General features: G+C 43.1%; 1 pseudogene; it reads right to left on the reverse strand.

Moving 5' to 3' along the window:
* Positions 1–30,307: 30,307 nt before the first annotated feature.
* On the reverse strand, positions 30,308–30,425 carry LOC126209550 (5S ribosomal RNA; annotated as a pseudogene).
* Positions 30,426–72,089: the final 41,664 nt, after the last annotated feature.

Here is a 72,089-nt window from a genome sequence, read left to right on the forward strand (position 1 = left end):
GATTATGGTATAACTTTCCTGCAAGTATGTGAAGTACTATTTAACCTCGTAATTCCCTGTGAACTGTGTAGTCTCTAATGGTCGGATATATTCGTTTTAGACTAAGTTTGATAATGGTCATTGACCGAAACTAGTAAAAAATTTATGACAGAAGAAGGGTTCACCATTAATTTTAACAATTATTTGGCGGCTTATCATCTCCACCTGCTAACGTACTTAAACACCGGTACTCTGCGCAGCATTAAACTCTGATGTTAGTTCCGCCACAGTTCGCCGCCTGTTCTGTTTTACCAGCCTGCCCAGCCTACGACGTCCGACACCTAGAATGAGGGGTGGCCGCCCAACCCAACGACATGTGGACGTGGTTTCACCTTGGTTTCGCCTTGGTTTCGCCAAGTATTGAAGACACTCACCACAGCATACCTCGAACACCCTACAAATCGTGCAGTTTCCAAAATGTTCACACCGAGCCTTGGGGCCATCACGGTCTGCCTTCCCTATTTACACACAGACAGCACGATCACTGATACTACAGGCACGGTGCGCGCCTCTGACTAGCAGTCATTCCTCACCAAGTGACCCTGCTATCGCCTGGACGAGTTTATATGGATAGTAGGAGGGTGGCCACAATATTCTGGCTGATCAGTGTAAAGTCACAGTTAGCTCTGGCGCTACAGTATACAAGTCTCTGTCGCCTGTGGTACAGTGTCAGCGAAAAACGACGCTTGGGAACTCAGGATCTTAACACAGCTTCTGTTCCCGGTAGTTCGTGGTGATACTCTGCCTGCAACCTCTGTCCGAACTTCAGTTGTCGTCTGTGTACTGGCCACAGCCAGTCGATCAACCGTACGAACTTGTCTCGGTTTGATCTCGTTCTAGTAAGACTCGTGCCTGATCTTCCTGCTATCCTAAGTCCACCTCGCTGCCACTCATTTTGCAGCCACTGCACCATTGCCTACTGCCTATGCGATCTGTTAAGAGTTCCCATGTTCCTCACGCCAGTGACTGGATTTTTCGCAAAGTGTGAAGCTGCATGTGCACGTGTTACAGGCATGCTGCGTTGCTAACTCCAACACTTGCGATTTAACTAATATAGGGGCAATGGGCTTGCATCTTTTATACTGGTTAAAGCACCAGGCCCTCGAAATACGTGTGTGACGTGCCGATGCAGAGCAAGATGTCATGTACTGGTGGCTTCGTGGCTATCGTAGTCTGTCTGTGCTAGCAGAGTGTACCGCTCCAGCAGGTTGCGTGCGGTGGCGAACAATCGACAATCAATACGACGCGGAAAGAAATCCCCAGCGGTCCAGGAGCGGGTGAATAACTTGGTTATCACGCACCGCCGCCATTCACGCCTCCCCGGGCCCCAGACGCCTAAGTAAACCAGTGCTCCCGTCTCCTGCTCCCTCACTCGGGCCAGAGTTGGGGGCTGACTCTGGGAGTACAGCTGCCGCACATGTCTGCTTCGTAGAGTTGCACTGAATCCGAATAGCTCTTGCACACTATTTGGGGCGTTCCTGTACAATTTTTGTCGTCTATACCTTCCTATAGTACCATGGAAGTTTTTCCCTGTTGTCTTAACACTGAGAGGCACCCACAACCCTTGCTCAGACTGTGGCATCAAGCAGTCAGGCCTGCAAGATGAGTGATCTGCCAAGCGAGTGGATTCATTCTTATTTATCGAGTAACATGAACTCTCGTACTCACAATTAAGTTACAAGTTATCCTCCTATATGATTAGTACGCAACGGAAACACGCATCTATCAGTAATTTACAGAACTCTGATTGTACACTACGCACTGGCAATACCACATTTTCTTTCTATTTTTATTTAACGGCTTTTGTCAACACGTGGCCACCGCACTGAATATGAATGGCGCACACATTATAAATTCGGGACATTATGACAACATACAATTCGAAGGAAAAGTCCACCCAATCTTTTTCTTTTCACTATCTTATTTATTCCGATAAATTCTCTAACCTAAACACACAAATTCTATAACCTACAACAATAACATATGAGAAATTCCGCCCAGTGGGCATGGCTTTACATTGGTGAATCTCTATATTATGGTCTCGTAATTATTTAACGCTACAGTGCACTTTCTGGATAGGATGGTGGATCTTTTATTATTTCTTACACTTCGACTCTCACAATCATCATCACGAAACTATCCTCCAGACCGAGCAGTACAGAAGGAACAAGCATAACCCACTAATCTTTTGAAACTACCTTGCTACTCTCCCATGCAAACCACACAACCCAAATTACATGACATACACCACACTACAATATGAAATACTACACAGAGAATAGTCACAACATTATCACTTTCAGCTTTCCCACTTCAATTAATATTTATCCCAGTTTCACACGACACTGCCCCACTTCGTAATTCTACTTTCCTACTATGAACTCTGGAGATATATGCACGTCTTCCTGTGAAATGCAAGCCAAGTGGCGTTGCTGGATAGACGGCCGACTCACCTTGCTTCTCTCTCAGAGTTTGAATCTAGCGTCACACGGAATCATATCACGCAATGTAATATTAAGAACGTATTCATCACACACGCGAGTCCTCAACTGATACCATGGACGAGTACATCTCTTTATCTTTTGTCTCATACACAGTTTGAGACTCACACAGTACTCACCACGTGGAAGTACTCGTCTCTAATTTCAAGTCCTGCACACGCCATTTCTTAAATATTTCAACTTATGGTACACACGCTATTTCTTAAATATTTCAACTTATTGTACACACGCTAGTAATTCAGCTTAACTTAAGCACACGGAAGTATTTCAACTTATTGCTACACGTGGTTTCATTGTGACCGTTGGTCACTTCCGATGATTACTACAATCCCATTAATATTACCTGCCTGACACTTAATTCTCGCCACAAAAGTTCCTGAAATAGAGAAATTATTACTTCAAACTACTCTTAAATATTCCACATGCATACCATGTCTCCACTCTTTCGTCATTACGGAGCACAACTAAGACAGGTCTTAACAGCACAAGATCCAGCGGCAGAGTGCTGAAACATGGCCGTTCTCTAGGTCATCTCGCACCTCTGTCGAGGTGGGGGAAGACCATGCTACCGTATTGGTAAGCCACATTTCAGGCGCTCAAAGCTCAGGTAAATTTCATCTCTCTGGTCCCACCAAAGGTGGCCATAGGATCGTCTCAAAGATGATCACATATTCACATTCACTATCTGCGGTTAGCAGACGACCATACATTCATTCATTTCACAGATCTCACCAAACTGGATGTAGGGATTTATTTTGTGGGAGTGCACATGTGATCAATTAAATAAATAAATTGTCATTCTTTCCCACACTGGTATCCGGCTTCGCTGTATTAATTGAAATTGAGTTATTTTACAAAAAAAATGCGTTGTTCTGACAAAAATAATGTATGTTGTACCTATTTTCAATGTCGGGCGGTACTGTACCCTTTCAACACATATCTTGTCATCTTGTCCATTCCTCTTTCCAGTGCTTTCCACACGTTGCTTTCTTTTGAGATTCTGCAAGAAACTTCCTCGTTCCTTATGTCTACCTATTTTTCAAAAGCATTCTGTAGCATCACATCTCATACACTTCGATTCTCTTCTTTTCCAGTTTTGCCAAAATTTATGATTCACTACTACATCATAATGTGCTCTAAACACATGTTTCAGGAATGTTCGGTCGATTTTTGATATTAGCCGACTTCTTCGGCCCAGGAAAGCTCTCTGCTACTTTTTACATCCTCCCTGCTTTGCGAATCATGTGTTATTTTACTTTGAAGATAGTCGAATACCGTCATATCATATACTTTTTGTCACCATTTTTGATGTTACGTTCCTCTTTAATCTCGTTTCTGATACTAGTCATTACTTTAAATTTTCATCGGTCTACCATCATTCATGCCTCATTTGTTGACTATTATTATTTTGCAATTTAAAATTACTAGTTCCCCATCGAGCGCCTTCCCAGGTGGCGGACGGGGGCAAACCTCCCAGATACAGGTGGCATTGGGTAAATGAAATACCAACCATAACCGGCAACTCGGGCAGCGTCTGTACTCCAGTGCAGTGGCCTGCCAAAGGCGTGTATACCAGGCATCTGTACCAATGTTAGAGGCCGGTTGGAGAATTAGATCGTCAGTTAGTTGTCAAGCAGGTGTGACAATTACACTTGAAACCTTTAAGTCTTATATGATCAGTAATGCTAGCGTAAAAATTCCGTGTAACTCCCCAACTATCCCATCTCTGGGAAGTACTGCTTTAGCATTGTCAGTGCTGGAGCCGCCTGATGGGGAAAACGCCAGACGTTATTACCCCTGCACATATAACGGCCGATTACTTCTGGGTGGACATAAACTAAGTGAAACTGACGTGGTTTTCTTGTTGGTCAGAGATAAGTGCGTTGTAATGGGGAACAGTGTGTAGCGCTAATATCATGAAACATTCTGCACCATTCAGGATAATCAGAAGAAAGAATAACTGGTGTGGGGTTCCTAATAAATAAGAGCATAATTAATAAGGTAACAGCAATGGAAGGAATATCAAGTAATATAGCACAGATTATAATTAAAATATCAGAGATATACATCTTACAAATAACGCAACCGTATTCTAATATTTCAAGCCGTTCTCACTATGAATTAGAAGCTTTTTATGGACAGATAAAACGCGTACATGGAAAAGGAAGGGTCTGTCACTTTAAACGCAGAGAATTGGAGATTTAATAGCTGAAGTTGGTATCAAAAACAAGAAGATGTTTCTGCAGGTTATCATGGAGTCGATGAAAGAAATGAAAGAGGCTGTTTGCTGAAGAGAATAATTTATTCATCGTGGACACCTTTTTTAAGGAAGTCCAAATAATTAAGACTCTGAATGAAATACACTTTATTATTCCAAACCAAATTAATGAAACATGTTTTAGTTTTAACCGAATTTAATGCTGGTAGTTGCCACAGACTCGTAAGAGAGAATGTAGACATAAATATCCAAGAAAGAAGAAAACTAATATCAATGAAAAAAGGAAGTCAACATGGACAAATTAAGTGAAAAACACACGTTCCATAGTTCTGGAAGTAACCTCATAGGCGAGCGGTGGGAGCACGTAAAGCACCAAGGAACATTATCGAACATGATCCTTTTGCTTGTCGAGGTGTTGTGGTGTAAGGAGGGATAATGTTCATCGGTTTACTGACATCCAAATCTTTGATCACGGTACACCAACTGGTACTCCTTCCTCATGCACGTCTTTCAGGGGTGCATTCAGCCCTGACTTCATTTTCATGGATGACAATACGAGACCGCATCCAGTGGCGCATGCAGAGGAGCTCTCGGAACGAGAGCATATTCGGCGATTGGACTGACCTGTAGGTTCCCTCAACTTAAATCCCATCGGGCACGTGTGGCATGCGTTGGAGAGACCTATTGTAGCACGTCCACATGCACAAACGACCATCCAGTTGTTACCAGTGGCACTGGTGGTGAAATGGAGCACCCCACCAGAAAAACTCCTTACCTGCTCGTAGCCAGTATGGGAGCACTTTGCAGAACGTTCATTGCCGTCCGTGTTGGTCACACACCATATTAAGAACCATGTCCCTCGGTTTGTAATATCGCCATGACTTCAGTGTAATTATTGTGTTTGCATAAAAGTGTCATTTCTATTCGTCTCATTACGTATTTCTGTCTGTTACTTTCTGAGCTACATTTGTAGCGGTTCATTCGATGTACGGTCCTGGTTTCATCAGTCCACGTTACTTGCCACTGACACATCATGTGGAACTTACTTTCCTCCTAACATTTTGCTTACCAGTGTAGAAAAGAAAACATCTTCACTTGTAGAGTCACTTAAGGTTTACCAATTAATCCGGAGTAAAAAATATAAAAAATATTATAATATTTAGACGATCGTATTATTTCTACTTACATCTGGCTCAGTCCGTTAAACCAAATTCAAGTTATGTATTGTCATGCTGGCTTCCTGAACTAACATCCTACAACTACGAGAAGCGCAAGTCTTTCGTGACGTATATGCGCCATCGACGGTGAATATAATTAAGACTATGTCGAATGAATGCTTACAGACAGGCGTGTCTGAAGATAGTTACGTAACAGTAACAACATCAAATATAGATTACGAGGTATACAAAAGAGACATTGCATTGTAGCTATTGGCATAATACCTGTTTGATCAAAGTATTTAATTTGATGTAAACAAATTCGGTCTGTTTAATAACGTTGCAAAGCGATATGAAATGAAACGAGACAGTGAGAACTGTAGTAGGGAAGGCGAATGGTCGTTTTCGGTTTATTCGGAGTTCACCTAGTGCGATCTATTCTTGAGTACTGATCAAGTGTTGGGGATCCGTATCTGGTCGAACTGAAGAAAGACATCGAAGTAATTCAAAGGCGGGCTGCCATATTTCTTACCAGTAAGTGTTACTGAGATGCTTAGGGAACTTACATCGGAGTCCCTGGATGGAAGGTGAACCACTATTGAGAAAATTTAGAGAACCGGTATCTGAAGCTGACAGCCAAACGATTCTACCGCCGCCGACATACATTGCGTGCAAGGACCACAAAGATAAAATAGAGAAATTAGGGCGTGTACGGAGGCATATAGACCGTCGTTTTTCCCTGTCTCCATTTACGAGTGGCACAGGAAGTGAATTGACTAGAAGTGTTACAGGGTACCCCTGCCATACACCGTCGGTGGCTTGCCGAATATCAATGCAGATGTAGATGAATGTCGGTGAAGAGTTCCCAGCGCAGTCGCAAGATTCCCTCAGAACCTGCTTAATACACCACTTATCTCACGTTATCTTCAAAAATGGCTCTGAGCACTACGCGACTTAACTTCTGAGGTCATCAGTCCCCTAGAACTTAGAACTACTTAAACCTAACTAACCTAAGGACAAAAACACACATCCACGCCCGAGGCAGGATTCGAACCTGCGACCGTAGCGGTTCCAGACTGCAGCGCCTAGAGCCGCTCGACCACTCCGGCCGGCTCTTTTCCCCGAAATTCGAATCCAATTACACTAAATACAAATCCTAATCAAATCACAATCAAAAGTGGTTACTTACTGGTTAGTATATTCTCACGAATCATTTTTGAGTTACGTGGCTCATCCTCCCCCATACATAGGACTACTGGTCTGCTGTCATGTCAAAACTATCTAAGATCCTGGGATCTCATCTTGATTCCACCCAACTCCTCAATGTGAGAATTTATCAAGACTTCTTTCTGATTGGGCACCAAGAATTTGATGATGGTCATCAGCGAGAATATGTTTGCTGCGGCCGTCATTTTGTTACGATTGCTCAGTAGGGTTGATTGCGACGAAATGTTTTAAGTGTTCTTTGCAAGTTTATAAACAGTGGTTGACGATGTCCAAGGAGTCACACCAACGGATGTAGCTGAACGCGCCCCAAGGAGACAGTCATTTCATACGAACAAGGTAAACGAATATATATATGAACAGCAGACCAACAAATGGAGTAAATATTCCTACAGATTTTGAGAAAAACATTATGATTCCCATTCTAAAGAAGGCAAATGCTACAAGAAATTATAGGACGCTCAGCCTAGTTAGTCACGCCTCTAAAATAGTAACCTCAATTATCGTAAAACGCATAGAACAAAAAGTCGAAGCTACACTGTCCGAAAACCTGTTTGAATTCCGTAACGATAGAGGAACCAGAGAAGCAATATTTGCTCTAAAACTAATAATAGAGAAACGACTAGATAAGAAACTGACAACATACATAGCTTTCGTAGATGTAGAGAATGCCTTTGATAATGTTAAATGGGATAAGATGTTTTATGTACTCAAAAAAGTAGGAATAGACTATAGAGATATAAACCTGTACAAAAACGAGACAGCAGTTATCCGTGGACGGACAAAACAAGAAGAGGTGCAGATACGGAAAGGTGTGCGACAAGGTTGCGCACTATCCCCCGTTATCTTTAACCTATACATTGAAGAGGCGCTGAAAAAAGCAAGGGAAAATTCACAGACAGGTGTAGCAATTCATGGCCAACGAATAAATATAATAAGATATGCCGATGATATAGATGTCCTGGCTGAAAGTGAAGAAGATCTTGTAGTCCTACTGAATAGAATGCATAAAGTTAGGGGGGAAGAATATAATATGAGAATTAATAAAGCAAAAACAAAAGTAATGGCATGCGACAAAAAAGATCAAGTGAAAGTCCAAGTTCATGTAGGCAATGAACTGCTTGAACAAGCTGATAAATTTACTTATCTGGACAGTAATATTACCAGGGAGAAAGGAGCAAGGCAGAAGTGAGAAGTAGAATTGCTCAAGCAAAGGCTGCTTTTAACAAGAAGAAAAACACATTAACATCTAAGAGCATCAGCCTTGAAATCAGGAAAAGATTTTTGAAATCATATGTGTGGAGTGTGGCATGCTATGGGTGTGAAACATGGACTCTCGGGACAGAGGAAGACCAGAAGCTAAATTCTTTTGAAATGTGGTGCTATAGACGCATTCTCAAAATAAAATGTATCGACAAGGTCACAAACGAAGTGGTTCTGGAAAGAGCAGGTGAGAAGAGAAGCTTCTGGAGTTTCATTGTTAAAAGAAGAGTGCAATTTACAGGCCATCTATTAAGACATAAAGGTCTCCTGAACACAATCATAGAGGGATATGTCGAGGGAAAAAGACCAAGAGGAAGACCACGACTGAGGTACATGGATCAAATCGTGAAAGATGTGGGATGTAACACCTATAAAGAAATGAAGAGAAAAGCTGAAAGACGCACAGAATGGAGACAAGCTGCCATTGTAGCTGTTGCAAACCAATCCTTGGATTGACCACTACAGAAGAAGAAGAAGATCGGTTATCCTCCTCTTTCTCCGCAGGATGTCCACAGCACATGACAAGGCTGTAAATAACAACTTTCATATCTATGTGGACTGCAAGTAAATGATTTTATATTGCCATTGTAGCCTGCATAAGAGGTTTGAATCTCGAAATATGTTCTTTTGCAAAAATAAAGTAGGTTAACAAAACATGCGGCTGTCAGTAAAATTCTTCTGGGCTGTTAAATGCATAGTCAATGTGTAAGTCAGCTCAGCGCATCCCTGAGGAAGGCAGTTTGCAATAGTGGCAGTTTCGTATATTGACAACTCGGTCAACAGCCCAGAATATTTTATTGCAAGTAACAACGGCCGCGAAAGCCTACTCTTACAAAATATGGGATGGTAATGATATCTGGAAAATTTTTTTCGTATTGTTTAAACAGTCGGTCGCTTAACAATCAATATGGCTTTAAATAGACTTAAGAGAAATGATGACACGTTCATAGGATTTGCCGACCTAGAAAAAGCATTCGGTGATTAAAGTGGTACAAGATGTTCGAAATCCTGTAAAAAAAAAAATAGATCTATGACAGGAGAAAATATACAAAATTTATAAGAACGAAGAGGGAGCAGTAAGAATGGAGGACCAAAAGCATAGTGCCCGGCTTTCAATGGTGTAACACAAGGATGCAGTCTTTCGCCCCTACTGTTCAATCCATACACCGAAGAAGAATGACGGAAATAGAAGAAGACTACAGAATTGAATGAACAATCTAATAGGCAAACGCAGTGAATGCCACTAAAACAATGAATTTTATTTCAAATTCAGGTAAGGATCGAATCACATTTTAGTTCTGTATAGCCATTACCATTACGAGTACAATTTGCTATGGCTTTCTCCAGAGAGTGTTGACACTTTTGATGCGCAAAATATATCAGAATCTACGAGTGGATCTGGAATATTCAGAGTATCCACATTTTTTTTGTCAGATTTGCCATTACGTTGTGAAAAACGCCACCATCATCAAATAGTAACAAACCAAAGAATTAATTTCGACTCTATGTGATAAGAACAACTGTGTTAATCTCTATAGAAATCTGTAAGATTCTGACACAAAATTGGAATAAAAAAGATTCATAGGATTTGGTCATTTATACAACGTCCCTGGTTAAAGCCTTCCACTAAGATTAATACACAAAAATGTACAGGTGCAAACAATGATTTTGAGAAAATTTGTTTCAGACTGATGAATAATAGTGCGTTTGGTGAACCTTGTAAAACGTACAAAATGTATATATAAAGTCAGTAACTGTTCTCGAAAGAACAGAATACTGTTGATGACCTTGCAGCTTTTCCCTGGAATAAATGATGACTAACTGAAACCCTCAGCTGCCGACAGATGTTGTTGATATACCTCGATGTGGACAGCTGGGAAGCGTGCAAGGGATAAGTCCCTGCAGTCGCGCTATTCGTCTGTGTCCTCGGTGGTTCAGATGGATAGAGCGTCTGCCATGTAAGCAGGAGATCCCGGGTTCGAGTCCCGGTCGGGGCACACATTCTCAGCTGCCCACATCGAGGTATATCAACAACATCTGTCGGCATCTGAGGGTTTCAGTTAGTCATCATTCATTCTAGGGAAAAGCTGCACGGTCATCAACAGTATTCTGTTCTTTCGAGAACAGTTACTGTCTTCATATATATAGTTAAGGGCTACCCAGCCATTGACCTTCGTCTGTGTGAATGCGCACAGGTTGCCCAAACTCTTACGGGAATCGCCAAAGCGTGCGCGAGTAATGAGTGAATGGGCAAATGTCTATAAGGTACATTACATAGGTAGAATTGTGGACAGTTGGGAATGTGAGTGTCAAGGGAAGCGTGTAAGGGATAAGTCCCTGCAGTCGCGCTATTCATCTGTGTCCTCGGTGGCTCAGATGGACAGAGCGTCTGCCATGTAAGCAGGAGATCCCGGGTTCGAGTCCCGGTCGGGGCACACATTTTCAGCTGTCCACATCGAGGTATATCAACAACACCTGTCGGCAGCTGAGGGTTTCAGTTAGTCATCATTTAAACGTACAAAAGATGTGAGACATATACATTGCAAGGAGGTATATATATAGAGCTACTGCATTAATTGCCTAACCTAAATTACAAAAGAGTTTTATTTTAAGAGAAAACTTAATTGGCTTTCAATCTAACTGACCTAACTTAGTGTTTGATAAACCAATTGCACTAGGAATAGCTCTTCTGTATACTTCGAAAACCCTTGTTACAGACTTTTATTATGGATATATACATTCTAAACAAGTTTCCAGCAAATCATGAAAAACTGTGATACACATTGAACTCTGTATCTTTAAGAACATGACAGAAATGATGTCGATACATGGTTTGATATTCAGGTTTCCCTATAAACAGCAGATACTGTATTCTGCCGGTGAAAAAATAGGAAATGGGATTACTGAAAGACGAATTAACTGGTGAACCTACCAACTAATTTGTCGGTCTACAGGCTAAACTCAATGCTCCCAAAACTGAGAAGGGTATGTAATATGCAGCACAAAGGGTGTACGTCTTCTGTTAATATGCAAATCGTCGATGATTACAGACAATCTTTGTAGAATTCTAAAGTTAAAAGATGAGTGGACTATTTAATTAATCAAAATACTATGTAGTTTCCACTGGGAAACAGCATGTGCTAAGTTTATCAGTACAGGATAGACAATTTATACGTGCAGATCAGGTGAATGTTCTTGTTTGGCTTCACAACCGCCTTAAAAATTATGACGATGATTGATATTATCGTGTATGTGTGAATACTATAAATACACAGCAAAATGTGGAAACATGGGTGTGTGAGAACATGTAAAATGTGATTTTGTAACTAATTTCAATGTGTGTGTGAAAAATGTGCTTTATCTCAGTTTCCATTCTGCCTGGAAAATATAAATACATTGAATGTAATGGATAACTGATGTGAATAGCTCTGCTTGGAGAAACTACTATTTCCTCATCTGGCCTTATGAGATTGAGTGAAAACCCCATTCCAGACTATCCTATCTTAGGAAAATCTGTGGAAGTACTGGGAATCGAACCTAGGTCCTTCCACACTAAAGACAACGATGCTAACCCTTTGGCTACCGAGGCACTCGATATAATTATGTATGTGTGTAAATGTGAAACATGTGAAAATATTAAATGTGATGACGGCTAGTTTAGTTTTGTGTATATCCAGACTGAAATGTGTAGCAAGGCTGGGAATCGAACCTCAGTCTCCTGCACACTAGGCACATGCGCTAACCTTGTGCCATCGTGGCACAGTACATTTGCATAACTGCATGGACTACCCTAGCACACCTTCCTCCTCTGCAATGCTGTTCGAGTTTAGGGCGAATACCAAGTAAGTTGAGGAGGGAGGTGTGCTAGGGAAGTCTGTGAAGTTGTGCAAACCCACTGTGCGAGGGTGGTGTAGTGGTTAAAAAAAAATGACAAGGTCTCTGGAAGCATACAGTTTAGAGTGAAAAATGTCAAAATATGATATGTAATGATGATTAATTTTGTTGTGGTTGCAATTGGCTGTACTGAACTTTGTGTGTAAATGTGCAAAGTCAGCCAAATATGCATCATACTGTTTAATGCTATACAATAATTTTTATAATAAAATGTTATATTTAGGGTATGTTTGTTTATACCTATGTGATATAGTATTTGTGCTTTATCCAATTAAGCAGTAGAAGGGGAGACAGATGCAATTTGACGTAACATTAGTGGAGTTAACATGTGTCGCATCTGTAGCTGGCTGGGAATGTTACCAAACACACTACTGCTGATATGAGGTCTCTCTCTCTCTCTCTCTCTCTCTCTCTCTCTCTCTCTCTCCAACCTTCCAACTGCACTCGAGTACATAATATAGTTCTCAGTAGTGTGTCTGCATGTTCATATGTGTTGTTTGTATGAGTGCACACATACACACACGCAGACACACACACACACACACATACACACACATGTGTGTATGTGTATGTGTGTGTAACAAGGCACCAATTCAAGTGAAGGTCAGGTACTTTTAGACATGAAGATGCTATAGTATTGACAATATAATTGAACATGGTGCCATTTTTACGTAATTCACGTGAAAATTATGGATTTCTCTCAACAAGCAATATTTTATTTATGAATAGCAACATTTTTTTTTAATATGGCGCTATGTTATACAAATTGGGTGAAGCTTACTTTTTTTTTAAATAATACTAGTCGTTTAAATTGAACTTGGCAGACACATTCTAATTTTTTTTCTATTTTTCAGGGTAACGAAGGAAAAGAGATGTGACTTGTGACATCGTTCTTATAACGTCACTGAAAAGGGTAGTGACTTCATTGATGAGGGGATATGGCTGCTGATGTCATGGTCAGGCCACTCATCTGGTCATGTTGAGAGGCGCCACACCACTCTCTCACTGTAACAACATTGTTAGTCAGATTAACGTTCATATTTTAGATGATGATCTTGGTGTTCCCCAGTACTACATTTGGTGTGTATGGTTTGTGACTTTTCTACATGAGGAAACTGTGAGCATAATATTCTTATAACTGTATGTGTAACCTGTAGAGAAATTGTACACGAGAGGCCGTAGTGGAGGCAATGGAAAACAGGGATAGAGATGGATTGGGGGCCATATTTTCTGAGTGCAGTGACCAGGCTGTGCGAATGATTCTGGAGCGCAGCAGTCAGTGGATCGTACCTACAGAGGGGCTTCTGGCAATAGCACTCCCCTCCTTCCACTGAGGGTCAGACAGGAGGATGCCGGTTCGCAAAATATTTTACCTGTGCCAGGTGGCAGTCTGTATCGAAGGCGGCCAGTTGGCAGAAAATATGTGAAGGAAGCCATTTAAGAGAGACCGCTGTAACCTGAGCTTTTGTGCAAACAGTCGGAAGGTCGTAAAACAGAGTACATTCTCATGTTTGAGGCTGCGACAGTACAGACAGAGTGCTGGTCATGTGTTTGGTGTAATCAAGACTGTAACTCCCCTGACGCCAGGAAATCGCCAGGTTATTTCAGCGAGCGGTGAGAGGCAAAAAACTTATTTATTGCACAGGCACGACCGTCTGGGAAGCTTAACAACTTTCTTTTGTAAATTGGAAACCTTCAGCCTGGAAAGATTAGATCTCTCTGTAAAAGAGGGACCATGGTCTCGTCTAGGTAGATTTTTTTTTTTTTTTTTTTTTTTGCCGCATCATGGCCATGCTTACAATGAGAACGATGCCTCCCTAGCCAAAAATCTTATTTTTCAGAGAAGAGAGATTTGGAGTCGCTGATCGGCTCCTCTCACGATTAGCAAAGCGGAGGGTTGCTCCTCCAACCTGGGAACCCCAGTGTTGAGTCTTGATTGGCTATCAGGCCAAAAGAAAAGAGGGGCTATTCAATGAGCAGAGGACAGTTCGATGGATTTTCGCAACGTGAGGCGGTTTCCTCTTTCCTAATTTGGCTCCCGTACCGAGGCTTCGTGGAAAGTGGTGGTGATGGTCTGCGTTCTTCCTCTTCTGGTCCTCTTCTGCTGGAGAACTTCAGGTCTTTCCCTAGAGGGTGAAACTTGTGATCTGATTTTGTGGTGGACAATAGCCAGTGGCAGTTTCCAACGCAGGAACTGCATATCCTCTCGGGCGTATCGTGTATCACGAGGGTGAACTTATTCGTCCTGAGTCGGCCGTCAGACGTTAGACAATTCCAGAACTCACCGTAGTACGTGTGAGTCAAATTGGTTTGGTCAGACAAGCAAATGGATGCACCTCACACTGAAATCTACCGGAATTTCAGGGCTCTGACAGGGACGTTTTCCGCGTTCTGATAGTGAAAACGCCCGACAGCATAGTTTGAAAATTTTAGTGAACGCGTCAGAACATTACAGTTGCCGCAGAGCGCCTCTCCTCGCCCACAGCGTGCAGTTTTCTGCTGCTGCCTGAACCAAGGTGAAAGGGTAAAATATGGATTCACCAGCGTAGGATTGTTAAATGACATTCACTGCTCCCCGTGTTCAGGTGGTATACTTAGTCGTAGCTGATTCCATTTCAGTAGCTCAGGAGAGAATTTGTGTAGCTTCCATCACAATGTATGCTTCGCCAATCAAACAACATTCCTTTTTTGTTTTGTGTATGCAGTTTTTTATGTAAGATTATAAGGTCGTTGTAGTTATAAGAGGATTAATAAAACTTATCATAATTTTGGAAACTTAATACACCACTGTTCCTTTTCATATTCCCTCTACTATTCACTGTTTTTATTTTTTTTATTGCGGTGATACATTGGTACATAAGCAATTTAAGTTTCAATCTTATTACATTAAGTAATCTGATGATTGAGTTCTGAAAGTGGCCGTAGGCAAAGGCAACAAAAGTGCCATGAATAAATGCACTAATTTCATATATATGAAAATTAAGTCTGTAACTCATGATTTGAGGGTTCTTGAGAAGATAATACTTTTCCTTATATAAAGGTAATGACATTCATAATCGCTCAGACACATATTTGTAATTAAAGCAAGCAACGTCTTGCAATGTGACGTCAGAAATATAAACAAATTAGGCTGGGGGCCCCATAGTGATACTACTTACATAATTACATATTTGTGTTTTTCGAAATATGCATGAGAAACTCAGCGTCTTATAATGTGCACTAGTTCAACAACGATGACGAGCTCAGAGATCATGTTTCCACATGGCTGACAGCATAGTTGGGAAAGCCGTGTGAGGGAAGCATACTTCTGGCACGCTACAAGTGCCGACAGAACGGTGGGAGATATGTAGAAAGTAGCCTCAGATATTTACTTGTAAGTCTCCCAATAAATAGTATCCCTGCAAAACGATTGTTTTGTATGTGTTACAGGGTGCTCAAAAATTCCCTTTACAAACCTCTAAGATTCTTAGAGGGGACAGAATAGACGATATTTTGAATTGGAAGCCATGTCTGGAAGTGTACTATTTCCGTAATACAGCCGTTTGAAAAAATGTTTGCTAGGTATGAATGCAACAGAGTAATCACTGTAAGGATACTTAGAACAGGTCCGCTGATGTCATTTGATGTCTATCCTACTTCTCTGACGTGGTTCGACCTCATTTTCGTCTGTTGTTTACGAAATTCCTGCAGAAACAAATAGGATCTTTTGGCACTAGTTGTGGTCGCTCCTGAACAGATTGCAGAGACAACAGGTGCGACAAAGCGTGTATATCACAACATAATTCCTAGGTACAATAAGTACACAGAAACTGATGGTCGCCACATCGAACCTTACTTGTAGTGGGTCAGAATGCTAACCTCCTTTGATATGGGCGAAAAAGCTTTATGTTTGTAAACGACAGTGTTTATGAAAACTGATTAAGTTTCTCTTTTGTTCATTTGGTTACTAAGTAATGGAATTGTAAAACACGTGGTATATTGGATCACAACTAATAAATTACTTGTAAAAGTGGTCGCGTTACTGGCATGTTTTTAATTGATTGTAGCACGGAAACGGTACATTTACGGACATGGGTTCCAATTCAAAATATTACGTACTCAATATCCATTGCAAGACCTTTGTAAGAGGGATTTTAGAGCACTCTTTATGTAGATATGTACTAGCTTTTTTCTGCATACCAATAAGACAGAAATGATTACAGACGTTTTTTCTGTAGTACTATAGTGCTGTAGTTGCATTAGTGGTTCAAAAATACCTCTGAGCACTATCGGACTTAACTCCTGAGGTCATCAGTCCCCTACAACTTAGAACCACTTAAAACAAACTAACCTAAAGACATCACACACATCCATGCGCAAGGCAGGATTCGAATCTGCGACCGTAGCGGTCGCGCGGTTCCTGACTGTTGCACCTAGAACCGCTCGGCCACTCCGGCCGGCTGCATTAGTGATATACGAAGGTGTACCGAGGTACCTGTGTTAAGATGCAAGACATATACTAGCGTTGGAACATTGAGGGTGGCAACTATTTATTTACAACTTGTACAAAACAGTTGTGTTAATAGTTAGAGTGGAACAGTCTATTGCTCGACGAATTTCTGAAAGAGTTCTGAAGAGAATTCCATGGAATGCTTCCTTCAGTTTAGGAATCAAGAAGAAGTCACAATGGCAAAAGCCTGGTCAATGTGGTGTGTGTTGCAGTATTTACAGACCCCATCTATCGAGCACATCAGTCACAGTCTATGGTACATTCGCCCGAGCAGTTTTCTGCAAAATGATGGGCAGGTCCTGTAGAAAGTGTTGTCGCTTCTTTCTCTAAGCTGGTTTCCTAGGCCAGTGTTCCAAAACTGAACAGCTTAGAGATTTTCTATGAGGTCCACCCACCGCTGCACTCATCCGCATCGCTGGCAATGGGTTATGCACGACGTGTGACTACTTCGAAGCGCAGTAAAACTTCGAAACAGGTGCCTATTTTGTATAAGTTGTAAATCAATAATTTGCCACTCTTAAAGTTCCAGTCCTCGTACAATAGTAGCCAATTTTAATTGAAACGTGTTGTTCTCTAATGCAAAGCGTAAACTGATGAGCCATTCCTCAAGTCAGACTGAGAGTCTGCTGAAAAATTACGATTGCTGGAGCAATTTTATCTTGAAGTGTTAGAAGGGAGCGTTATGCATCAGTTGTAAAGAATAGCGTGACGGCGACTACAAACGGCTATAGGCCAGAATGCGAAGGCATAACGCAAACCGATTCTGCCTCGTCGTATCGGAGCACACGTCTCTGTGTCATCCCCTCGTTTCGAGTGCTCTGCGCGTCTGTAACAACAGGACTTCGCTGTTTCGTTTCCTCAGAGCAAGTTATCCTATTAAAAACGGCTCTCAAGACAAACAATGGCTTCAAACATCTCTCATTCTGTAATTACATCGCGGGATGAGCGTAATATTTACATTTAATTTGCCCGGCGCTATAAAGATACCTCAACGCAATTGTAATGTTATGGAAATAAGGTGTAGATTGCATCGCAGAGCAAATACGGGACCCTGCGCTGCGGCGGCTGTGAAAATGAAGTGCGGGCCGCCCCCGCTGCTCGCCTCCAGGCGGCGGAACAACACACAGCGCTGTGAATTAGGCCGCGCTGTTTATTCCGCTAATCGTATTTGAACAGCGCGGCGTCTGCTTTACGACGGCCGCGGCTCGGAGGTGGAGCAACGGCCGCGCGAACGACCGCTGCAACTCATGCGTGCGTAGCCGCCTGCGGCAGTAGCTGCGTAAGGAGCAGCTAGGCCGCGGGACACGACGTCTTAGCTAACGATATGTGGAATGCAGAACCGCGTCCAAAGTATTTCTGTTGCAGTGAACCGTGAGATGTACCTGTCTCACTTAGGGACTGGCGTAATTTCCGATACCTTGGATTATTGAAGTCCCGATACCTGTTGTAACGCAGCAACTACGTTACGTAGTAATACAGGGTGTCCACAATGAGACTCCAACATTTTAATATCCTATATCCTTCTCATTTCAGATCGTGGGCCTGTGAATCCTGAAGGGGCAGACAGAGCAACTCAACAAGTTTGTGGTGTGCAAATTTGATGCGCCAAGTGGCTGTAGTGGAGCTCCAATCAATTGTTTTAGTAAAAGGGAGGATATGAAGGAGCGTGCACAAGTGGTCTGGTGGTATGCAGAGACAAAATCGGCGACCCAAGTGCAAAGAATCTTTCGTCGAATTTACAACAAAGCGCCCCCGTCGTTCAAGACTATAAAGAAGTGGTGTGATCAGTTTTTGGCTACTGGGAGTGTTGCGAAAGGGCATGGTGGTGATAAGCCTGGGATCAGCGAACATCATGTGGAACAAGTGCGGCGGTCATTCGAACAAAGTCCACAGAAGCCAGTGCGACAGGCAGCACGAGAACTTCGTATGAAACGTTCAACAGTGCACTAAGTGCTTCATCAGCGATTACGTTTGTACGCATATAAAGTGCAGGTTGTGCAAGAAATCAAGCATGATGATCGACCAAAGCGAGAAGAATTTGCATGTGTCATGTTAGATTGCATTGCCGTGGACGAGACATTTTTATCACGCGTGATGTTTACTGACGAGACAACCTTTCACGTGTCAGGGGCTGTCAATCGTCACAATGTGCGCATCTTGGGGTCCGCTAATCCACACGCACCTAGGGAACACATGCGCGACAGTCTGAAAGTTAATGTGTGGTGTGCTTTGATGATAAATCGCATTGTGGGCCGTTTTTCTTTCAGGAGCCGACGGTGGATGGAGCCATCTACCTGGACATGTTGGAACATGTTTGCCGTGCCACAGATAGACGTGCAGCCAAATGTGATGTTTCAACAGGACGGTGCGCCACCCCAATGGAGCCTTGATGTCCGAAAATTTTTAAATGACACATTCCCGCAACGATGGATTGGCCGTGGAGGTCCAATTCCTTGGCTGCCACGTTCGCCCGACATAACCCCCCTCGATTTTTTCTTGTGGGGTTATGAAAGACCGGGTATACGCTACACCAGTAAAGGACCTGCAACACTTGAAACAGCGCATGAGAATTGTCATCAACTCTGTCACAGAAAAGATGATCAGCAACACATGGCACGAAATCGATTATAGACTTGATATTCTTCGCGCTATCCGTGGCGCCCATATACAAGAGTACTGAACCGTCCACCTGTGTATGAAAACTTGATGAGCTGCTGTATGATTTCCTTGTATTTGTTCGTCAATAAATTGTGTTTCCTCTCAGATTTTATGAGTTCAGATGTTGGAGTCTCATTGTGGACACCTTGTATATAATTGTATCCTCCACTATTTTTCTTTTTTACTTACATCTGGTAATAGTACTAATAACTCATGAACTTAAAGCTTCAACAAAATTAAAAAGAGAAGAATTCCACGTCATCCATAAGGAGACATGAAGTTAGCTATATACTTCGTACTCCAGTCAAAGTAAGAGACCACTGTAAAAGAACACTAGGCAGGCAGATGGTTGAACGTTACGTGTGGAAGGCGGTGAGCTGCTTGGAGTGAGTACAGGAAAGTAGTCAATCAACCAAAAATGGAGTGTTTTAGAAAACTGCTCAAAGATATGGACTGGAAAGATGTTTATAGTGCTCATGACATGAATGAAAAATATAACACATTCATGAACAATATCTGTACCATGTTTGAAAACTGTTTTCCTCTAAAAGTTACTCAAATTAAACAGAAGTCTATAACAAAACCATGGATTACACAAGGAATAAAGATTTCCTGTAGGACAAAAAGGAAAATGTATCTGTCGACCAAGAATAGCTCCAATGCTGATGATTTAGCTAAATACAGGGAATACTGTAGAATATTAAAAAAGTGATTCAGGCATCTAAACAAATGCACTACAAGGAGAAGATAGCAATGTCAGGGAAGAAAATAAAAACAACATGGGATATAGTGAAAGAGGAGACTGGTAGAACCAGAAAGGAACAGGACCAAGTAGCATTAAGGGTAGATCACACATCAGTAACCGATGGGCATAGTGTGACAAATCTATTTAACAAGTATTTTATATCCGTTACTGATAGGATGGGATTGTCAGGACCAGTAAATAATGCCCCTGAATAGCGGAAACTAGCCTTTACAAATAGCTTCAGGTACATGAATATGCCACTCACTTCACCAAAAGAAATAACTTCCATAATAAAATCTTTAAAAACAAAGCATTCTAGTGGTTACGATGAAATATCAACAAAGTTAATTAACGCATGTTCTTGTGAGTTAAGTACAATTATAAGTTACTTGTGTAACCAGTCAATTATAACTGGGACCTTTCCTCACTGGCTAAAATATGCAGATGTTAAGCCTCTATTCAAGAAAGGGGATAAAGAGATACCATCAAACTACAGACCGATTTCACTTTTGCCAGCATTCTCAAAAATTTTAGAAAAAGTAATGTACAGACAGCTTCTCAACCATCTGACCACAAATAGCATATAATATTTCTGAAGGGTTCTGATATCGAGAAGGCTATTTACACCTGCAGTGAAAATGTACTTAATTCATTAAATAACAAATTACAAGCAGCAGGTATTTTCTGTGATTTGTCAAAGGCATTTGATAGTGTGAACCACAACATCCTTTTAAATAAATTAGAATTCTATGGTGTCACGGGAAGTGCTGCAAAATGGTTCAAGTCATACCTCGCTAACAGGAAACAAAGCGTGTCAGTGCAAGGGAGTAGTGAATTAAGTCACCAGTCATCATCAGAATGGGAAGAAATTATATGTGGTGTCCCACAAGGATCTATCTCTGGGCCATTGCTTTTTCTTGTGTACATTAATGATCTCTCAACAGTTACACAGCCAGAAGCAGAGTTCGTTTTGTTTGCAGATGACGCAAGTATTGCAGTAAATAGTATGTCGGGTGTAGTTCTGGAAAGATCTGCTAATGATATTATCATGGATATTAATAAATGGTTTAAAGCCAACTCACTGACATTAAACTTCGAAAAGACTCACTATATGCAATTCAGAACCTGTAAGAGGTTTCCACCCAGCTTATGCACGAAGTATGAAGAAGAGCGGATAGAATAGGTTGACAGTCTTAAATTCCTGGGACTACAACTTGATAATAAATTCAGTTGGGAGGAGCACACCTCAGAACTGCAGAAACGCCTTAACAAATCTGTATTTGCAATTCGAGTGTTAGCAGACATAGGCGACATAAAAATGAAAAAGCTTGCATTCTTTGCCTACTTTCATTCCATAATGTCATATGGTATAGTATTTTGGAGTAACTCTTCAAGTCAAACATAGGTTTTCAGAGTCCGAAAGCGTGTAATACGTATTATTTGTGGAGTAAATTCGCGGACGTCCTGTAGAAACCTCTTCAAAGAACTGGGTATACTAACTACATCCTCTCAGTATATTTACTCCTTAATGAAATTTGTCCTAAATAATATATCTCTTTTTCCAACAAACAGCTCAGTTCATACATACAATACCAGGAACGAAAATGATCTGCACAAGGACTTAAAAGCACTTACTTTAGTTCAAAAAGGGGTCCACTACACAGGAACACTCATCTTCAATAATTTACCAGCAAACATAAAAAAAATTTAGTTACAATGAAGATAAGTTTAAAAGGAGCCTGAAAGACTTAGTAGTGGCCAACTCTTTCTACTCCATTGACGAATTTTTTAATAGAAACAAATGATGTATTGTACATAATCATACTATTAGTATTGTTATTTCAGCAAAAAGAATGATGTGTTGTACATACTCATACTATTAGTATTGTTATTTCATCTTAAAAAAATTGACATGTTCCACATCCACGAGGCTCTCCTCAGCACGGACCTACGGAACGAAAACTAAACTAATCTAATCTATTCTAATCTAATCTAGACTAATCTATGAACCTAGAGTGGAGTAGCCGGAAGTTACATGAGCGTGGCGGTTGCGTCGGAACACGGAAAACGTCTCGATTGTTGTAGGATCTCCGCGTAGGGTGACCTATCCATGAATTTAAAAGTGCAGGAAACGTCTATGCCGATGGGGAATCTCCGTATTGGTCTGCTATGTAATAGATCTAGATATCGCACACAGACATAAAATAGTCCCAGGAGTTCTTATCCCTTCAGTTTAAGAGCTATTTATTTCTTTTATGATCTGAAGAAGGCAATAGAGGACAGTGCCTAGTCAGTCAGATTCCTCTGTTTCAGTTCATATGTTACCGCTCGCTTTTCAAAGCAGTTACATCTACTGTGACTCGCGAGCGCAGTACCATATGATCAGTGAAGACGGCACCGGATGAAGTGTTGGCGCGCTTGGAAGATTAAGTCACTATTGGGCTACCTGAGTGGCAGGTCATGTAGACGAACACTCGGCAGAAATGTTTATTTTCTAATGTAATATAGCACTTTCAGAGTACTGTCGCTTTGCGGACACCGCTTAAAGTGTCAGAAACAGCACCTCAATAGCCATAGATTATTCCTCAAGTATTACACACAGTAGCATGTACGACTAGGAAAAGACTCTTAATTAATGTACAAGTGTTACCTCTGTGAAGATTATCAGACAGACGGAAGTACCACGTTCTCGAGTCGTTATGCTGCCTGAGCATGATTGGTAGGTGATTTCGGCGTATGGCTTAGTAGTTGCGACATTTCTGATTGTTCTGTCTTCAAAAGTTTAAACGCGCAGTTGTTGACAAGAATAGTATACAGAAGAATGGAAAAGAATATTTGGGGTGTATTACACAACGATCACTTTGGTAAAAGGAAACCTAAAGGCACCAGAGAGGCGGTTTTAACGTTGCGGTTGATACCGGAAGCATGACTGAAGAAAAATCGAGACACGTTCTTTGGTTTTCGAGAGTGGGACTCATATTTAAGATTAAGGGATATCAATGAAAACATTCACTGACGACATTGTTGTCATAAGTGAAAGTGAAGGACATAAAAAGAAGACTAGCACTGGCGAAAAGGGCATTCCTGGACAAGCGAAGACTGCTAGTATCAAACGTGGGTCTTAATACGAGGAAATAATTTCTGAGAATGTACGATTGGAGCACAACATTATCTGTGTCTGAGACATGCACTTGGGGAAAAACAAAATAGTTAGAGAATCGAAGCATTTGATATGTGGTGCTACAGAACAATGTTAAAAATTACGTGGACAGATAAGGTAAGGAATGAGGAGGTTCTCCGCGGAATCGGCGAGGATGGGGACATATTGAAAGCACTGACAAAGAAGAATGGACAGGATTGATAGGACATCTGTAAAGACTTCAAGGAATAACTTCCATGGTATTAGGTGGAGCTGTAGACGGAGATAGAGATACAAACAACAAATAATTGAGGACAGTGTTGCAAAATGGCTCTGAGCACTATGGGACTTAACATCTCAGGTCATCAGTCCCCTAGAACTTAGAACTACTTAAACCTAACTAACCTAAGGACATCGCACACATCCATGCTCGAGGCAGGATTCGGACCTGCGACCGTAGCGGTCTCACGGTTCCAGATTGAAGCGCCTAGAACCGCTCGGCCACCAGCGGCCGGCAGTGTTGCAATTGCTAGTATGTGATGAGAAGGTTGGCCCAGGAGAGGATTACATGGGGGGCAGCATCAAACCTGTCGGAAGACTGCTGACTCAAAAATTTTTAAAAAGTTGTCGCTATGATAATTCCCCCTTCATCTCTGCTATTTTGCTTACTGCATCACGTGTCTCTGCCGCACCACGATTCATTTAATCTCGCGGTGGGCAGTGAGCATATTGGTTTGACTCACCTGTGCTGTGTTGAGACCTTTGGGAGCCTCTGGCAAACCTATCAAATGACGCCACTTTCATATACACCTAAGTGAGAGCCCCACTCTTAAAGGATTAACCACGAACTTTGGCTACCGAAAATTGGCTCCTATCATTTGTAATTCTGATGTCTGTGCCACAGTCACCCCCTCAGGAATTGCTGTACAGCTGGTATCCTGAACAATACATGGAGCCGCCGTACAGGGCGAGTCATATCGACAGTTACAGTTCTGGGATTATTGCCGACGTCGCAAGCAGAAGATGAAGAGAGAGAAAAAGTATTTGATAAAATTGAACGGTACCTATACTTGAGTATTACTCATCAGTGTGGGATCCGTACCATGTCGGGTTGACAGAGGAGATAGAGAAGATCCAAAGAAGAGTGGCGCGTTTCGTCACAAGGTTATTTTGTAAGAGTGATAGCGTTACGGAGATGTTTAGCAAACTCACGTGGCAGACTCTGCGAGAGCGGCGCTCTGCATCGCGGTGTAGCTTGCTGTCCGGGTTTCGAGAGGGTGCGTTTCTGGATTAGGTATCGAATATATTGCTTCCCTCTACTTATACCTAGCGAGGAGATCACGAATGCAAAATTAGAGAGATTCGAGCGCGCACAGAGGCTTTCCAGCAGTCGTTCTTCCCGCGAATCATACGCGACTGGAACAGGAAAGGGAGGTAATGACAGTGGCACGTAAAGTGCCCTCCGCCACACACCGTTGGGTGGCTTGCGGAGTATAAATGTAGATGTAGATGAAAGGAAGATTAATAGTCATGGGGAATGTAGGGGAAGGAATAGAAGAAAGGGTTACAGGAGAATAAGGGCTTGGTAGAAGGACTGAGATTGTAGAATAGATTTCACACGGCAATAGCGAATAATCTGTTGAAGAATCACAAAAGGAGGAGGTATACTTGGAAAGGCCGGGAAATATAGAAGATGTCAGATTACAACATGGTCAAGCAGAGATCCCGAAACCAGATACTCGATTGTAAGATGTACTCAGGAGCAGATATAGACTCACATCACAATGTAGTAGTGATGAAGAGTAAGGTGAAGTTTACAAGATTAGTCAGGAAGAATCAGTGTGCAGAGACGTACGATACGGAACTGTTAAGGAATGAAGAGATACGATTGAAGGTCTCTAAGGCTACTGCAACAGTGAATAGCTCAGTAGGCAGTTTAGTTGAAGAGGAATGGACATTTGTAAAAAGATCAATCACAGAAGTTGGAAATAAAAACATAGGTACAAGGAAGGTAACTGCTAATAAAACATGGATAAGAGAAGAAATACTTCAGTTAATCGACAAAAGAATGAAGTACAAAAAATGTTCAGGGAAATTCAGGAATGCAGAAATACAAATAGAATGTGAAGGGAAGCTAAGGCGAAATGGCTTTACGAAAAATAGGAAGAAATCCAAAAAGAAATGATTGTTGGAAGGGCTGCCTCAGCATATAGAAAAGCAAAACGCTTTCGGTGAAATTAAAAGCAAGGGCGGAAACATTAAGAGTGCAATGGGAATTCCAATGTTAAATACGGGGGAGAAATTGAACAGGTGGAAAGAATACACAAAGGGGGAGGACTTATCTGATGATGTGATGAAATAGGTATAAAAGATGAAACAGGAGCCGATAGGCAAGATATAGGGGATTCCAGTATTTCAGGGCTTTGTGGTTACCTCCCGCCCTGTGCTTGCTGCAGCTGGTACAAGCTTACAAAGAGAATACGGTATCGCAGGCCTCCCACTGGAGCGCCTGTGCCAGTTGGTGAGCTCTTCAGCTGGCCAGCTGATGTGCTTGGAGCACTGCTAACAATCATTTTCCCAGAGTACATACAGCCATTTTCCACCAAGACTGGGCATGGTGTCAGCCATCGCCATTCTCACCCTGCTGCTGTCAACATCAAGGTCTGGTGCGGCATTGAGTCCTACCACAAGCTACATAACCATCCAGGCAATGCTGTCGGCTGTGCTAGATACAGTTGAGAGAAAGGAAACAGCTGTCCATCAAGCTGCTGGGGTATGGACCCAACACCCACCTGAGTGGAAGCAGGCCCATAGGAGGTGAGAATATACAGTGAGTCAGTGGGCTTTCAAGAAGAATGTGGCCCACTGCATTAATGTGCTTTTTGATGGCACCCTTCTCCATCAGCCACCTTCTATCCTAGGGCTGACTGAGTTCTGGAGGGCCCTGTTCCTGCATCAGATCTTGATCTATGCCTGATGAGGCTCTCTTGGACAAGCTGTTGCCATTCACAGAGATGGTGCCCTTCCAAGATCTATAGGCCCCCACTACTATGCAGGAGGCTGCTGCTGCTGCTGTTCCAGCACATCACTGTGCTGTAAGTCCAGATTGTCCAACACATTCCCCATGATGTTCTCCTTAAATTCCTCAACTTGTTTCTCCTTGCCCATTCCCTTCCTTCTCATCTCCTTTAGGCTTTTACCACCTAGCTGCCCGAAAAGACCACTGCAGCATCCCACACTGACTTCTGTCCGATCATAGTGTTCTCAGTGCTGACCAGAACCTTTCATAAGGCTCTGGTTGGTCGCCTTATGTGCCAATGCGCCTTGAACGGTCGTCAGCGGGCTTTCATCCCACAGGATGGGATGTTTCTCAGCACTTTCCTTCTAGATCTGGACATGACTCAGATGGGGGCGCTGGCTGCCACTGTACTTAGCATCCCTGGATGTATCAAAGGCCTTTGATTTGCTTGACCGTGATGCCCTTGGCCCTGTTCTGAGGGCTCAAGGTTTCTGATTGAGGGCATTGACTACACCCAGCGGAGGTATAAGGCGAGCCCAATCGTTATTTTTGGAGGTGGTAAATAGTCACATCTAGGCAGCCATCTAAGTGAGTTTGGCAGTGTGATCCTTTATCCCTTATTATCTTCAACGTGTCTGTTGATAAGCCCATGTCCCGTGTTCCTGAGCACGTTGGCGCCCACCTCATTGATCAGCGAATAAATGCTTCTGTGTTCACTGACGACCTCCTCCTGTTCGCCAAGACCGCAGTCTCGAGGTTAACCCCCAGAAGTGCTTCTCTCTCACTCTTGTATCATCGGGCTGGGAGAAGAAGACCAAAGTCGACTAGCGTGTCACCTTCCATGCTGCTGCCAACAACATGTCTCCACTGTTCATGGGATATACACTCAAGTACCTGGGACCACAATTCACCACATGCAGATGCAACCTCCTCCATCCCCTGCGATAGCGAGATCGACAGACAACTTGACATCTTCAAGAAGGAGCAGCTTAAGCCTCAGCAAAGACTTCATTCTCTTCATTCCATAATCGCACCAGCTATTTTCACTGCTTGGGCCTGGGCAGGCCTCATCTGGGTGCCCTCTGTTCCCTCGACGTTTGCGGGCACACAGCCATAAGATGTTACCTGCGCTTGCCAGCGGATACATGATCGGCTACTTCCACACCCCTGTCTCAATTGGGGGCTTGGGGTACTGGCAGCCCATTGGCTTGGTTCTCTTTATCGAGGAGGCGGCTCGCAAAGATGGAGAGGTGGGGTACATCTGCTGACCATATTTTACAGGACTCTCTCTGACACAAAATTCTTGGTTTTGATATTCAATTACGGTGGAAGGACGATGTCATTATATTCACCTTCCGCCTGGGCCAGTGCTGGGGCGAGCACTTGCACTTGTCAGTCGACGGTGCTGCACTGCTAAAGTCTGCCCAAACACCACGGCTGCACTGCTGGGTGTCCAAGACTCAGCAGTTCGTCACTAGCCGCAACTTCATCCCCAGCTTGCGCGCTCGTATCAGTGCTCTTTACCTACTCAGGCACGAGTCCTTCGTGGGAGGGAGGGTAACACCAGATGCCGGAGTGGCTGCAACACCACGGAAACTGCTAACGACATAATCCAGCACTATTAGAGGATGGATGAATTCCACATCGACTGACATGATGCTGTGGCATCTTTTTTGGTGCGTGATCTCCGGCAAAGGAGCTGCAAAGTTCCGTTGGAGCCTCACCTCTATACATATGAGGGTCTGAAGACAAAGGATGTCGTATGTGGCGACGCGGCGTACCTCATAGATGTCCAGGTAGTCGGCGACAACCTCGGCCTCCATCGGTTCACCGTGAGAAGTGAGGTTTATAACAAGTAGGCCGTCCGCAGCAACGTGCGCAAGCTCTTCAGGCTGTACAGGATATCAGCCTCACGTCAGCGATCACCAACTGGCATGTAGTCCGGTCCCCAGCACCTGTAATAGCTTTGCAACAGGTGGGCGTGACAAAGGGCCACCTTTCACCAATGGGACTTCTGGCATTCTAGACAGTATTATCGTGGCGCGGAGTTTCGACACTATGACTGCTGACAATACTTCCCAGGCTTCCTTCTGAGGTGTAATTCTGTTTTGCCCACTCGTCTAATACTGGGCGCCTAGGAAGCTGTTTTCTCGGATCGCTAGACAATAGTTCAAGCAAATCGTATTACTGGAGTTAAATTGACAATAGTTAAATTTTCGTATTCACAAAGGTGTGTCGCAAGCAAATGGCGAAATGCAAGTAATCAATGTCCTTCAGGTATATACAATTTCCCCTTGCAAGCAAAACAATGCATTTCATAAGTCACTGCTGTAGCGTTTGTATGACGGCTCGTCATCCACTCCGGCAGCGGCTAGGCGGCGCGGTGCTTATATTATCCTCGTGTAGAAGTTGCTCCTGCCCTGGTGTCGTCCTGCTCAGCGCACTACTGGCTGACGTCGTCTCGCAGCCCTCTCTGCTCTTCCCTTCTTGATCGTCGTGCCTACGCTTGCCGTTACGCCGGAACAGTCTTGAAAATTTCTTACGGTGGAAGAGCGACGTCATCTGATCCACGTATCAACCTGTGCTGGGCCGAACGCCTCCACTCGTCAGTGGCGCCGCATGGTGCCCTGCAACGGGATTGGGTGGGAGTGTGCTCATCCCTCTTCGCTGCTGACTGACGTCTCAGACATAATACCTGCTTTATTCATATGTTAGTGTAATCTTTGGAAGTCATAAAATCAAATAAAACAGGAGGGATGCATAACATTCCATCGGAATTTATAACACCATTGGGGGACGTGGGAACAAAACGATGGTGCGTAGAATGGTGTGTACAAATTATGAGACTGGAAATACACCATTAGACTTTCTGAAAAACATGATACACACAATTCCCAAGGTAGCAAGAGCCAAGTGCGAGAATTATCGCACCGTCAGCTTAAAGTTCATGCAACCAAGTTGCTGACAACAATAATATACATATGACGTCTAGTTTGGCTTCAGGAAAGATAAAGCCACCAGAGAGCCAGTTCTGACGTTACCGTTGATAATTGAAGTAGGCCAGAAGAAAAATTAAGAGACGATTACAGGATTTGTCGACCTGGAGAAAGTGTTTGACAACGTAAAACGGAGCAACATTTTCGAGATCCTAAGAGAAATAGGGGTAAGCTATACGGAAAGACGGATATAATACAATATGTACAAGAACCAAGAAGGAACAATAAGTGTCGAAGACCAGGAACGAAGTGCTCAGAGTTATAAGACACGGTTGTAGTCTTTCGCCTCTGCTACTTAACCTATACGTCGAAGAAGCAAGGACGGAGGAAGCTGAAGCTTCAAGATTCCCTGATGACTTTGCAGTCCTCAGTGAAAGTTAAAAAGAATTACAGAATGTATTGAATGGAATGAACGGTCTAATGAGTACAGAATATGGATTCAGAGTAAACCGAAGAAGTAGCAGAAACGCAATATCATAATTATTGATCACGAAACGGGTGATGTTAAGGAAATCTGCTACCTAGGAAGCGAAATAGCCATGACGAATGGAGTAACGAGGATGTAAGAAACACACAAGCACTGGTAGAAAGGGCATTCGTGGCCAACAGAAGTCAACTACTATCAAACATAGGCCTTAATTTCAGGAAGAAATTCCCGAGGATGTGCGTTTTGAGCACAGCGTTGTATAGCAGTGAAACATGGAGTGTGGAAAAACCGGAACAGGAGAGAAAAGAAACATATGAGATGTGGTGCTACAGAAAAGCACTCCATCTTCAGGCCACAAGTGGCCCATCAGGACCATCCGATCGCCGTGTCATCCTCAGATGAGGATGCGGATAGAAGGGGCGTGTGGTCAGCACACCGCTCTCCCGATCGTTATGATGGTTTTCTTTGACCGGAGCCGCTACTATTCGGTCAAGTAGCTCCTCAATTGGCATCACGAGGCTGATTGCACCCCGAAATATGGCAACAGCGCATGGCGGCCCGGATGGTCACCCATCGAAGTGCCGGCCACGCCCGACAGCGCTTAACTTCGGTGATCTGACGGGAACCGGTGTATCCACTGCGGCAAGGCCGTTGCCCGGTGCACAGATAATGTTGAAAATTGGACAGACTGTTAAGGTAAAAGAAGAGGATGTTCTCCGCAGAATGCCGGCCGCGGTGGTCTAGCGGTTCTAGGCGCTCAGTCAGGAAACGCGCGACTGCTACGGTCGCAGGTTCGAATCCTGCCTCGGGGATGGATGTGTGTGATGTCCTTAGGTTAGTTAGGTTTAAGTAGTTCTAAGTTCTAGGGGACTTATGACCACAGATGTTGAGTCCCATAGTGCTCAGAGCCATTTGAACCATTTTTTTTCTCCGCAGAATCGCCAAGGAAAGAAATATACGGAAAATACTGGCAAGCAGAAGGGATTGGATGACAGGACATCTGTTAGACATCACGAAATAACTTCTATGGAACTAGAGGAAGTCGGTAAAATCTTTAGCGTAAGACACAAATTGGAATATATCCAGAAAATAACTGAAAACGTAAGTTGCTAGAACTGCTCTGAGATTATGTGGTGAAAAGGTTGGGACAGGACAGGAATTCGTAGCGGGTCACATTGGACCAGCCAGAACACTAATGAGGCTCAGAAAATAACATTGAATTAGTTCAGAATCGCCTGTTTTCAGTCATATCTGTGCAAAGGGAAATTCTAGGGATTATGTCCGGAAATTCGATGGTTTCCATGCTGCAGACCATTTATTCAATCATACTTTGTTAAAGAGACTGCGATCTAATACACACTGTACCGTGGAGCTACAGTTATAGTATGCATGGTTCCCTCCTAGAGGGTGGTACTGTTCCTCATACATTATTCCCTAGCGCCCATTCTACATCTACATCTACATTTATACTCCGCAAGCCACCCAACGGTGTGTGGCGGAGGGCACTTTACCTGCCACTGTCATTACCTCCCTTTCCTGTTCCAGTCGCGTATGGTTCGCGAGAAGAACGACTGTCTGAAAGCCTCCGTGCGCGCTCTAATCTCTCTAATTTTACATTCGTGATCTCCTCGGGAGGTATAAGTAGGGGGAAGCAATATATTCGATACCTCATCCAGAAACGCACCCTCTCGAAACCTGGCGAGCAAGCTACACCGCGATGCAGAGCGCCTCTCTTGCAGAGTCTGCCACTTGAGTTTATTAAACATCTCCGTAACGCTATCACGGTTACCAAATAACCCTGTGACGAAACGCGCCGCTCTTCTTTGGATCTTCTCTATCTCCTCCGTCAACCCGATCTGGTACGGATCCCACACTGATGAGCAATACTCAAGTATAGGTCGAACGAGTGTTTTGTAAGCCACCTCCTTTGTTGATGGACTACATTTTCTAAGCACTCTCCCAATGAATCTCAACCTGGTACCCGCCTTACCAACAATTAATTTTATATGATCATTCCACTTCAAATCGTTCCGCACCCATACTCCCAGATATTTTACAGAAGTAACTGCTACCAGTGTTTGTTCCGCTATCATATAATCATACAATAAAGGATCCTTCTTTCTATGTATTCGCAATAAATTACATTTGTCTATGTTAAGGGACAGTTGCCACTCCCTGCACCAAGTGCCTATCCGCTGCAGATCTTCCTGCATTTCGCTACAATTTTTAATGCTGTAACTTCTCTGTATACTACAGCATCATCCGCGAAAAGCCGCATGGAACTTCCGACACTATCTACTAGGTCATTTATATGTATTGTGAAAAGCAATGGTCCCATAACACTCCCCTGTGGCACGCCAGAGGTTACTTTAACGTCTGTAGACGTCTCTCCGTTGATAACAACATGCTGTGTTCTGTTTGCTAAAAACTCTTCAATCAAGCCACACAGCTGGTCTGATATTCCGTAGGCTCTTACTTTGTTTATCAGGCGACAGTGCGGAACTGTATCGAACGCCTTCCGGAAGTCAAGAAAAATAGCATCTACCTGGGAGCCTGTATCTAATATTTTCTGGGTCTCATGAACAAATAAAGCGAGTTGGGTCTCACACGATCGCTGTTTCCGGAATCCATGTTGATTCCTACATAGTAGATTCTGGGTTTCCAAAAACGACATGATACTCGAGCAAAAAACATGTTCTAAAATTCTACAACAGATCGACGTCAGAGATATAGGTCTATAGTTTTGCGCATCTGCTCGACGACCATTCTTGAAGAGTGGGACTACCTGTGCTCTTTTCCAATCATTTGGAACCCTCCGTTCCTCTAGAGACTTGCGGTACACGGCTGTTAGAAGGGGGGCAAGTTCTTTCGCGTACTCTGTGTAGAATCGAATTGGTATCCCGTCAGGTCCAGTGGACTTTCCTCTGTTGAGTGATTCCAGTTGCTTTTCTATTCCTTGGACACTTATTTCGATGTCAGCCATTTTTTCGTTTGTGCGAGGATTTAGAGAAGGAACTGCAGTGCGGTCTTCCTCTGTGAAACAGCTTTGGAAAAAGGTGTTTAGTATTTCAGCTTTACGCGTGTCATCCTCTGTTTCAATGCCATCATCATCCCGGAGTGTCTGGATATGTTGTTTCGAGCCACTTACTGATTTAACGTAAAACCAGAACTTCCTAGGATTTTCTGTCAAGTCGGTACATAGAATTTTACTTTCGAATTCACTGAACGCTTCACGCATAGCCCTCCTTACGCTAACTTTGACATCGTTTAGCTTCTGTTTGTCTGAGAGGTTTTGGCTGCGTTTAAACTTGGAGTGAAGATCTCTTTGGTTTCGCAGTAGTTTCCTATCTTTGTTGTTGTACCACGGTGGGTTTTTCCCGTCCCTCACAGTTTTACTCGGCACATACCTGTCTAAAACGCATTTTACGATTGCCTTGAACTTTTTCCATAAACACTCAACATTGTCAGTGTCGGAACAGAAATTTTCGTTTTGATCTGTTAGGTAGTCTGAAATCTGCCTTCTATTACTCTTGCTAAACAGATAAACCATTCCTGACGTAGTAAAAAATGTTGAAATGTGTGTGAAATCTTATGGGAATTAACTGCTAAGGTCATCACCCCCTAAGCTTACACACTACTTAACCTAAATTATCCTCAAGACAAACTCACACACACCATGCCCGAGGGAGGACTCGAACGTCCGCCGGGACCAGCCGCACAGTCCATGACTGCAGCGCCCCTGACCTCTCGGCTAATCCCGCGCGGCACCCTGCCGTAGTGATTGGCAATGTTGTGACAGATTCACTTCTCTAGCTGAGTCACTTTGCAGTGGATGTGATACAGCGTTTTACGCAATGGTTCCGTATTCGAATCGAGAGCATGCCGACACGGTGTATTGATTCCATGTTTTTAGATTTCCAGAATGCTTTCTAGATCGTCCCTCACAATCGTCTTCTAACCAAATTGCGTACCTATGGAATATCGCCTCAGTTGTGCGACTGGATTCGTGATTTCCTGTCAGAAACGTCACATTTCGTAGTAATAGACGGAAAGACATCGAGTAAAATAGAAGTAATATCCGGCGTTCTCCAAGGAAGTGTTATAGACCCTCTATTGTTTATGATCTATATTAACGACATAGGAAACAGTCTGAGCAGTGCTCGTAGATTGTTTGCAGATGATGCTGTCATTTACCGTCTTGTAAAGTCATATGACAAAAAAGAATTGCAAAATGATTTAAATAAGATATCTGTATGGTGCAAAAAGTAGCAGTTGGCGCTGTATAAAGAAAAGTGTGAAGTTATTCACATGATTACTAAAAGGAATCCGCTAAATTTCGATCACGTGATAAGCCACACAACTCTGAAGGTTGTACATTCAACTAAATACTTAAGGATTACAATTACAAGTAACCTAAAGACTGCGATTCATTGGCAGAACACTTAGAAGGTGCAACAGGTCTACTAAAGAGACTGCTTACACGACTCTTGTCCGTAATATCCTGGAGTATTGATGTGCGGTGTTGGATCCGCATCAGGTGAAACTGAATGATGACACCGAAAAAGTTCAATGAAGGGCAGCTCGTTTTGTATTATCGCAAAATAGGGGAGATAGTGCCACAGACATGACACTTGAATTGGAGTGGCAATCACTACAACAAACGCGTTCTTCGTTCTCCTCCGATTGCGAAAACATTCTATTGGCACCTACCTACACAGGGAGAAATGACCACCATGATAAAATAAGATAAATCAGTGCTCGCACAGAAAACTTTAAGTGCTCGTTCTTCCAGAATGCCGTTCGACAGTGGAACGGTTGAGAGACGGCTTGAAGGTGGTTCATTGAACCCTCTGCCAGGCAATTTATTGTGAGTAGCAGAGTAATCACGCAGATGTAGATGTAGACTTGCAGAAAGGCAAGTGGCAACTGACGGCGGGCAGCAAGGATGTATCAGGAGACCTGTCCCTCCCGACAACAACCATAGCATTCAATGTTTGCGACAGTGTATCGCCATTTGGTCTTAGACAGGGTCCTTTCAGAAAGCAGGAAATCACGAAGAACGTACCCGAAATGTTCGGACACCAGACTTGGAGGAAAATGTGATTAACACTGCGGAAGGTGATCGCCGCGTTAGTACCAGGCAGTCGGCCCACCAGTCAGTGTAAGCCATACGACCGTTTGGAACTTTCTCCACGACAATTGTTACTAACCTTATCACTTACAGCGTGTACAGTGCTTACTAACGACGAACTTTCCACATTATGAGCAGTTTTGCCACTGGCTTCTTCACCAGAAAACCACAATTCAGGGATTTCTGACATCCCATTCTATTCACAGGTGAGGCTACCGTCACACGGAGTTTATCTTCAGTTTTCATGGCAGTCATTTGTGGGACGGTATGAAGTATCCTCGTGGTATGGTGACAGCGAAACATTAGCATCGTCGGAGCCGGAATGTGAGGGCCGAGACAATTTCCGTCCCTATTTTGGGACCAGTCTTCCTTCCACGTCGTCTAACAGGCCGAAGCGATCGGCGGTTAGCTGCATGGCCTGTTCGTTCACCGGATCTCAACCCGTGCGATTTCTGGTTATAGGGCCATCTCAAAAGTATCGTCTGGGCAGAGCCCATTCCAGATGTAGAGACACTGGAGCAGTGAATTCATGCTGCCTTTGACACTGTTCGGATGCAGCCTGGGCCGATGTGAACATGTGAGACAACATGCTACGGCGTGTACACGCATGTGTTGAGGCACATGGAAACCATTTTCAACACTGTAACTGTGACTGCATGGTACAGTGTGTGATGGATTAAATGGTCTCTAGCACGGAAACCATGCATTTCCGAACATAAGTTCATTAGACCCTTTTTGTTCCGTATCCTCTCATTGATCAATCCATACAGCTTGTACGCGGTGGAAAAAATCACCCTGTATAATTTCAGAAGCACGATATTTTTTGAAGCAAAGAAACACACAGTGATGTACAGCACCTTCACTTACAGACTATATTGTTTCATAATTATTCACTTGTCTCTGTAATCCTGTACAAAACTACATCTTATAAACAGCTAATAGAATTTCATCAGTTGCAATCATTTGGTGTCCAACGTTCTTTTTTCACCGTCACTGATCTTTCTCTGCGACTGTATGTTCCTCGGTCGTTCATATTCTCATTTTCATATCTTCTGTATCCATGAAATCTCATGCCAACCCTTTTCTCTCCCTCTTTCCACTTCTCTTCAACCGACCATTCCTCTGATTTTACTCACGTATCAACCTCTCTCAGGATAGCACCTAAAGAACAAAAATATACATTTGCAACACTAACAATTACTTATCTCAAATGTACATCTATATGTGCATCTACATAGATCACAAGCTACCGTAAGGGGCATGGTGGAGAGGTAACACAGATAATATCAATTACAGAAAACTAGCGCCTCGCCCCTGCTTCGCAAGGGTAGTGAAGTGTTGGCAGAAGAGCCAACACCGTGTTGCTAGAGGAGGCCGAAATGCACGCGTTTAATTACACGCAGACTGGCGCGAGGTCTGGAACAGGGCAATGTCTTGAGAATTGCAAATAAAGTACGTAGATGATGTAGTACTTAACTTTAATCCATAATTGGAGTACATCGCTCTTGATGATACAAAAGTATAATAAGTTCAATATAGCTGGTAATGGCGCCTTGCTAGGTCGTAGCAAATGACGTAGCTGAAGGCTATGTTAACGATCGTCTCGGCAAATGAGAGCGTGATTTGTCAGTGAACCACTGCTATGAACGTCGGCTGTACAACTGGGCGAGTGCTAGGAAGTCTCTCTAGACCTGCCGTGTGGCGGCGCTCGGTCTGCGATCACTGACAGTGGCGACACGCGGGTCCGACGTATACTAATGGACCGCGGCCGATTTAAAGGCTACCACCTAGCAAGTGTGGTGTCTGGCGGTGACACCACAGGTAGCATTAAGTATCTACGGACAGACGACCTGTGTGGCGTAGCGGAAATAAATTATACACAAAAACCTTTCTCATGAATCTGTATATCTATTAGTGGAAACCGTATCAAAACCCATGCAGTATTTCCTGAGATTAGTCGTCACATAAGGAAACCCCGCGATCAGGCCCCTGAAGACCGAAATCCGTATCATCCTCAACCATTCATCATCGGATGCGGTGTGGATGGTAATTTGGTACCAGAAAAGACTGCCGGCCGTTGCGAAGTTCCGGTATCAGTGGCTGCCTATCAGTCAGGCAGCTCTTCAATTGGCATCACAAGGCTGGGTGCCCCCCTATCCAGTAGAGATCAAGGAAAAGTCCTTGTCAGTACCTCGTCCCACGAAAGTCATTCGCGTTGTCCATTCGGCTACAGAGGCGGACAGTCAATTGGGTTAGTCTTCACATTCAAAGATATGTGTCGATTCAGGTTGAGCTTCGCTGGTCTCTGGAGTAGCGGCAGTTGTTTACTTTCGTGCTTTTACCGCCTTCCTCTGCAGCTGACCAGCCTTTAGCTCCCATCACTGCCACGAGGTGTCATTCCAAACGCCAATAAATATGTAACATTATATTCAACCGGCCTAAGAAGGTGCAAGCTCTATTTACCTCAAGCTAATACATTGTTTTTGTGGGTGTAATAGTTACTAGACGCCGCAGTGGCTGTATAAAATTCTATCTGCTACAACGAACTTGTTGCAACTTCCAGAGTTCTTCACAGGGTAGCTTATGATTTGGTGAGACAAGAGACATCTCAAGCAATGAGCCTGACATGATGTTTCACTTAAACAATTACATAAACTGAAGATCCAAAGAAACTGGTATAGGCATGCCCATTCAAATACAGAGATACGTAAACAGGCAGAATATGGCGCTGCTGTGGGCAACTATATAAGACAACAAGTGTCTGGAGCAGTTGTCAGGTTGGCTACTGCTGCTAAAATGGCAGGTTATCAAGATTAAATGAGTTTGAACGTGGTGTTATAGTCGGCGCACGAGCGATCGGACTCAGAACCTCCGAGGCAGCGACGAAGTGGGGATTATCCGGTATGACCATTTCACGAGTATACCGTGAATATCAGGAATCCGGTAATCAAATCTGCGAAATCGCTGCTACCGGAGAAACCTCCTACAAGAACGGGTCCAACGGTGACTGAACAGAATCGTTCAACGTGACAGACGTGCAGCCCTTCCCCGAACTGCTGCAGATTTCAATGCTGGGCCATCAACAAGTGTTAACGTGCGAAACATTCAACGAAACATAATCGATATGGGCTTTCGGAACCGAAGGCCCACTCGTGCACCCTTGATGGCTGCACGACACAAAGCTTTACTCCTTGCCTGGGTCCGTCAACACCGATATGGACTGTTGATGACAGGAAACATGTGGTCTGGTCGGACATGTCTCGTTTCAAATTGAATCGAGCAGATGGACGTGTACGGGTATGGAGGCAACCTCATGAATCCATGGTTCCTGGATGTCAGTAGGGGAGTTGGCTTGGGTTGTTTGTGGGAAGAGATCAAACAGCGAGGTCATCGGTCTCGGGAAGGATGGGGAAGGAAGTCGGCCATGCCATTTCAATGGAACCATCCCGGGACTTGCCTGGAGCGATTTAGGGTAATCACGGAAAACGTAAATCAGGATGGCCGGAATCGGGATTGAACCGTCGTCCTCCTGAATGCGAGCCCAGTCTGCTAACCACTGCGCCACCTCGCTCGGTCAGTAGGGGACTGTTCAAGCTGGTGGAGGCTCTATAATGGTATAATGGTATGGGACGTGCGCAGTGGGAGTGATATGGGACACCTGATACGACTCTGACAGATGAAGCGTAGGTAAGCGTCCTATCTGAACACCTGCATCCATTCATGTCCATTGTGCATTCAAACAACTCGGATAATTCCAGCAGGACAATGCGACACCCGACACGTCCAGAATCGCTACAGAGTAGCTCCAGGAACACTTTTCTGAGTTTACACACTTCCGCAGACCACCAGACATGAACATTATTGAGCGTATCTGGGATACCTTGCAAGCTGTTGCTCAGAAGGTATCTCCACCCCAACGTACTCTTACGGATTTATGGACAGCCCTGCAGGATTCATGGTGTCGGTTCCCTCCAGCACTACTGCAGACATCAGTCGTGCTGCGGCACTTCTGCGTGCGTGCCCAACATGACATTAGAAAGGCGTACCAGTTTCTTTGGCTCTTCAGTGTATTTACTGCTTCTGCTGGCACAGGTTTCACGCACAAGAACTGTTACGAAACTGGTTGTCCCACGGTTGATTCACCACCGTTTCAGTAATTGCAGGTGACGTCATACGTTATTACACACAGAAAATTTGAGGCTTATAGTCAGAATCACGTTGGTATTCAAAAAATTGATATCTGAATATTAACCTCCAATTCACTCCTGAAATGCTGCAACAATGACTTTCCTTACATCTTTGTTTTTGTACCTTGGTTTTAGTTTTCTTTTGTACCGAAATTTACAAAATACCTCTGCAAGGAATCACTTCTACTATGAAAAGTGTTAATTGAAAAATATTCCTGACGTGGTCATGAGTTCTTTACACAACTACAAAAGAAAAGCTAGTTTCATCTCTCGTAAAATTCAGTCTAGAATTACAAAATGAGAATTGTTTATGATTTTTGTTCACGTATCAATTCTTAGCAGTCGAACCAGAGCAGACATGTTTTTCCAGTCTATAAAATTGAAATGAAATTAATGACGAAATATGAAGCAGCATAATAAATTGGGTCTTAAAAAGGCGAGATATACGAAAAAAAATTACAAAATGTATGTAAGCCTATAAATTTGGCAGCTTGACACTAGTGGTCAACATCTCATGCCGTACTTACCATAACGATCATGTTTTGGTACGTTTCAAACAGATAACAATAGATAACAATACATACGTTACACGCCCATAATTACTATACTTATAAATCATATACACGAAACTTACTCACACAGTTTATCTGTTACAACTGAAAACCGTATCAAAATACTGACAGTAGTTGCTGAGATGGCATTTACATACAGAACGAAGAAAACGTGGCGGTGGATAATTTATAACATTTATAGAAGAAAAAACATATACAGGGAGATCATAACCGCAGGGGCGGATTCCTGTCTGGAAATGGAAGGAAAAAGATCCTTTGGATATATCCGGAAATGCATCGTTGCCACGGTAGACGACGCCGACGAACGAAAGGTCCTCTAATCACGTGACGTATGTCCCTTGTGTGATGGACGTTGTGTAACTGACGCAACTTCTGTAAGCAGCATAACGGTACGTTGGTAAAGAGGACTGATGACAGAAATCCCATAATGTTGATGATCTGCTGCAGAAACAATCGACAAAAGCCATCCCACAGAGGGAAATACGCTGCTGATAATTCTTGCACTCGTTGCAGGTGATAGGGACAGTAGCGGTTGTCATTCAGGATAAATGTAATCGTAGTTTGGCTTACAGCATGTTGGCGGGCCACTCGCCGGGAGCTTGTACTATGGTTCGTCTTAAATATTCTCTAGAACACTGTCCTCCAAATCTGGTGCGAGCACAGTCCGCCGCTTTCCTGCTGAAAGAACTTATGATCACACAAACGTCAAAAAAGGGCTTGAAATGTTTTGTGATGTGGTTGTGTCTGAGAGGGTACCCGTTTTGTATAGGCGTGCTGTCTCTCGATCGTTTCCATCTGCTCGGCCATAGACAAACAACATCTCGGCTTGTTCCCGACATGAATAATGAACTATTCTGCTGATTACAATACGCTGCGTCTATCAAACAGCCTGCTCCTTACAAGGAATACATGACACGTGGTCAGATGAAGTGTCATTCCTTAGCGCCATCGACTGTGGCAACGAAGCATTTCCGGACATACTTTCATGGGACATTTTCCCCCATTTCCAGTCAGGAATCCGTCCCTGCAATTTGTCGGTTTTATTAATATACACGGGAGGGAAAATTTAGTCTCAGCCTAACATAAGGTTATATGAATATCCGCTCTAAATTCGCATTGCTGACATGTGATTACACAGGAAATGAACCATATAGTCAGCGGTTGTTAATTATTGAAGAGCAACCTATCTCCACTCACCATGTCGACTCCTGTTGCTTAACAAAACTGCGAAAAGTACTAGTCCGAGAGAGTCTCGTCAATTGGAGCGTAGATTTGACAAAAGCTCGGTTCCCACAGATCAGTGCTACGTGTCTTCACCTGCAGGTACAATAACACGTTTTCGAACGCGCTTATTTCGTTTCGTGGTGGAGTTTGCTCTTTCATCTGCCGCTCCCACGACTCAAACAGATGCCTGTTAGACTATGAACGCTGACAATCTCCTCATATCTTTTCTACATTAAACATAGTACTAGTAATAACAAATTTCGCAAAAAGATAAAATTTATGTCTGAAACGACTGCTAGTTGTTACTGCATTTCCCCAGCTGTCAGGCCTTCTTCATTACGAATGCACGACGGAATTTCTTGCGAATATGTATAGTTTGGTTGAGCGGCGACGGTTCAATAAATCAGAACTTATGAAGTGTTGTTCAGTAGTGTATAGCTTCAGTACATCCGTGTACTGATGCAACAAAATGGTTCAAATGGCTCTGAGCACTATGGGACTTAACATCTGAAGTCATCAGTCCCCTAGAACTTAGAAATACTTAAACCTAACAAACCTAAGGACATCACACACATCCATGCCCGAGGCCGGATTCGAACCTGCGGTCGCGCGGTTCCAGACTGAAGCGCCTAGAACCGCTCTGCCACACAGGCTGGCACTCATGCAACACAAAGATAAGTCAGCAATGTCACAACACTAACATCAATAGATCCCAAAATAAACGGAAGCAGGAGATTGTTGGAAGTACCAGCACGAAATTATACCCGCAGATACTCGGAGAGTTGTAAATACGCCGCTACTGCGCGTGTTCTGCGGAATGCCAGCACATATCCGAGTAGCAGCCGTTTCCGCTCTTTCGGCGACGAGCCTATTACGCCTCCTGCTGTTCATTTGCTGCTGCGGCCACTGAAGGGTAATTCGGCTGCGCCGTCACGCGTGGCAGTTCGTTTTACTGTTCCTTCAGTCGGGGGTGCTCCAGCTGCGCACTCCCTCCCCTCAGCACGTAATCGAGCGTCAGGTACTGCCACAAGACTTCACCAATAAACTCCAGACCAGTTCCTCTACAATAGACACAGCTGCTGCACGTGTAGGGGCTACACTTTCAAAAGGCACTGCTCATCTTTTTGAAGTAATAATAGACGTATTAAACAAGCTCCAACTGCTATAGTTGGCTTCAACTTAGAGACTGAAGATAAGAAACGACAATTTTTTCTCGAAAGTAACTCACAAGTAGAAGGTTCGTGTTTCGAAATGAAGTCTAGGAAGTTCGACAATGTCTTGTGAAATATATTTAACGTAAAAAAAATCTATTACAAATACGTTTTACTAGGATCCAACAAAACTTTTGATAACTAGAAAATTAAGGCACAGTGCATTGACGTTATGTGTATTGAAGCCACTCGAAGAAATATCTTTAGCAATATGTTGATACTTTGCCTATAACAGAATGCAAGCAGTAATTTGGTCTCGGCGTGTATCTGACAGAGACATACGGCCCCGAACTGTATACGCCCTAAGGAATATCACTGTAGAATCAGCGACATTAAAGTCAAAAACAGTATGGTAATTCAGGTAATGAATCTCACAGCCACATGTATCACAGATCGTCATCATGATACAGATTTCAAGGCCTTCCATTCATGAACACCACTTAACTGGAGGCACTACTCACGAACGTTAGGAAGCTTCTTCTCAAAATGATAAAAACTTCATCCAACATTTACTTCATGTATGCTACTTTATAAAACAAACTAAATAAGAATATGTTACTTATTAATATAACAACACCTTCATTGTTTTCAGAGTATTCTGCGTTGTACTTTTGTATAAAATTAATTTAAAAAGTGTTCTTAAGGCTTTTTTTTAATGTAATTTTTTGTACTTCTTCCCCTTTAGTATTGCTTTTTAAATCACATAAAGGGAACTTTCTAGAAGCAGGTTGACTGGCAGGTCTATTTCTTGATATGAACCTCTTATGGACTTTTCAGCAGCTACGTTTCTATAATATGTAAATTATACTGTATCCACAATTTTTATCCGTTGTGTTAGTCATTATCGATAGACTTTCCGCCTACAGACTGCTTAGTGGGATCTTTTGGAATTTCTCTGATTACAGTCAAACAGATGACTCTGCAGACAGGAGCATTCCCATAATATTTAAGAGTATGTGGTAGTACCTGTAAACAGTTTCTATCAAAACCCGCCCACTGGGAAAGGTGTGTCTGAGAGACACACATTATGCTGTTTCTTCCTACAGTTTGCAGGTAGGTACTCTCTCGCCGATAATAAGAAAGATTTAAGTTTGTTGGACCTACTTGGCACAGAATCTGGGGTAAGATGAAGTCAGTTAAGATAAAAGGGAAGTATAAGATGTAAGAGAGCTAGAAGTTGCTAAGCTTGAAAATTACGGAAGACATAGACAGCATTAGCAGAAGTGAAAGACATTATACCTACGATTCATCATAAGACGAGATGGTTGCAATCTCTCTCAGTAACACATTGCTGTACGAAATTTTAGCATGGCACTGGAAGAGAGGAGCCATACACCTACAGCACAATGTTGTATAGAAGTGTAATGCAGAGCGGAAAGGTTAGGTAGAAATTGACAGGAAATATGTGAAAAGCGTAAATGCAGAAGGACAATAATTATATAGATATAAAAGGTACTACATAATGGGGCTTCAGTACCGACAGTACAGGAAGATATTTATGAAAAATCCGCACTAAAAATGGGACAAGTTAGTGGTAAGGAATTCAGGAATACCTGGCACAACTTTAAAAAGAAGTACAAGACTGGGATAACTACATGTGCAGACGAAGATCGGAATTTGTGAAATAGATGGAAAAGGTATGGAGAGATTAAAGGATAGCATAATGTGTCTTCTTCACAGATGACTGCAACACAAGGAAAACTGATGACCCTTAGATTTCTCATGTATCTATCAGACGTTATTGCACCGTGACATAATAAAGCTACTCAGTACATAAATATTCTGTTCTGCATACAGTAACCTTCGAAATTTAACAATTTTGAGAAACACTTATCTCACGCTTGTCTACCAGTCATTGTACCCCGATGCACTATGGACTACAGAAAAACTGTTTGGAGCAAGAATGAACATAGGTGCTCTAAGTTATATGTCGAACATGTATCTTCATTCCTGGAGACATTTAGTACATAAAAAAGATATCAGTTTATTGGCCTGTGTGCGACTAGTCAACAATACGGAAAATGATTCTTCTATCTTTTTAGTAGCAAACACGCTGTCCATGGGGTCACCAGTATAGTTCCATCGAGGAAGCCCTTGCGTAATATAACGTAAAAATCCCTTTATGAGCCGGTCGCGGTGACCGAGCGGTCCTAGGCGCGTCAGTCCGGAACCGCGCTGCTGCTACGGTCGCAGGTTCGAATCCTGCCTCGGGCATGGATGTGTGTGATGTCCTCACGTTAGTTACGTTTAAGTAGTTCTAAGTTCTAGGGGACTGATGACCTCAGATGATAAGTCCGATAGTACTTAGAGCCATTTCATTCCCTTTATGACATCTGCCACATACGAATCATCATTTCTCAACATTTTATGTGCATGTATAAGAGCTACATCTGGAAGTGGATCGGAATGAAACGCGCATTCATCAGAACAACGTTAATAGCCCACATCCAGCTGACTGATACATTATTTCCTCTCTCTCTCTTATTTCCTGTTTCCTCTCTCAAGAGCTAGGACTGTTTCATGGATAGTGGTTCATTTAAGAACTTTTATACTCAGTGGCCCAAAGAAGGGAAGACGTGACTTGGGCGACTATTCAGCTTCACAACACGGCATGCTATAGCAGTAAATATATCGGCGGCTTTGATAGATACTTCACCATTTCGTTATCATCACTCTTAACCTGCCGTTTGACATCCATTGTTCTATGGATAGAACCAAAAATGTCGTACCTGACTACACAATATGAGAATGGAAACAAGCGCATCATTGTCTATGTCATTGTGTGTGGGATATGGGGCTTTCATTTTTGCTCCCCTTGTTATGACATTATTTGGCATAACAATCTTTATGGGAAGTGTATTACTTTCATTACTAATGTTAACGCTTTGATTTTTGAACAAATTTTAATATGATTATACGCCTTATAAAAATTGTTATTAAAAAATACTTATTCTATTATTTTTGACAAACGCATTTTGCTATCTACATGTTTGAAAATCCAATGAATGTAATGAATTAACGTAATCTACGTAATCCTTGGGCAACATGCTCTCCAGTCCCCATCATATTCTAAATTCACATAAGTATTACCTAAACATTGACTAGGTAATATTTCACCGCTAACTTTTTCACAAAGGAAAATTTTCAACTTCTGGCTTCCGTAAACTTTCGGTAATACTTCTGTTCTGTCACACTACAGGTGTTCTCTTTCAAAGCCTGTTGAAGTTCATCTAAAGCTTCTAAACATTCAGCTGTCCGGGACAACACCGTTATCACTCACCATTTTACAACAGACATCCTATTATGGAATTTTCCATGCATAAAATTTCTATAAAAATGCATAAAACCAAAAATATCATTAACAGTTTCCTGGTTTTAGGGCTAGTAAATTTTTTGACTGACCTTGTCATTTCAGTATAAGGTTTAACACCAAATATTTGCTCCAAACGTTTAATCTCTTTCTAAATAAATTAATACATGTGAAATCTAAGTGTCATCCCTCTTTCCATAATGATCTCTTCCTGAGATTCACTGACAACCAAAAGATCGTCAGTATATGCGGGTCGCCTATTTATCTTGACGACCCCTAATAACTTTTGTCGAGAAGCAAGATAAGAGATTCATCAATAAAGTATTGTTTAGCTACCCGGTGGTCATTAACCAGAATTATTACTTTTCTTGTAACTTCGTTCGTTAGAAGGATATGGATGTCAGTACATCCTTTTTAAGTAGCACCCTATACTGTCTATTTAGTAATCTACTTCCGCCGTTCAGATATGTTCAGAAACCTACCACAATGTTCCGTTAATGTAAACACGACGCTATCAAAAACGTAACACCAAATTTACTTTGACGCTCTCGTACTTGCACACAGTTTAGATACGTAGGTAATGTAATCTCTCCTCTTATTGGAGTTGACAGCAAAAGAATGGAAACACAAAGAAAATGTACACCGGTCATTCAGTCAACTGCCTTCCGTTAAAAATGGTTCAAATGGCTCTGAGCACTATGGGGCATAACATCTGAGGTCATCAGTCCCCTACAGCTTAGAACTACTTAAACCTAACTAACCTAAGGACATCACACACATCCATGCCCGAGGCAGGATTCGAACCTGCGACCGTAGCGGTCCCGCGGTTTCAGACTGAAGCGCCTAGAACCGCTCGGTCACATCTGCCGGCTTGCTTTTAGTTGAAGGTTCGTGACCGTACAAAACGCAATAGTACAAGATTCAGAAAGTAACGTAAGTTTCCGTCATCATCTGGGCATGAAGCGAAGTGTAACAGAGGCTAAAGTAGTGGAGTCGCATTCGGGAGAAAGATAGTTCAAATCGTGATCCGGCCACCCAGATTTAGGTTTTCGTGATTTCCCAAAATCGCTCCAGGAAAATGCCGGGATGTTTCCTTTGAAAAGAGTAGAGCCGATTTCCTTCCCCATCCTTTAATAATCCGGGGTCGTGCTCCATCTCTAACGATCGCACTTCCTTCCTTCTTTTACCGTCTAGAAGGCATATTCAAACTACCCAAGGTGTGTGACCCTTCCTCCAATGACAAATGACCACACTTCCAATGTCAGGCACTATAGCTCGCATGTATTTCATAAAGTACAACACAAAGAGACCAATATTTCTCCAATTGAATCATTAAAAAAAACCACATGCAGGAGCATAGTCCCAAAACACACAAGCAAACAATAAAAATGACAAATAAGAACAAAAAGAACACACCCAAAATCGTGTGTAGCTGGTAGTAACATACGTAACATATATACAGGTACATCAAACCACAAGCTCGAACAGTAAAATACATCGCCTTAAATACAGACTGGAGAACAGTTTTGACGTGAAGTTGTATAAATTACCAAGCACTAGTTTTTCAAAATTAGGTAAATGTCAGTACTGGAACAAATAATACCTGTGTAGACATTCAATTCAGTTTCTGTTAAGGGATATTTATTACAAAATAACCATTCAGTAAATCCTAGTATAACCATTACATTCCTCTTGATATGCGTATTAATAATTTGGCGTCTACAGTGCTTCCACGTCTATGTGGAGTGGATAGATTCTATCTAAAACAAACCAATACCTTTGCTTGTTTCTCCTGTAGTTGTATAATGCATCATTTCCACCAAAAGAATGTCTGATTTTGGTCACTTTCGTCCTTTTAGTGTACGTACAACTATACAAACGTATAGGATGTTGTTCGTTAAGTCGCAATTTATTTTTTCACTTGCATTAAACCAACGAGCTACGTATAGCAACAATAATCGCAGTTCTCCCCGCTCAAAATTTGCCGCTATTCTTAATGTTTGACCATCGACCATCAATATTTTACTTCGCTCTCTCCCTCACACAGCAGTTTTAGCTACATATTACATAGGTTAAAAGCGTTAATGATAAGAAATGTATCCATAACGCATAAATTGGCAAATGAGTATGATGACATTGTAATGCAGTGATTTAAAACGTGAAAAAAATGCAACTTATTATCAGTGAGGTGTTCACACTAATCGGCTTCAATGAAATTCGGGCCCTCTCTTTCCATACTCAACCCATTATATTGGCTCATTTTCACTGAACCAGTAGAGGTTCACACGTCTTTTACGTTTGAAGTAGCTACCTGCGTACGGCCGGTGTGGCCGAGCGGATCGAGGCGCTTCAGTCTCGAACCGCGCGACGCTACGACAGCAGGTTCGAATCCTGCCTCGGGCATGGAAGTGTGGGATGTCCTTAGGTTAGTTAGGTTTAAGTAGTTCTAAGTTGTAGGGACTGATGACCTCAGATGTTATGTCCCATAGTGCTCAGAGCCATTTGAACCATCTGAGCTACCTGCGGGAATTTCCTCTACGACTTTATTTCGTTACTCTAATCCCCTTCATGAACTATGGACCTCGCTGTTGGTTGGGAGGCTTGCGTGCCTCAGCGATATAAATAGCCGTACCGTAGGTGCAACCACAACGGAGGGGTACCTGTTGAGAGGCCAGACAAACATGTGATTCCTGAAGAGGGGCAGCAGCCTTTTCAGTAGTTGCAGGTGAAACAGTCTGGATGACTCATTGATCTGGCCTTGTAACATTGACCAAAACGGCCTTGCTGTCCTCATACTGCGAACGGCTGAAAGCAACGGGAAACTACAGCGTAATTTTTCCCGAGGTGCCAGCCGTTGTGGCCGAGCGATTATAGGCGCTTCAGTCCGGAACTACGTTGCTGCTACAGTCGCAGGTTCGAATCCTGCCTCGGGTATTGGATAGGTTTAATTAGTTCAAAGTCTAGGGGACTGATGACCTTAGATGTTAAGTCCCATAGTGCTTAGATCCATTTGAGCCATTTGAACTGTAGATAGTCGAAGTAGAGAGGATATAAAATGAGACTAGCAATCGCAAGAAAAGCGTTTCTGGAGAAGAGACATTTGTTAACATAGATTTGTTAACATAGATTTAAGTGTCAGGAAGTCCTTTCTGAAAGACGATAAACAGTTTAGACAAGAAGAGAATAGACCTTTCAAAATGTTGTGCTACAGAAGAATGCTGAAAATTAGGTTGGTAGATCACGTAAATAATGAGGAGGTACTGAACAGAATTGGGGAGAAGAGGAATTTGTGACACAAGTTGACTAGAATAAGGGATAGGTTTGGTGGGACACATTATGAGACACCAAGGGATCACCAATTTAGCATTGGAGGGCAGGGTGGAGGGTAAAAATCATAGAGGGAGACCAAGATATGAATACACGAAGCAGATTCAGAAGGATGTAGGTTGCAGTAGCTACTTGGAGATGAAGAAGCTTGCAGAGAAGAGAGCAGGATGGAGGGCTGCATCAAGCCAGTCTCTGGACAGACGACCATAACAATAACAACAATTTCTCTCCAAGAATATCTTCTAGAGAAAACCTGACAAAGTACTTTCTCGCGACGACTAGATGATACGGGAAAAAGCAAGACATGGAAATAATGACGGTTGGGTGGTCCTTGAAAAAATTGAAAAATGGTCTCTTTGTAACGTCACTATCTTACAAAGATTTCATGGGTTCTAACCCCGAGTGGGCTGTGTCCTGATTTTGCTTGTGTTGCTGCAGTGTGTGTTCACTAAATGGACAAAACTGAAAGACGGTTCCAGACGATGGCGATTATACGAGTAAGTAAGCTTTATCAGTGACAACAGATATTCTAAATATAGTATAAGGTTATGTGAAGCCAGTGTTATTTAAATGGACGGAAGGCGAAAACCCAAATGTCGTTCTTGTAGACTTCATTCTGAAGAGTGGTTTGAAGCCACTTTCTATGTTAGTCTACCCTGTGCAAGCCTCTACATTTCTGCATATCTACTGCAACATACGTCTGTTTGAACCTGCTTACACTACTGAAACATTGATCTCCCTCTACAATGTTTCCCACCCTCCCATCCTTTTCCAGCAACTAGCTGACAATTCCTTTATGACCCACGATATGTTCCGTCAATGATTGTTTAAGCCATGTTGTGCTATAAATTTCTTTTGCCGAGAGCTCGTTCAGTGCCAGTGTGGCTTCAAAGTTCAAACGTTTCTGATCTTTTATTGGCTGAACTGCTTGTTGTCAACGTTCCACTTCCATACAAGGCAAATACCTTCGGAAAATACATTCCATAAATTTAATTTGTGTTCTATTATAACAAATGCAGAGAGGAAACGTCAAAAATTTTACAAAGAAACACGTGTCCACTGCTATGATGGTCTTGGTACATTGTTGCATGTCCGTAGACTTGTTGTATGTGCCAAGTCGTAGAAAAATTGTTTAAATCATTCGTTACCATATGCCACATTGTCTTTGTACTAAGCAGTGGTTCCCTCCGAAGTTGTAAGTGCAAGGTGTCAAAGTCTACTCGATTTAGTTTATGCTCTTTTACTGATGATTTTGGCAAGCCTAGGATGTTTTGAAGAGATAACATATACGTTGTAAATGAGTGGACACGGTTTTTTGTGCTGTGACAGAGATTTTACAGTTATAGAGAAACGAAAAAAGGTAAGAATGACTTCTGTTCAGCAAGATTTACACACGGTTGCTGAGTAAACTACAGTTGTGAATCCAATCTATGTAATTTTAGTGCTTACAATTGATTTCTTTGATTTTAAACATGCTGCTGAAACATTATTGTCAATGGAGGCATGTATGATTTCCAAACCCAGTACGATATGAATGTCTCATACTAATCTAGCTAATAAAAATTCTTATCTGACACTAAAAAATTGAAAAATGTTAATTTATTCAAAACAGAAAAGACCATGGTTGATATATGTCATTCCATACTGTGAGGGTACTGGTGTGTAGTATCTGTGAAGTGGTTGTTCTTTGGAAGGCGACAATGCCCAGTGGCGCAGAGAGTCGCAAGCAGAGGCAGTGAGCAAAGGCGGTCGCGTAGCGAAGGATTTATCTCTATGTTTAATAGTAGTGACACACAGTTTGAATAATAGTGTGTTTATGTTCGTGCAGCGTGATAAAGTAAATAAATTTTACCAGTTCTTAATGCGTCTCCATCAGTTGGTACCACACCATTGCGCTTAACAATGAACGAAGTCTCGATATAGACGGTCAATTACAACAAGAGGATTGTAACATAATAATCATTAATTAACCCATATAATCTCCCAGGAGGAGGGAGCTTATATTTGGCGAGGCGTGTGTCGGACGTCGATTCCTTCGCAATCTTCGGATCGTTGGAGAAGACGGCGCAACAAACGGTGAGTGAAGCAGCTAATTGCGACCGCGGCGCTTCGTTTCTAATTGTTTTCCAAGTTGCACAGAAGAAACTAGGAAAGAACCTCTGAACTATGTTAGAGACTGTGATATTTATAATATGATCTTTTAAATTAAGTGTTGGAACTAATTATTAACGGACAGTGATTTTTGTGAACATTGTTAACATGGCAGACACAACGCAAAACAACAGTGAAGTTATTAATGAGGAGGGACAAGTTAATGCCGTAGTCAATGTAGAATGCGAGTTTGGACTTGAGAATACCACACTTAACGTAATAGTGTAGTTAGTTTCGATTCAACGACGCCTAGTTCAACACCAGTGAGTAGTCAACAAACGGGAACTTGTGTTAGCACTAACTATTTGATAGTGCAGATGTTGAGAGAAATCAAACAGGAAAGTAGGAACGTCAATGAAGAAATAAAGAATTTATCAAATTCAATGGTTAACTTGCGAACTGAGCTCACTAATTCACTTAATCAGAAACATAAGCAGCTCCAAAATGAATATGATACCAAACATGAAGAACTTGAAAATAAAATGCAAGATCTTAACACAAAAGTTAATGAACAAGGTAAAGAATCGAGCACGTTAGTTAACAAAGTTCAAGGAACAGTTAAGAATCAAAACAATGAAATTTTTAAAATTAAGAGTACATGCAAAGGCAACAAAGAAACAATTGTTAAGTTATTCCAAGGAGTACAGACGCAATGAACTGAACTGGGTACCGAAGTAGGCGAAATTCGCCAAAAGGTAATGTCATCCGAAAATGGTTTGAACAATGTCTATAAAGACCTTATACGTCAGGAAATCAATGCAGGATTACGGGAAGTTGATAAAAGTATGGTTAACGTACCTCAACTTATTGCAGATGATGGATTGCGCGAACGCAACTTTCAAGATTACGATCCGAAACAAGGTATCCATGCAGTTGCCTTTATTAAGCAATTTAAACACGAGTTTCCAAGTCATTATAGGGAACGTGCGAAAATTGATACGTGCATTACCCACATGAAAGGTGAAGCACATATCTGGGGCATCAGTGTTCCAGAAAATTATTCACAGTACAAAGAATTTGAATCTGCATTCTTGAGTAAAATCTGGTCGCGAGAAAAACAGTGGGATGAAAAATCAAAGATACTTACTCCACCGAACTACGCAAGACATTATGGAACAATGCGTGAATATATGCAGAAATTTTGGAACGACAATGCCTATCTTGATGATCCGGTCAAGGAAGAGGAATTGATGTTAATTTTGATACAGAAGCTACCTTTTGCGGTACGTGAAAAGTTAGCACTCACTCCAAAATTGAACATGGAGCAGACCTGCCTAATGATCGATAGAATTGATGTACTTAACCATGAACGCGAACAGCGCGAGAGAAATAATGACGATCGTCATTCGCGCGGTAATGGCCCACCGCGACAAGAATTTATGACTAATGGAAGACCAAGCAGATTTAATAGAAGAGGGGACGGAAAACAAAGAAGAAATGAGTATGACGCACCGAACAGATTTAATTACAATCAGTACTCAGATCGATCACAGTATGAAGAAAACAGAAGACAACGATCGCCGGAACAAGAAAGGAGCTCAGAGCGTAATCCACAGGCACGTGAACCGGTAAACTAAGTCAAGTTTCGAAGACGACCCACTCCGAAACTCAAGTTACAAGAAATGGGAGCTTATAATACAAACAAATCACCGTCCCAGCAGGCCTTGAGGGGCCAACAGTACCGACCGGCCGCCCTGTGATTCTCAGCCCTTAGGCGTCACCAGGTGCTGTAACGGAGGGGCGTGACGTCAGCACACCATTCTCCCGGCCGTTGTCAGTCTTCGTGACCGGTGCTGCTACTTCTCAGTCAAATAGCTCCTCAGTTCTCCTCTAAGGGGCTGAGAGCAACCCACTCGCCAGCAGCATATGGCAGACCCGGTCGGTGACCCTTCCGAATGCTTGCCAAGCCCAACAGTGCTTAACTTCGGTGATCTGACGGGAACTGGTGTTACCAATGCGGCGAGGCCGTCGGCTTATGCCACTGCCTACTTCATTTAAGTGATCATCCATGTTTATCATTTGCAAAACAGCATTTCTTGTTGACGAAGTTGCCATTTCTTCCTCAACAATACAGCGACATATAATCCGAAAAATGGAGCTATGTAAGAAACAGAAGTAAATATATGTTGTGATTTTTCTCTCGAATTTAAATTTTTTCTTGTCTTAAAAAATTTGGAAGATGTGAGAAATGGTTTTTGTTCATTACAGTTGAACAAATCAAAACGTAACTGCTGTGTTTCTGTACTTGCATTTTGATAAATAAAACGTAATGCCACAGTGTTAATGGTGTATGAAACAAAAAAATTATTAGTCGAACTTAGAACCTGATAGTTCCCTCGAATGGGATACAGAACGTTCTTAATAAATTGTTTTATAATTTATTTTATTTTATTATTTTGGGGGGAGGGGTCACGGAATGAGCACACACTTTTGTGGCATCACAATATTTTCAATTTTTTTTTTTTTTGTATACCCATAAGTTATGTATAAAACGGAATGAGCTGTTTACCGATTCTCCTGACAAATGTGAGATTCGGCAATTAATACATTTGGCACTCCGCTTTCCAAGAATATCCCCTTCTCAAAAAAAAAGAAAAAAAAACACTTTTTTCTTGCTATTACCAATCGCTATTCGCTATTTTACTTCCCACTCTGCTTCGCCCATAAGTTGTAATTTTGTAGCCCAAATAGCAAAACCGATCGAATACTTTGAGAATCTCATTTCCTACTCTTATTATGTCAGCATCACCTAATTTACTTAGACTACAGAGTACATTTCATTACGGCGCCATTGTTTTACTGCATAAAAGAAAAAAATCGATCCATGAAACAACTAAAAAAAAAAGAAGGAACACAGATGAGGAAACCTCTAGCATTGGCGCCTAGGTACTTCCTGCAACATTCCAAGGCTCCTATTTGGCTCACGTCGAAAGGCAGCGACCCGTGCGGTGCAACCATTGATTCAGGAACGTTTCAGCCTTGGTTGTAACTCGAGTGGCGATAGGTAGAGCCGCCTCGTGTGCGTGTGTGTGCTTCGCTGTTAAGGGCGGTAATAGCGGCCGCCGGTAGAGGCGCGCGCGTCGCCGTGTTTGCGGCGGACCGCACGCCTGCGCCCCCTGTATAAACATATGCAAATGAACGAGCCGGCCGGACGGCCATTGTAGCGCCGGGCCGGGCCGCGCCGCGCAGTTCTGCAACCCGCACAACAGCCGGCCACCTCGTCTCTGTGGAATTCTCATTTGCGTCGCCGGCGCGAATGCAAATGCGTCGCTTCCCGGGCGCCTCGCTGGCAGCGCCGAGGGCCGCACACAAAAACCGACGCCCCGCAACTTCCGGCGCGTATTTTCTCCTAAGTGCTTCCCGACCGCCGTCGGAAGGCCATTCGTGACTCTGAGTTACTAGCGACACTACGGGGACTGTACGCCTTCCTACTTCCCTTCCTACGGTCGTAGTTATCTGATCGATTCGAGCGCTAATTCTGGGGTACTACTGGGCGTATCCTGTATCATTTTCAGGACTTTCAAGTCTCTGATCTGAATACTGACGGAGCACAATGGACAATCCCTCTACAAGTGGTACCGAGCAAGCACGGTAACACCTCACTGGTGGCTAATTATTAAGATGAAATGAATGGATCAACGAAGACGCAATGGCATGAAATAAAATCAGTGAAAACACTTCGGAAATGTTGAAGATTCACCGTAATGAATACTTCATCATTTAAAATTTTCTGCCAGTATGGACCACGAAGCCGGATTTCCTGCGTTTCCTCGAGGAGTGGCCTCGAGAAAAGAGCTATCTGAACACGCCTCCAGGACCAACAATTGACTCAAGATTTATTGTTGTATCGGTACATATGGTACACATGAAACGATTATATTTACAGAAGAATATCACAAGCGTTTCTGAGGTACCAGGTATCCATCCATGCTGAAACACACATATTAATACATGGTGTAGCCCCTATAGGCGGCAATGCAGGCGCTGAATCTGGTAACCAGTCGATCGTACAGATGGTGAGTACTGTCCTGGTATACGTCATGCCACGTGCTTCTGTAAGAATGGTTGGCTGACGACTTGCACGAATCACATGTCGTTCTATCCTATCCCAAACGTGATCGATTGGAGATAAGTATGGAGATTGTTCTGGCCAGGGAAGTTGCTACAGCCTTGCAGATTGCAGATCACGTTAAGTTTCACGGGGATTGTGTAGGCGAGCGTTATCCTTCTGGAACAACATGTCACCTTTCTGCTCCAATAACGTCAAAGGAACAGGTCCGTCAACACCTGCTTTCTTTGGGACTGGAATTATTATATTCTTCTTGAAGTCTGAGGGTATTTCGCCTGTCTCATACATTTTGCTCACCAGATGGTAGAGTTTTGTAAGGACTAGCTCTCCCAACACCATCAGTAGTTCTAACGGAATGTTGTCTACTCCCGGGGCCTTGTTTCGACTCAGGTCTTTCAGTGCTCTGTCAACTCTTCACGCAGTATCGTATCTCCCATTTCATCTTCATCTACATCCTCTTCCATTTGCATAATATTGTCCTCCAGCACATCGCTCTTGTATAGACCCTCTATATACTCCTTCCACCTTTCTGCTTTCCCCTCTTTGCTTAGAACTGGGTTTCCATCTGAGCTCTTGATATTCATACAAGTGGCTCTTTTTTCTCCAAAGGTTTCTTTAATTTTCCTGTAGGCTGTATCTATCTTACCCCTAGTGAGATAAGCCTCTACATCCTTACATTTGTCCTCTAGCCATGCCTGCTTAGCCATTTTGCACTTCCTGTCGATCTCATTTTTGAGACGTTTGTATTCCTTTTTGCCTGCTTCGTTTACTGCATTTTTATATTTTCTCCTTTCATCAATTAAATTCAATATTTCTTCTGTTACCTAAGGATTTCTACTAGCCCTCGTCTTTTTACCTACTTGATCCTCTGCTGCCTTCACTACTTCATCTCTCAAAACTACCCATTCTTCTTCTACAGTATTTCTTTCCCCCATTCCTGTCAATTGTTCCCTTATGTTCTCCCTGAAACTCTGTGCAATCTCTGGTTTAGTCAGTTTATCCAGGTCCCATCTCCTTAAATCCCCACCTTTTTGCAGTTTCTTCAGTTTTAATCTACAGTTCATAACCAATAGATTGTGGTCATAGTCTACATCTGCCCCTGGAAATGTCCTACAATTTAAAACCTGGCTCCTAAATCTCTGTCTTACCATTATATAATGTATCTCATACCTTTTAGGATCTCGAGGATTCTTCCATGTATACAACCTTCTTTTATGATTCTTGAGCCAAGTGTTAGCTACGATTAAGTTATGCTCTGTGCAAAATTCTACCAGACGGCTTCCTCTTTCATTTCTTAGCCCCAATCCATATTCACCTACTATGTTTCCTTCTCTCCCTTTTCCTACTGTCGAATTCCAGTCACCCGTGACTACAAAATTTTCGTCTCCTTTCACTACCTGAATAATTTCTTTTATGTCATCATACATTTCTTCAATTTCTACGTCATCTACGGAGCTAGTTGGCATATAAACTTGTACTTGTAGTAGGCATGGGTTTCGTGTCTATCTTGGCCACCATAATACGTTCACTATGCTGTCTGTAGTAGCTTACCCGCACTCCTATTTTTTTATTCATTATTAATCCTACTCTTGCATTACCCCTATTTTATTTTGTATTTATAACCCTGTATTCACCTGACCAGAAGTCTTGTTCCTCCTGCCACCGAACTTCACTAATTCCCACTGTATCTAACTTTAACCTATCCATTTCCGTTTTTAAATTTTCTAACCTTCCTGCCCGATTAAGGGATCTGACATTACACCCTCCGATCCGTAGAATGCCAGTTTTCTTTCTCCTGGTAACGACGTCCTCTTGAGTAGTCCCCGCCCGGAGATCCGAATGGGGGACTATTTTACCTCCGGAATATTTTACCCAAGAGGACTCCATCATCATTTAACCATACAGTAAAGCTGCATGCCCTCGGGAAAAATTTCCCCTTGCTGATGTACAGGCCGTTTTGGTTAGTGTTACAAGGCCAGATCAGTCAATCATCCAGACTGTTGCCCCTGTACCTACTAAAAAGTCTGCTGTCCTCTTCAGGAACCACACGTTTGTCTGGCCTCTCAACAGATACCCCTCCGTTGTGGTTGCACCTACGGTACGGCTATCTGTATCGTTGAGGCACGCAAGCCTCCCCACCAACGGCAAGGTCCATGGTTCATGGGGGAATGTTCTAAGTAACCTAACGAATTCAAGAATTTAGAGCTTGGCAGGGATACTTGGTTTTTGATGTGTAGAAATATGGACCATTTGCACACTTTCCACTTTTCTGAACTAAATTAGAGCCACTTATCACTAAAACATACTTTGATTATGATGGTTTCAAAAATAATGAAATCTTTTATTAAGCACTGCTTCTGCTGATCCTTTTCTTGGTCTATATAGTTTAATGAATTTAGAAAATGTATCGAATCGAACACGGTTTTTCAACCTGAGTTCTATCTGCAAGGATTTAGATTGACTATCATCTTCACATTCCAGTTCTTGAAATTCTACTTCCATAGTTTCTGGTACTTCTCCAATCCGAACAACCTTGTCTTTACAGTTAACAAACACATTTTGTTTAGTTAATTAACCAATTTTTACAACCAATTCAGCACGAAGTTCAGGAATTGTTTGGAATTCAAGTTCAAACTCATCTCATTTTATTTTAAAACTACTAATGACTTGTGTTTTTATAGGTTCCAAGCTTTCCCAGTTGTACGCACAACTTATAGCCTTACGTTCCATGTTTCTATCAGAATAAGTCTTTTTTCCTGTACGATAGATCATTCCCTTATGTTAAAAATTTGGTTTGCAATCTTGCTATTCTGATTGATTATAATATTTAAATAGCATTTACAGTCAAGGTTCTTACCAAATTTCTGTTATTTTCGTTTAAATACAGCTTAATGTCAAGATCTGGTCACGTGATTGGAAACTCTCTGTTACTGGCTGATGCTCTAGTGATGCCGCAGGCTAGGAGTAAGACGAAACTACACTCGTATTACAGGAGTGGTAGCCGAAGTAACAACGTTTTTACATACTTTTACTGCAAACAGTTTAGCTTTTTAGTGGTGGAAAAAGCAATTACAAGTTTTATGTAACAATACAAAGGAATTTTGTGAACGCTGACAGTGGAAACCTTGTAACAATCGTTTATGCTCTACACATTTAGAGCTGCGACATTTGGATTGATGGGCATTCTTTTGCATGCTCTCTATACAACATTAAATTCGATCAAAACTAAGGAATTGTAGAATTTTGAAAATGGGTCCACATACTATAACTACACTGAAGAGTCAATGAAAGTGATACACCTGCCAAATATCGAGTAGGGCGCCCCCGAGCTCGTTGAAGTGCTGGAACATGACATGGCTTTGACTCGAATAATGTCTGAAGTAGTGCTGAAGGGAATTTATACCATGAATCCTGCAGGGCTATCCATAAATCCGTGAGAGTACGAGGTGATGGAGTTCTCTTCTGAACAGCACGTTGCAAAGCATCCGAGATATGCTTAATAATATTCATTTCTGAGGAGTTTGGAGACCGGCGGAAGTGTTTACTCAGAAGAGTGTTCCTGGAACCACTCTGTAACAATTTTGGACCTGTTTGGGTGTCGCATTGCCCTGATGGAATTGCCCAAGTTCGTCGGAATGCACAATGGACAAGAATGGAAGCAGGTGATCAGACAGGATGCTTACGTACGTGTCACCTGCCAGAGTCGTATCTAGACGTATCAGGGTTCCCATATCACTCCAACTGCACACGCCCCACGCTATTACAGAGCCTCCACCAACACTCATACACGTCCATGCGCTCGAGACAATCTGAAACGAGATTCGTCGGACCAGGCAACATTTTTCCAGTCGTCAACAGTCCACTGTTGGTGTTAACGGGCCCAGGCGAAGCGTAAAGCTTTGTGTCGTGCAGTCATCAAGGGTACACGAGTAGGCCTTCGACTCCAAAAGTCCATATCGATAATGTTTCATTCAGTGGTTCGTGTAATAACACATGTTGATGGTCCAGCGTTGAAATCGGCAGCAATTTGCTCAAGGATAGCACTCCTGTCACGTTGAACGAATCTCTTCAGTCGTCGTTGGTCCCGTTCAAATAGTTAAAATGGCTCTGAGCACTATGGGACTTAACATCTATGGTCATCAGTCCCCTAGAACTTAGAACTACTTAAACCTAACTAACCTAAGGACAGCACACAACACCCAGTCATCACGAGGCAGAGAAAATCCCTGACCCCGCCGGGAATCGAACTCGGGAACCCGGGCGTGGGAAGCGAGAACGCTACCGCACGACCACGAGCTGCGGACGGTCCCGTTCTTGTAGGATCTTTTTCTGGCCGTAGCGATGTCGAAGATTCGATGTTTTATCGGATTCCTGATATTCACGGTACACTTGTAACTAGTCTTCCTGGAAGATCCCCACTTCATTGCTACCTCGGAGATGCTGTGTACCACCGCTCGAGCGCCGACTGTAACACCAAATTCGAACTCACTTAACAGTTGCATACCTATACTTTATGTTGCACTGGTCAACGCCAACGAATTGCGTCAGCGACTGACCGCAGTTTCATTAAACTTTCTGTATCTAGGATAAACCATATGACTTAAGAATTTCCATATTTTTGGTAGAAGTAAAAAATGTTATTATTACTGAGACAGTGTTTCTGGGACCTTTTTTTAAATAATTCCTTAGGAAAGTGTTGAAATAAATTATAAAAACGATTTTCAAGGCCTACTCAGATTCACATTCAGAACTTTTTACAATACGAACTACTTCTTCTTTCTTTGTGTGTGCAGGTAAGATATACTTCTTCCAAGAAGTGCATGTCTTCATGTACGTATTGTCTTTGCTTCTGGCTCTTAAGTGACAGCGTCCTTTCTTTGGAAGATTATTCACAGTTGCACGTGTTACGTTCCATTGCGGCTCTGTAATAATGTTTCATCTGTTTACAGCACTCCTTGATGTTGATTACACTCATACCCAAAAGTTGATAACGCTGTTGCGTATCTTGAGTGTAAGCCTACAGCATTTTGTTCGCCTGTTTTCGTGTTGAGAACGCAAAGGTCTCCAGCAAGATCTTTCAGGTACTGCTTTCTTCCAGAACTCTTTGTTGGGTGATTCTTTGCCCATTCCTTGTGTGTATCTTGAAATACAACACACGAATTATATGCTACAATGTCAATCAAGTTGAAAAACAGCGCCTCTGGTCATCGACGCGTTGCTCTTCGGTAGCTGTACATTTTTGCGCACTTTTCGAATGTATCCACTCCAGACTTTGTATAGTTGCAGAATAGGACAATGTCTGGTTTCTCTTCCGTCACATTCATGTCGTGATGTTGAATTGACGCATATCAGACTAATATGACATCATCACTAAGGGCAAACTGGACCGTTCCCTGTACAACAGTTTTTTGTAATTTTTTTTTTTTTTTAGCAAAACAGGACGGAGTTCTGTGGTAACACCTGTAGTTATTTTCTCTTTCAGAAAATCGGATGCTAGTGGAACGGTAGTGAACTTTCTGTCCATGGTAACATTTCTTACAGATTGTTTCAAGTTAGACATTTCAATGAACCTTCTAACTTTTTCAGGGCTACTGTTATGTTTCTTCTCATTGACATGCTTTCCAGCGTGGGGATCCGCAGTGAAGCAGTATTTCGTATTTGAGTCACATAACAGGTTCACTTCTATTCCATATTTTCCTGGTTTTGTAGGAATATATAGCCTGAATGGGTATCGCCCATGGAAGGTCGCAAGTTCTTCATCCAACGTAACTGACTCACTAGGATTATAAAACTCAGGAAATTTACTATCATTTTCCATAGATCCCTGACAGGAGCAAATTTGTCGGTCTGCTTTCTAGCTGGTCGAGTTAGAGCATCATCAAAGTGCAGGCACTTTAGTAAGAGCCTCAGTCTATGCTCCGAAAATGAATCTCGGTACATCGGAAAGCTTTCTTAACTAAATATATTACGTAAACTGTCCTTGTTCTACCTATGGACTCCACAGTTCAAAACAACTCCAATTTCTGACACAATTTCTTCTCTTTCAAATTTTTCCCTAAGATTGCCTCGTATAGTATACATCAAAATGTTATCCAAGATGTTGTCATCAAAGTACATGAGAAAATTTTTACCTGGTGTATAAGGTTTTATCCCTGGCTTAGTTCCTTTTGGGGTCCTTAACAGCAGACCTCCTACTTTGATTTACGTCTTTTCCAAATCATACCTGGTGGGATCATTATGTCTTTTTCGAGGTGATCAATTTGTGCCTTCGGCCTGCGGCGCCTTCTTGTTGCTTGAATATCTATAAAAATGTGAAAGGGGAACCGAACACTAGCACGCAAAACACTCATCTACCGCGACAGGCATCCTAATGTACTTCAAAATATCGGCAACAGGTAATAAAAATCAATACTTACCCTGTTCATTTTCATCCAACTCGTCGCTGCCAGAAGCTGGAATTTCCACGACCACATCTTCAGTTCCACTGCTTGAACTTGCGGATAGTTCCCCACTAAGATCACTGTCTGAATTCTCTAGAAACTTCCTTGTTTCGTCATCTGTCAGTTTCATCTTTTTGTACATTCTGCCAATGTGCCACAGAGATATTAGCTTCCAATCACCACACTGTTTACCGGTTGATTGCAGGTGGTGATTGTTGAGCTGCTACACCTTCAGTTACAACAATCGCTATAACTCGACAACGAATTTAAACCAAAGTTTTTCTTATTATCAATTGTAGAAATAATAATTACGATAAACGTCACGTATGTATTTAAAAAAATACTGAGCACAACGAGAGGTTTAGCCCAAAAACTACATTGGGGTCGGTTACTGACCCCCTCTCCCCCCTCCCCCCCCAATTGGTACACAACTGCTAAATCTTGATAATCTGCTATTGTAGCAGCAAAAACTGATCTAACAACTGCTCCAGATACTTGTTGTCTCATGTATGCATTGACGACCGCAGCGCCGTATTCTGCCTGTTTACATACCTCTGTATTTGAATACACATCCCTATACCAGTTTTTTTGGCGCTTCTGTGTAGACTGTTGACTATCAGTCATGAGCTACGACCTAAAGCACAAAAAAAAAATTATTCTTGGGAAAAATAAGTGCTGAGTTGCTGTGTAGAAGACACTCATCAGAGAAAATGCGTTTGCAACGTGTTCTGTGGCGCAACCGGTAGCGTATGCGACTAGTGCAAGATGTCACATGTTCGACTCCTTAATGGGAGAGTCGCCTTTCGGCACGCTAGCGGTACAGACGTCTTGTTTACGTTCTCGAGGCGCAGCTCGTTCGCGGAGTTGTTTACGTGATTCCGCCGTCTTAGCGCGGTATATTTCCATCGAAAGAGAACTGCTTATGCCCAGAGAAAATGGACACTGAAGATTAGCGTATCACCAGAATATGCCCGACGAAAAGCACTTGTAATTGAACAGTTTATCAGAAATGAAGTCAAGATTGATCGCAATGATCTTGTTGTCATCCACCTGTCTATAGTGAGCAGTGTGGTATAGGTGAAATCATTTAACGAAGACATATGTGACAAAATTCTAAGTGCAACTCGAAGTGGTCTTAAGTTCTGTCACTCTGGTGAATACATCCGTGACGTAACTGTGGAACATGCGGGCCATGGACTGAGGACGATCCGTGTATTAGAACTCCCTTTCGAGGCGCCTTCAGAGGTAGTGGTACCTGCATTCCGCCCATATGGAAAGGTGATTAATCATACAGTTGAAAAGTGGGTTCAGTTCACAACATACCCGGTTCTCAATGAAGTACGACAGATCCGCACAGATCTAACCAAACATGTGGAGCCCTACTTATATAGTGGTGGCTTGTAACCTCCCTACTTCGGATACTAAAGCCTTTAAAGTTTCACCTTCTTTTGATCCTCTTTTTTCACTAATTGAATTTGTTCCGTCATATTATTCTCGATTATCGGAGCAACTGCTTCTCCTACACTTTTCTCGATTCTGCTAATCTCGGAATAAAAACGAGTATTTATGCTCGCAACTTCCGCCTGAACGCCTATCATTTCCTGTTTAAGATTACCGATTTCGGTATTAATCACAACAATATCTTCTTTGATTTTATCAACTTTTGTGTTAACAACTCCAACATTGTTGTTAACAACATTAATAGCTTTGTTCTGATTGTCTAGCTTCCGTTCAATTTTTTCAGACTGACTCGTGATTTCGTTAATCAAAACATTCAATAAATCAGTTAAATTCCCGGAAACTACCGGTTTTACTTCCGTAGCGGCTTCCTCTTTAATTGTCCCCCCGTATTCGTCATCAAGGGATTCACATTTGATTTTCACTTCCGATTCCGAAACATTTTCTAAAGTTTGGAATTCCCTTTCTGCTCTTTGTTGCGTTTCGGCGGTCGCGTCTTTCATGCTAGCCGCCTGCCCCCGAACAATGGGTACCGCGGTGCGCGGTTCCCACTGTTCGACCGATTGTTCCGTATCCAAGTCTACCAAATTTTGGCAATTGTTGCCTTGACTCATTTTAATAAATTTCAATATAAATTCCAAATCTGATATCTAATTAGGATTCCTCACACTAATATTCTCGCTGAAGTATCGACCATTTCGTAACCAGTACTTTGTTACGAGATTTGCACAACGCAAAATTCGTGTCCAGAACAACCTCAAATCTGAAGATTGTCCTGTCACCAGGTCGCCACGTGTAACCTCCCCCTCACTTATCGACCTTAATGACAGTGAAAAATTAAACCGCGTGTACCTAATGGAAATTTGGGAAAATCAATCGTCACCGAAGTTAATCTGTCGGTAAAGAGGGAGGAAAGGGTTACATCTTAATGAAAGGAAAAATGCAAATGAAACTGGTGGAAATTAATTTTGAAAAGGGGTAAAGTTAATAAAAAAAGTAAATGTGTGGCCATTACGTTAACAATTAACTAGCGGTAATTAGATATTTGAGATTTGGGGGAAATTACGGTCGCCAGTCCTAAGGACAATTACTATAGTAACTGGAAAAGGAAGGTTATTACACATATAATTAGCACTAGAACCATGGCAACTGAAGGTTGACACGTGTAGTGTGAAAACTGAAAGTTTGTCAGAAGTAATAAATTTCGCTACACTCTGACTTAATTTAGCAAAAGAATTAATAAAACCGGAAAATCGAAAGTTAATTTAGTGACTGAAGTTAATAGTGAGCTTTCTTTCTGAAGCACATCGAAATTCAGTAAAATACGGTTAGTCTTGGACTACCTCAACAATCATTTCAAAAGCTACTTGAATCTACGCAATTTAGAAATAAGACATTTAACTTTGAACTTGAATTAAATGATTCTGAACAATTAACGATAGTAAATTTAGTACATACCAAGCTGAGCTGTAGTCACAGGTAAGTTAAAATATGGTAACAAAACTCGCACTCATAATTTGTGCTTGTGTAATCTAAATATTGTAGCCAGCTATGAATACTTTAACTGAACTTTGAAATTAAAGCAGTGAAATAGAATAATATTGCTTTAATGCCGGCGTTTGAATTTCAACGACACTCGGGTTCATTCCGGAAAAGGAAGGGACCCTGCTTGGTAATGCAATTGGGACAATGAGCAACAAAGGTTCATGCTACGTTGCTGTAATTTTATGATTTGAACAGTTTTAAAAGCTGAGGTCTGCCATACAGTTCTAAAACTTTACGTGCTTCCAGTCTTCCTTGTTGGTTGATTGAAGGTTTGAAGTCGTCGATCGAGGAGGTGGCGACAGTCACTCATTGTCGGCCATCGCTGTTGCAGAAGCTGGATGTTGGCGCGCCTTCTTCTCGACACGGTCACCAGGCGAAACGGGCTCTTGATGTGCGCCAGCTAATGCTTCCCGTCCGCGACACCGTGTCAGAAACTATCATAGCAAGTCCAGCGCAATTACATGCTGCCAAACCCCGAAAGCGTTGCAACTCGCGGGAGCGTCACACAACACACCTGCTCCACTGCACTACCCCAGCCAGACTCTGCTCTACTCGCGCTCCACGCGACAGAGTTAACACTACCAAAGATCCTAAACACTTTCGTTCTCCACACGACCTATCGATATATTCGTTCGATAGCATAGTTTTCCCTAGGCAAGACCCAGCGTAAAATACAAATAATAATTACAAAACAAACCAATTATACATCGACATAAATGCATATATATACAAATAGTAAAAGAATTACAATATACAAAGACACAGAAATGTTATATCTTCAGGTAACAAAATAAGGGAAAAAATTTGCAGTGCAATAGATGGAAATTGAAGGATATGCATTTCCGGCGTTACAGGCTACCGAGCAAAAAATGTTCAAATGTGTGTGAAATCTTATGGGACGTAACTGCTAAGGTCATGAGTCCCTAAGCTTACACACTACTTAACCTAAATTTTCCTAAGGAGGAACACACACCCCCATGCCCGAAGGTGGACTCGAACCTGCCGGCCGCGGTGACCGTGCGGTTCTAGGCGCTGCAGTCCGGAACCGCGGGACTGCTACGGTCGCAGGTTCGAATCCTGCCTCGGGCATGGATGTGTGTGATGCCCTTAGGTTAGTTAGGTTTAAGTAGTTCTACGTTCTAGGGGACTGATGACCTAAGATGTTAAGTCCCATAGTGCTCAGAGCCATTTGAACCATTTGACTCGAACCTCCGCCGGGACCAGCCTCACAGTCCATGACTGCAGTGCCTTTGACCGCTCGGCTAATCCCGCGCGGCGCTACCGTGCAGTTATAATTTATGATGACCAGCCGAAGACATGCTCGGGATTTGACAAAGAAGGGCACCTACGTTCCAGCTGTCTGCAACGCAGAATCACACAGTTACCGCCGACCGCTCCGACGACGCTCCCTCTGACGTTTGTCGAAGTTCTCCTTAACGACTCCAGACCACGATCACCACGGTTGCTACTAATGGCACATCATCGTCTCCGGTAGTGCCTCAGGCTGTTGCGGACGGACTGACGCCTTTGCCTCCTCCTCGCGTCATATGCAGCGGTGAGCAATCTCAAGTGCAAGGGATGGCCCTTGACTCCATGGTTGTCCCTACCGATGCTTTTGTGCCAGACCATCCGCATCCCCAGGCGTCTACGGACACTGAAGATCACGTGTGCAGACAACGGTCCCGGAAGAGACGTCGAAAACGGCGGAATAGTCCGTCTGACACCTGCACGACGCAGTCTCAAGACAATGAGGATCACAACTCTCAAGATGTCCCCCACGATGGACGATTCCGTGGTGGAAGCACCAGCCTGCCCCCCGATGGAAGTACAACTTTCTTCGTATGCACCAGCAGATGAGCCACTCTTCCACGACCGACGTGACGCTGCCTTCGGACTCCACAGGTACTGCACTGCACACACATCATCCACGCATCTTTGCGTGGTCTGACGATGTAGACGACGAAAGATCCACCGTTCTGACAGCAGCGAATGCTGCTGCTCCAACCCACGACTGCTAATCGACAGGGTTATAGGATGGGGACAAAGTTACTGTTCGTTGCTGCACTTCGTGTCTCCACGAGCTTCCCAGTACCCCAATTCCACGACAAGCTTACAGGATTGGCTCCTACAATTTCAACACCATTGGCACCCCTGTCAAATAACAATTGCTCCGTGAAATTTTGAGGGCGTCGGAACTCGACGTTGCCCTTCTGCAGGAAGTTCACCTAGCGACGTTTTCCAAAATCTGTGACTATGTTTCTTCGTGTGCTGACGGAGCAGTGGGACTGATATTTTTCTAAAGAAGGCATTGAGGTAGACGAAGTGATTTACCTACCAGTGGCTAGGGGTCTTGCTGTGACTTTCCACGGTGTCCTAAACATTAATGTTTACGCTCCCTCGGGCACAGCCAAGCGACGGGAACGGTCGCGATTCTGTTCAGAACAGGTCACTCCTTTGTTTGTGGGCCGCCACGACCATATTACTGTTGGCGGCGAATTCAATTGAGTGCTATCACAGAAGGACCAATATCCCCTTTTCTCCACTTGCCAGGAATTCAAACATCTCATGCATGAACTGAACCTCATCAATACTTGGGACCGCGAGCATGGTGATGGACCTGGATATACAGGGTGAGTCACCTAACGTTACCGCTGGATATATTTCCTAAACCACATCAAATTCTGACGAACCGATTCCACACACCGAACGTGAGGAGAGGGGCTAGTGTAATTGTTTAATACAAACCATACAAAAATGCACGGAAGTATGTTTTTTAACACAAACCTACGTTTTTTTTAATGGAACCACGTTAGTTGTGTTAGCACATCTGAACATATAAGCAAATACGTAATCAGTGCCGTTTGTTGCATTGTAAAATGTTAATTACATCCGGAGATATTGTAATCTAAAGTTGACGCTTGGAACCTCCAACGTTCAGCTGCGTGTTGTAACAAAAACGAGCCACGGTCGGCGAGCAGCATCTTCAGGGACATGTTTACGATGACGACCGTGTTTACGAGTGTGGCCGTAGTGCACTGTTGTCGTTTGGTCTAGCTGTCGCAGTGTCCGCACGTAGCGCTTGCTGCTATTGTTATTCTGCATTCGTCTCCGCACGCACACCAACTGTAGTACACCGTGTTACCAGACGTCTGTGATAGTGTAGTGTTGTAGGAACTGTGACCGTGGTGTATTCGTACTCTCAAAAGGCGGAGATGATACTCATCTATAGCGAGTGTCGACGAAATGCAGCTGAAGCCTGCAGGGTGTATGCAGAACGGTACCCGGACAGAGAGCATCACACGTGCCGCACATTGCAAAACATCTACCGCCAACTGTATGCAACAGGTATGGTCGTAGCACGCAAACGGGTCCGTAACAGGCCCGTCACAGGAGAAGCGGGTGCAATTGGTGTGTTAGCTGCTGTTGCCATGAACCCACACATGAGTACACGGGACATTGCGAGAGCCGGTGGACTGAGTCAAAGTAGTGTCATGTGCATACTACATCGTCACCGCTTTCACCCGTTTCATGTGTCGCTACATCAGCAATTACATGGTGATGACTTTAATCATCGAGTGAAATTCTGTCAAAGGGCGTTAACAGAGAATGCGTTGCAGTTCTACCTGTTTACCGATGAAGCGAGTTTCACAAACCACGGGGCAGTGAATCTACGGAACATGCATTACTGTTCCGTGGACAATCCTCGCTGGCTCAGACAGGTAGAGCGACAGCGACCGTGGACTGTAAATGTATGGTGCGGAATCATTGGCGACCACCTCACTGGTCCTCACTTCATTGCAGGTGCCCAAACAGCTGCAACATACATCGCGTTTCTACAGAATGATCTGCCAACGTTGCTCGAAAATGTCCCACTGGAAACGCGTCGACGTATGTGATATCAGCATGATGGTGCACCTGCACATTCCGGAATTAACACTAGGCTGACCCTTGACAGGATGTGTTGCTTGAGGCTTTCCCGACGGACATGTTGCATGTATGGTTCTCGGGCGAGACGTCGGATGTTATAGTGAAAACTCCACAATATTTCGTCAGCGCAACTGGCCGACATCTTCAGGTGCGACGAACACACTGCTAAGGCAGCACCAGGGCCCCCTATTTATGCCAGGGAAATACGACTGTTATCCTCTCCACGTCGATGTATCTGAGCAAGATGCACCAGCTTCTGGACGACTCTGCATATCGCACACTAAATAAGGACCCCACAGCAAAAATTCAGCGAAAAACTTTGGAGCTCCTGAAAAACAGCACGATCTCCGATGTGGTTGCTAAGAGACTACGTACACAGGCAACCGTACCTCCCAGGCTATACGGATTGCCCAAAATTCACAAGGATAATGTGCCACTGCGGCCTATTGTGAGTAATATCGGGGCACCAACGTATAATCTCGCGAAACATCTGGCAGCACAATTGAGCCCTTTAGTAGGAAAGTGTGAGCATCACATCCGTAACTCACAAGACTTTATTCATCGGCTCAAGAACTTACGACTCGTGAGTTTTGACGTAGTCTCACTTTTTACTCGAGTACCATTGCAGGAATCGTTGTTGCTCATTAGCGAGAAGCTGGATGGGGAATTTTTAGACATATTCCAACATGTGCTCACCTCGACATACTTTTTATTTAATGGACAATACTTTGAACAGACTGACGGCGTTGCAATGGGTAGTCCCCTGTCACCCATTGTGGCTAATCTTTTCATGGAAGACTTCGAGGAGAGAGCGCTCCAGACGTCGGATTTGAAACCTACGTGTTTTTGGCGATATGTGGACGACACCTTTGTTATCTGGCCTCACGGCATTGCATCGCTGAATGTTTGAGCATCTTAACTCGCTTCATCCCAACATCAAGTTCACGATGGAGATGGAGAAAAACGGCAAACTTCCAACCCTGGACGTGTTGGTACGGAGAAAAGAAGATGGCACATTAGGTCACGCCGTGTACCGTAAACCAACGCACACGGACTTATACTTACAGGCCACCAGCTGTCACCATCCTTCGCAACGAAGTGGCGTACTGAGGACGTTGGTTTTGGACTCATCTAAGGACAGCCTTGGCCTAAGAAGACCCGGTGTTTACGAGATTCCTTGTAGCTGCGGCATTTCGTATATCGGACAAACTTGTCGCACTGTGGAAGAGAGATGCACTGAACACTGACGCTACACTCGTCTGGAGCAACCAGAAAAGTCTGCAGTGGCCGAGCATTGTCTCAGTACAGGACATTCTATGAATTATCAACATACAAAAATTCTCGCATCGACGAGTTCGTACTGGGACAGTGTTATTAAGGAAGCAGTGGAAATACGTAGCTCGACGAATCTTGTAAACAGTGACACGGGCTTTCAGCTTAGTTCAGCATGGGATCCTGCACTGGTCATATTGAAGTCGCTTCGAGCAGAGAGGAATACTATTGGTCATAAGACGGAAGACGATTCGCCAGCAACATAAATATTCTGTTGACAACGGGAGGATAATCAAGGCGCCTACGTGGACGCGCAGTTTTGCTTGCGGCTTCCGACAGAGGTCGCTGGGGCTGCCGATGGCAGTGCAGAGCAGCGGCGGCAGCCTCCACGCGTGCGCCGAAGTATTTGGTCCTTCATCCTGTAGGTGGCGTTACTGTCCTTCCAGCTATCAGTTGATATCGTCGCTATTGGCCATCGAATTTGGCGCCTCCACGCATGCGCACTTCCTGCCTAAAACTGGATAAATAGGGGGCCCTGGTGCTGCCTTAGCAGTGTGTTCGTCGCACCTGAAGATGTCGGCCAGTTGCGCTGACGAAATGTTGTGGAGTTTTTACTATAACATCCGACGTCTCGCCCGAGAACCATACATGCAACCTTGACAGGATGTTCGACTGGCGTTTCATAGGACGTGGAGGACGCATAAATTGGTCAGCCCGTTCTCCTGATCTTACACCTCTGGACTTCTTTCTGTGGGGTACGTTAAAGGAGCATGTGTACGGTGATGTGCCTACAACGCCAGAGGATATGAAACAACGTATTGTGGCAGCCTGCGGCGACATTACTCCAGATGTGCTGCGGCGTGTACGACATTCATTACGCCACAGATTTTCAATTGTGTGTAGCAAATGATGGCCATCACATTGAACATCTATTGGCCTGACATGTCGGGACACACTCTATTCCACTCCGTAATTGAAAACGGAAACCACGTGTGTACGTGTACCTCACCCCTCATGGTAATGTACATGTGCGTCAGTGAAAAAGACCAATAAAAAGGTGTTAGCATGTGGACGTAATGCGCTGTTCCAGTCTCTTCTGTACCTAAGGTCCATCACCGTTCCCTTTGGATCCCTACGTAATTCGGTGCTCTCCGATACACACGATCAAACAGCGGAGGAGTGGTACTCAAGCGTCAACTTAAGTTACAATATCTCTGGATGTAATTAACATTTTACAATGCAACAAACGGCACTGATTACGTATTTGCTTATATGTTCAGATGTGCTAACAAAACTAACGGGGTTCCATTTAAAAAAACGTAGGTTTGTGTTAAAAAACATACTTCCGTCCATTTTTTTATGGTTTGTATTAGCCAATTACACTAGCCCCTCTCCTGACGTTCGGTCTGTGGAATCGATTCGTCATTATTTGATGTGCTTTACGAAATATATCCAGCGGTAATGTTAGGTGACTCACCCTGTATATACGCCACCAGCCATTCAGCAAGTCGTTTCGACCTTGTCTGCGCTTCCCAAGGAATCGTATCTGCCACACTTGACGCTGAGCTGTGACCTGCAGCCTTCTCCGACCATATCGCCTACATTTGCACTGTTTCGCTCCAGAGGCAGAAGGTGTGGCGCGGTCGAGGCCTGTGGATGCTGAATTCCGCCCACCTCAAGGATCCGGAATGCAGGCAGGTCGTAGAGACGACGTGGAACAACTGTGGGAGACGCCTTCTAGCGTATCCTTCAACACTCCGGTGGTGGTTCGACTGCACCAAGCCTGGTTCACGTCGTTCGACACTGAATTACGGTCGCGACAAAATACTGAGGCAATGACATACCATGGAATACTATTTCACAATCATACGCGAACTCTCAAGCCATGCCCCCCTCCGTTCAGCGATAGGTTGAAATTCAACGGATTAAGGAGAAGATAATTTCTCTTATGCGTCATCGTCTTGAAGGCACAATATTACGCGCAAGATGTCACGAGTGTGTACTAGGAGAACCCCTGTCCACGCATCACATTATCCGAGAGAAGCAGCGGTGTCGGAGAGAGCTGGTCAACGTCCTCGATATGCCAGATTGTCGCCAACTGACGCCCCAGAATGATATCGTAAGCATATTTTGTGGATAACTACAAACACAGTTTTATGAAACAGAGAACCAGAACATGGCTGTAACTACTCATGTCCTTCGTTCCTTGTCAGGTACCCTTGACGGGGCTGCTGCAGAGATTCTCACAGCGACAATTAAGGGTGTGGCGAACGAAGCCCCAGATTCCGACGGGTTTCCGCTGGAGTTACACCGCACATTCCACGACATCATGAGCTCACGCTGGACTGCGATGTGTGAAGAACTGATGAACCCTGACCTTCCCCTCCCACCCGAATTCGTAGAAGGCTTGCTTATCCCGGTCCCTAAGCCACCGCGAGGTCTGGCATTTGGACATTATCGGCCGTTGACCATCTTAAATTGTGAATTAAAGACTTT

This window comes from Schistocerca nitens, chromosome 1 (genome assembly GCF_023898315.1).
Source record: "Schistocerca nitens isolate TAMUIC-IGC-003100 chromosome 1, iqSchNite1.1, whole genome shotgun sequence".
Classification (NCBI taxonomy): Eukaryota; Metazoa; Arthropoda; class Insecta; order Orthoptera; family Acrididae; genus Schistocerca; species Schistocerca nitens.